Here is a 72,089-nt window from a genome sequence, read left to right on the forward strand (position 1 = left end):
ATAAAATAGTAAAACACATATTGCAGAATATATTTGATAAAATTGGTTCCTAAAACCCTTGAAATTTTCAGATTTTGCTAATTAATTCAAAATTAGAAATTAGTAATCTTTTGCGAAATCCAACTATGTTTGTGAATGAATGAGGTGTGCATATCAGTGTGTGAAACATTTATCACCGGAAGAGATTTTACCTCTAGAGGAGCCAACATATTCCTTTTATGGATATTTCAGAAAATTAAGTCAGTTATCAGCTTAATATAAATCCCTTAATAGATCATAACATCATTCACATCTATTAAAACATTCAGTTGTTGATCCATGCATCCATTCAATAGGTATTTACGTAGTGACTTTTCGTTGGCAGTGTTGTGAGAGTACAGCAATGGCAAAATCTCCACTCCCACAGAGCTTTTCTTTCAATGAGAAGGGGAAAAGAAGAGAAATAAATAATATGGAGAAAACACAAATGCAAAGGATATACAAGTGCCACGCAGTGGAGAATGGAATTTGTTGAATTCATCAGGAAAGGACTTAATGAAAAGATAACAACTGAGCAAAATTCTAAAATTGTGGAAGCAAAATACCATATGCAGAATACTAGGCAGAGATTTGCTGCAGAGGAATTTAAAAAAAAAAAAAACACCACACCACCAACAAAACAACATTTACCCTGAGGAAGGAACACTGAGCATATCTGGAATGTTTAGGAACAGCAAAGAAGTAAGTATGGTTGAAGTCCGCCAAGAAGGGAGAGCAGTAGTGACACATTGTATGAGTTATTGTACGGACTCTAAATGGAATGGAAAACCATCTCATGTAACGTATGATGGTAACGGTTTAATTCCAAGATTCCTAGACATTTAAACAAACATAATGCCCATTTACTGCACTTAAGTTTGGTAGTTATAACATATCACCTGGCAGTATAACATTTGCAAATTATTAAATATCATTGTGTGTTCAGTTGCTGTAGCTGAGATCTAAGTATCAGTAGTTAAAACAAATAAATGTTCATTTTTTCTCTTGCATAAAAGTATAGACAGAAGCAAACTAGGGTTGCAAGACAGTACCATAGTATCAGGGATACAAGTCCCTTCTGACTTCTTCTCTACCTTCTCCAGCGTATTGCCCTTGTCAACATGGTCCAGAATGAATTATGACCAAATCACTACTCTAGTGAGTGGAAAAGATAAAAGGGAAATGAAGGGTTATGCCTTTCCTATAAGAGTGCAGCCAGGCAGTTGTACACCTCATTTTCCCCATTCCCACTGAAGATTACTTCAGCTAATGCTACTGAAAGTGACGCAGGAACATGTACTTTCTATTCTGGTTGGCCACATGCCAAGTTAAAATTAGGGGTTATATTACTAGGCTGGTGCAAAAGGAACTGGGGTTTTTGCCATTAAAAGTAATTAATGCCATTAAAAGTAATGGTAAAAACAGCAATTCTTTTTCCACCAATCTATTCCTAGAGAAGAAACAGGTGATGGATGTTTGACAATTAGTATTGTCTAGTTTAAGCAGATTCAAATAACTATTTTATTTTAAAATGTATTAAACATCTTTAAAAAGAGTGTGAAATCAAAGAAAGAATATCTGACAAAGGGCCAAGGGATACTGGTCCTCTCCCAGATCTACCAAGAACTAGCTGTGCAACCTTGAAGCAGTCACTCGACTCCTCTTAAATTTGGTATGCCATCTGTAGCATTGAACTAAAAATACTCAGCTGCACCTAAGCAAAAGATTCTCCCTAAAACTTTAGACAAGTCATTTTTATCAAATGTATACTAATTATAAAAACTCAACAGCAGAAATATCTGGCTTCCAGCCCAAGGCATACCAGATGTGTCTCTTAAAAGCCAAAAGCAATTGTCTTTATCTTTGAAAATTAAGAGAAAAAACAATCCAAAACTCAAAGTGAATGTAATTTTTTCTACCTCTGTCCAGATGGAACTTTGCAATTGCCTCACTGACGGGGCACAATGACCTGGCTGAATGCACCATAGGACAACTGGCTGACATTCCTGACATCACGGCTGATAGGCCAGCCAGATAATCTTCCAGCATGAATATAAGAAATGAGCAGTTTGTATTTGTACAGTTAATGTGGTTGCCACAGTATTTATTCATGGAAAGCTATTAGTTGCGAATGTGCCAGATAACTCTAAGAAGTGCTTTACTTGGGTTCACAAATCACAGAAGATGCTGAGATGTGGTCCTATGTTGGATCTTGTCAGAGATTTTGTCTTCTTCATTGAACACATTTCCTCATAGCCCATTTGTGGTTCTGCTCTCTTTGCTATCTACTTTCCAATGCCAGAAGAACATTCATTCACAGGGCCAAAGCCAGTCATGGCAAAAACAAGGTCCTTTGCTCCTCTTTCCATGAATGTTATGAAGTCTCCGTCCATAAACAGAGAAAGGAAATTTGTTAGTCTTCATCTTGTGGCCAGAGTCAGAGTTCCCCGGAAAACCATTTAGTCTGAAGAAAATAGTATCCAGCCATAAAACAAAAAGAAATATTCTAGTGTCTACTAACATTGTAATCTAATACATATTTAAGAGAAAATAATCAAGAAGGGTCTCAATCAAAAAAAAAAACAAAAATATAGAATAACGTCTCTTCATTTAGGTACTAACACTGTAATCTATCAGAAACAATGATAGTGATTTAATGCTACACTTTTTATTTTGATAACTTTTAACTTGTTGAGTGAGATACATGATTAAAATAAATGATTAAACATATGCTGCTTTACATAAATCAAATGTTCTGTGGGAATCAGTGATTTTCTTTAATGGGTTAATTTGGTGTTCTGTTTAGAAAGCAAAAACCAGATGTGATGACAGAGCACAAAAAGATAGATGTTCATACCTGCAATAGCAACAACAACCTCCACAGTTAATTTGACAGAACGAATTTCTGTGGATGCATTTAATAATTGAGGTGCTGAGTAAGTTCAATTTATTCATTCTGGTCTACTTCACACAATGGGGGTTGAGTCACTGGAATAAAATTCTCGTGCTTTCAATCTCAATCTGTCTTTTGTTTACATTTTCTTTTTCTTAAGTCAGGCATTTGGTAATATGGGCTGAAAAAACAGAAGACAAAGTATTAGTGCACAGCAAAATCTTTCAAGGTCTACAATTACTCATCCTCTCTATAGCTAATTTTGTTATGAATACTTTTGTAAAGTGGAGAATAGTTACCCTGATGTTAAAAATAAATCTTCAAAAACTAATTTTGGCATCTGAACTACAAAAATAGTTGTGTTTAGTAAAAAGATCATTTACTTGAGTCATAAAATTAGGACTTGTATCATGACTCCACCATCATTCAGTGATTCAATGAATATACACATATATATCATATAAACTAACTGTTATGCTGTGGGCAGTAAACAAATATTAGTTTATATTCTAACTTAAGCATGAGATTTAACATAAAAGTCTTTACAGTACACTGGGTTAAGAGCATTAACTCTGGTGCCAGACTGCTTGGGTTTTAATCCTGGCACTTCTGACTTTGTGTCTTCTGTGCCTCACTTTCCTCATCTGTAAAACTGGGATAGAGTATTAGTCCATTCTCAAACTACTATGCAGAAATGCTCAAAACTGGGTAATTTGTAAAGAAAAGCAGGTTTAATGGACTTACAGTTCCACATGGCTGGGGAGGTCTCACAATCATGGCAGAAGATGAAGGAGGAGAAAAAGGCATATCCGACATGGCAGCAGGCAAGAGAGCATGTGCAGGAGAACTGCCCTTTATAAAGCCATTAGATCTCATGAGACTTACTCACTATCACGAGAACAGCATGGAAAAATCCCATCCCCATGATTCAATTCCCTCCCATCCGGTCCCTCCAACAACAATATGTGGGGATTATGGGAGCTACAATTCAAGATGAGACTTGGGTGGGGACACACCCAAACCAAATCAGATAGCAATAGTATATACTACCTAAAGTTGTTATGAGAGTAAATGGAATTTATTTATTTGTACTGGGGAGAGGGGGCCAAGGATATAAGCCAAAAAGGAAGCTACATGGAGTACCAGCCTTCATCCCACACATTTGGGTCATGCAGAGTAGATGACACTTGAACCTCCTGGCTGGTCATGGACCAATGCAATACAAAGCAGAGCTTAGCCCCAGAGGAAAGAGCTTGAGGATGAGACCACCAGCAGGGGTCAGAGAGAAGATGTGGCAGAATCTCTCAAGGGCTAACCATACCTGAGGGACCAGCTTGGGTCTCAGTGCCCGAGTCGTGGGGCCTGTTGAGGTCACCAGCCACATACCCTGTGTCCTTAGGCAACAGTTTATGCCTGTGGTAATGACAAATAGGAAAAGCGATGCGATAGCAGGCAGTCATATGAGAAGACAGATGTCTTTTTCCTCTTCCTCTTTCCACGCCGATACAATAAGCAAAAGTGCTGGGAAGGAACTTGGTGAATAAGTTTATATCATACCCTGGCGGAGCTCACTAGTTGATAAGGCAAACATGCAAACAAAGAAATACTGAACAACTAGCTTAAGGACTTTATAAAGGTATTGTTTGTGTTGGGTCCTGAAGGATGAGTATGAATTCTCTAAGCAGGCAAGGGCGAGAAAAAAAAAAATCTAAGTAAAATCTGATGCAGATATCAAGAGGAAATTCTCTGAGGCATAAAAGTGCACGACATGTTCCCAAAAGAAGTACTCAATTAGAATTATGGGCACCAGGAGACAGGAGGATGAGAAAGAAGTTATAGAGGAGGCAAGAAAGAGGTGCTCCAGGATGGAAGGTGGAAAGAGTTTCATACCAAGTATTGAAGGGCATTCCCTTTATATCCAGACAAAGGTTAGAAATTTATTCTGTAGGAAATTAGGAACCATTGAACAGCAACAACAACAAAAAATGGAGACTTTTGAGTCTCATGTGTCATAAATTATCTTTCTGACTTTTTAAAACAAAATAAACAAACCGGTGGGAATGATTTCAAGAAGAATATTTGATATAAGAAATTTTAGGAAAAGAAATAAACACCATTACAGGGTTGCAAGGGAATTTATATAGATGCATTTTACTAGACCAGAAATCTCCTCAGGCACTAGAAAACCATCACAAACCATTAATTTCATGGTTGCCTGCTCTGTTAAACCCTATGATTTATTTGCTCCATACATACACACGTACTTACATACATACAGATGTACCTACATACATACCTAAATGGACTGGCCACAGAAATACCCCCAAACTATGTGATGCTGATAAATACATACTAGCATTTGCTAGAGATTCAACTCTCTATTGACCCCACTTTAGCTCTCTATTTGACCCCTTCTTTTTTTCCAATTGGGAGAAGAGGAAAATAAGGCAAATGAGCCACAATTTTTGGCAAAGCAGATTTAAAATAAGGTCTGCCAAGTTCAAAATTGAAAATGCAGCAGCTGTTTGCACAACACATGGGCCAACAAACTCCTGCATGACTGACAATATGCCTTTGCTTCCGGCCTCACAATCCTTGACCAGGGTATTCGTTTCAGCAGCTGTCAGCTAAATCTAGAAGGAAGAAGGTTTCTTCTTACTATAGGGAGAGGAGCCCCAAAAGGAAAGAATTAAGGTTGCGTACTCTGTAATGGGAGTGCTTCTAAGGAGAAAATCTGTGCTTCCAATGAGGGGGGAATGTGCATGGGAATAGAAAAGTAACATTTCTCACAATGTGGGTAGATTCAACACAATGCGTGTCCCAAACATTTGGAGAAGTGTCTTACTTCTGCTGCAGAGGAGAGCACCAGGGGCCCAGACATGGTGCATGGGACTAGAAGATACTAACTGCTTTTTGAGAAGGCACCTATGTCTGCCATGGCAACAGTGGAAGTGGCAGGAACAAACACTGAGAAAGTGTCTAAGGCAGTACCATCTCTCACATCAGCCCAGCAGCTGTGATGGGAGCAGGCCAAAGGCATTTGTGGAATCAGTTCAACAGGGGCAATGGCCACAGGCTGCCAAATGCACAGCCAGCAGATGGAGAAAACTGCCTAAGGCTCAAAATGTAAAGGAATTCCATGATGATAATTGCAGTTAAGAGCACCCAAGGACACAGCAATGATTTAGAGAACAAAAACTTGGGGGAACTGGAAGGCAAATAAATAGCCCTTTTTACCTTCCTCATTCAACTGTAAAACAAATAGGAAGAAAGGAAAGTTGGACATATGGATATAAAATTATCACACTAGTGATAAAGCTTATTGCAGAATGTAGCTCAAGATCTGTAGTTAAAGTGGCTTGTTTAGGTTTCATCATAAACCAGACATTGGCATATCTGGATAACCACAAGCCTTGTCTATTGAGGCAGGCTTGGTGAAAGGAATACCTGAATTATATGTGCTGGGGACAAATATATCTGGGAAGTGATAAGGAGCTGAAATTGACACATGCGGACTTCCATGTTCCAGATAACATTATTCACTCTCCCACCCATGGGTAGGAATAAAAAGAGAAAGGATAGAGGTTCTCTCCCTAACGCACAGTAATATTTTCTAGAGAGTGAAGTAGTAATTCTCTTCCCTTCATGGAAATATGAGGGGCATAAAGGGGGAATACTATTACATTAACTATAATAATAGCAACTATTATTTATGAAATGTTTGTTATTTTCCAGCATTGTGCGTTGTGTGCATTATCTTAAAACTCACTACAACCCTATGGGTAGGCACTATTTTTAAACCTCACTTTAACAGATGAGCAGATGGAATCTGGGGATTAGGTATCTTGACCACGATTATAGTTATTAAGAGACAAAGTGTGGATTCTGTGCTTCAAATACCTGGATACTTCTGTCTCCTACAAGTGAGAATTGTGAGTTCCTTAGTGTTCTACCAGGAAGACAGAGACTGGGTAAGGATAGAAGTGAGTTTGAGTTCTATATATTGGAGGAGGTGAGGGCAGGAGAGCTGACAAATAATTCTTGGGTTAGTTATAACCTACTCCCTTCAGATGCTGAGTTCCCTGTTAGATAAATTCTTCAAAGTAAAAATATGTTGTTTCACAGAAGCTTAGGGTTACTTAATTATATCACATACATAGAAAACATAGTCCCATATTCTAAGCATATACAGAGAAAAAGCTTATAGATATGAATGTGGGTGATGGTCAACTTACCTAAGCTTTGAGTCACCATCTTTTTACCTGTATCTATATCCTTCAAATATTGCTGATGAGAGACAATAGTCCGTTTCTATAATAAAATAGTATTCTTTTGCAAGTATAGAGCAAGATTATGCCAAATGGAAGTACTTACAGTCCAAGACACTTACATTGTCATCAACCTATGAAAAGCAACCCAAACTCTACAGACGGTTGAGTGATTTATAGTAAAGCTTTTTTAATTCCTACCATTTGGTGGTAAAAAGAGCAAATAGGATAAAACAGCTATCTTCATATGTGATTTGAATAGTTCAATGAGAAACAGAAAACATTGGGATATTTTTATCTCTGTAAATTTGTTACTAAGTGGCCTTCATATGCTTTTTGAAGCCCTAATCTTTTCCCCATCTGGATCATAATATAATATATATAATATTCCACTAAATAAATACAAAGATGTTTATAGTACTATTTGCATAACCTCTTTTGGTAGATTAGGACAATATTATATAAAAATACCATCTCAAGGGAAGATTAAGTTTTGACAGAGGTGTCAATAACTCACATTTGGTCTTTGGTGTCCCTAATTACCATCCTTGCTTTCTCCAGGTATACAGAGCTCCTGCCTCTCCAGACTTCTCCTACCATGAAGATAAATGATCTGGTTAATAAATTAATGCAAGTCTCTACAGATTTCTGTTTTAAGATTAGTCTATAGCATGACTGCAGAGCGAAAACAAGGCAATAGATACATGGAATCCCAAACACAAATAAAGGAAATTTAGAGGAAGGAAAATCTTACTGGTTTCCTTAAAATCACACCACCACCACCTACATGACACCATTTGTCCCACCTCTGAATGTTAAGGCTAATTCATAGAATTATCAGCTATAAAAAGAGATTTAAAGTTTGTAAGTTCAGGGATAAGCAGAATAACAGAGTCCAGTGGTTCTGGGAAGGCCTCTCTGCTATCCCAATAGCTTTTATACACAGAGGATTGCTAACTAAAATCCCCAAATTAGAGAGTGTCATTTTGTTGTCATCTTTTGAAAGTGTACATATTCCCAAGCTAGACAACATTCTCAGCTTAATAATGCATCCAGCCAATATTTTCTAAGATACTTCTATGTGCCTGGCTGTGTGCTAGGTACTAAGGATGCAAAGATATTTATGTAACAAGCTCAGTAATTAGGTGGAAACCCAGACATGTAAACAAATAACTAAAAGGCAATATAATACGTTCCATAGCAGAAGAACCCACACAGAGATGAGAGTAACTGAGTCACCTGGGAAAAAAAAGTCTCAGAAGACTTCCTATAAAACACAGTCTTTTAACTGGATCCAAAATGAGTGCAGTTTTTGATCAAAGAAGTCAGCAAGCATGAAGCTGCCGAGACTTGAAAGGACTTTACAAGAAAGGAAGGAATCAGATGTGTGCATAAAATAATCTGTTTATTTACAGCTTTTTGGGGTCCTAGAGAATAAAGTAACTCTATCTAAACTCAAAGAACATTCATACATCTCCTCTTGATTAGAGCTAAACACATAAATATGCACTAATAAACCAATGTACTAAAAATATGCAATCTTTTTACTAAGAAAACATATACCAACAGAGATATGGGTAAATGTAGAAACTACTAGATAAGTCAGCAGGCATCAAGATAGAAAACAAAATTTTTTAAATTGTGGTTTTATTATTTTTTACCTATGTGAATTCAGCTATCTATTGTTTATTTACTTAACATTATTAAGTGCCGCCAATTGCCATGTGCTTTTCAAGACACTGGGGATTTATTAGAGAAGAAGCCAAAGTAACCTAACTTCACAGAGCTTACGTTCCTACAGAAGAATATGGAAAATAAACAAGAAACAAATATGTAATATATTCCAGGTGTGGCTAAGTTGAAGCATCTTGCAAGCAACTCAAGGAAAAGAAAACCCACGTGAAATACAGGGAAAAAAAGGAGAGTTTAGATTGAGGCATTAGAGACTGGCTGAAGCTGTTAGAACTTGAGGAGCCAAGATCACAGAGACTCTGAAACCACCAAGAGGTGGGCAGACATTGTGTTGGTCATTTTTTCTCGCGGGGAATTTCTTGGAATGCTGAAAACCAAGTCAGGCAGTTTCCACACCCTTACGTGTCTAAAGGAGTCACCTGGTCCTCTGAATGTCAGGATCTGGGGAACAGGCACAAAGAAATTATGCTACTGGTTATACTCTGGTTACTGCTATTACTGTCCTTTGTCCTTTTTCTCTTACCCAGGAGTCTCATGACTTCTGTTAAGCAGCAGAGAAGCCAAGAGAGGCGTCTCCAGTCTCTTCTTCAAGGGCAGAGGGTGTTTTGTGTCTCACCATGCTGCAAAAGATGTTCACCTCTGGTCTGAGGGAGATAGTGTTTGTTGCCCTTTCCACAGAAGCTTGTCTTTTCCTCTATAGAGAAGGTAGGGGAGAAGGTTCTTGGTAAGGCTTTCTGCCCTTTCGTTTTCCTCTTCCACAACATCTTTTGTTCCCAACTCCTTTGCCTGCATCAAGATGAAGGCTTTCTCAGGACTCCCACCATGCTCCTACTCTCTCTTGTAGGTACCTGGTGAGCTCTGTGGTGATTATGCACATACCTGCAATTTCCCCTTGTGACTGCAGCTCCCAGGGATGCTATGCACTCATGCTAAACCAAAGTCAGCTTTTAGCAATTTGTCAAAAATTGTAGTCACATTCTTCTGAACACATTTTATGGGGTCCAGCATCTACTGCAAAAAAGCAAATGCTCACAGTCTGTTTCTCCTTTCAGGTGAGTATCTTTCTTGAGATTTTGGGTTAGTTGGCCGCTCCAAAACCTCAGCTCTCTGATGAATCCAAGAACAACTATGAATTTGCAAATGATCTATTTTTTATATTATAAGGGTACAAAGGATGCCCTGATCAGCCTTTCACATCCTAAGCAAAAACCAGAAGATAACTCTCTCCTTTTTTAAACCAGTAGAACACACAGTTCATCTGTATGTTGGGAAAGAAATAGTCACTTATTCCCATCCCTTTTATAGCTTATCCTTTACTTGAATTTTACATATTTAAATGTTTTCACCAAAAAAAAGTGACAAGTATGTGCAGTGATAGATATGCTAATTATCTATGATTAATGAGTTAATTATTTCATGTTGTATACATATATCATAACATCACTGTATACCACCAAAATATATATAATTATAATTTTTAAATTTACAATAAAATTTTAAAATTAAAAAAGAATCTAACAATAACAAAATTCTTTGTGAGATATAACCTAATACTTATCAAAATGTTGAGCAAATGGTTGTGGATTTACTCTGTCTAAATACTTCGGTCCATAAATAAGCACATATAGCTTTTTATGTCATATACAGACAGATGGTACAAAAATGTCAGTCCTCTTATCATAAACTAGTGGAGTGACAGGCAAATTAATGAAACACATGTCCTTTTCTCTGATATTTAGTGTACCACCATATGATAAAAGACTTTAAATTAGGCTTTATAAAATCTTATTTTCAATGGCAATTATGTAACTGAAAGAAGATTGTCTATCAACAAATTTCACCAAATTGACTAAAGGTACTAATTAAATTAGCAAGTAGTTTTAAGTTAATAGCAGTTTATGTCCTAATAGTAAGTGGGTGGTTCATATTTGGCCTAAGAAGTAGCTCATGGGATTTAAGATACAAAGAGTAAGTGTGTTTCATTTGAACAAATGAGCTTGGAAAAAAGTACTTCTTGAAGAATATCTTGGAAAATAGAGGACTTGGAGGGAAATTTGATAAACATAGGTCAGTTTTCTACCAGATAAAGAGGCTTGTTTATAATTAATCTGATGGTGCTAAAAAGGCTTTTAATTAGATTTCCAACAGAAAATGGGAAAGGATAGGTTTGGGGTCTGAAACACAAGAGTTCAGCCATCTGCTGCCAACTAGCTCTTGCCAACATGTGATTTGCAAGTTAAATGATGCCAGTTGATGACATATGGTGCTCCTTCTTTAAATATCTTACTCAAAATGAGTTTGCTGCTCTACCCCTTGGCTAAATACTAAATGCTCTCAAATGCTGAGTTTGGACTTTCAGAAGAAACAACAGTTGCCACAGTTTTCCTTAGCAAACAAATCTAAGTAAAGGAACACAGATCTAAGTTGCTGGCTATGTGTTATTGTCCTGTGGTGTGATTGTGAGTTACAGAAATTTGGCCTCTGAAATGTTCACATTTAGAATTTACAAACTTGAAATTATCCTCAGTTTTAGGGGAAGGAAGTAAAGAAGACAAAAGTCACCTCTCTAGGTTTTGATCTGTATTTGAGGAAAGAAGAAAGATAATCTGAAAAAAAAATTATTTGGATCTATTGCTTCATCTCTAGAAGGATGTGTCTGTCAGTTGGCAGAAGGGCTCAGACTGTCTTACAATGCAGTAGCTGTCAAAAATTTAAACCATCAACACAATGCAAAACAACCTATTTTTATTCCCAGTGGTCTAAAGCTGCAAAATTCTGTGTCTCTCAAGGTTTTAGGCTTGGCAATAGTTACAGTTTTGTCTCCAGAATTACTAATCCCATCTGGCTTGAATTAACGTCACAACATTTTTTCCAGACCCTTTGATCTGTCAACCTCTACAAAATTCTCCATAGCAGTTTTAATAGGAACTAACTAAACACATCTATGTAAGCCAATAACTACACTTGTGCTAAGACTATATAAGTACACACAAACACACACACATACATCTTCTACTAATCACACCACAAATTTCTCTACCTGCGATACATCCCTATTGGCACTTGAAGGTAGGGATTTGAAGCTATTTGATTGAAAATGATGGTGTCTATTGATCACAGTTTTTCTCTCAGCTGTTTGTACTCCCATATCCAGTCCTAATTTTGTGATCATCACTAAACCTTATAGGTATCAATGGCAGTTCTCTTTCCATAAGACTTAGCCACCTGACAAACTTGCAACATTTTCTCCTGCTGTCACTATGGACTACATCGCTACAAAATTACATTTAACTCCTTTTCTTTACTATACCCATCTGCCATACAGCAAAGACTTTATGGATTTCCCAAACAAGGCAACATATCTTAAATATTGATGGCAGCGGCAGCCCATCTGGAGTGGCGGCTGCAAAGCTGCCAGCTACAGTGAGGGAGGTCCAGCGGGGGTTGCATGCCCCGAGGAGACGGTGGGGCAGGAACAGGTGGGAGCTCTACCCGCTAACCGAGTCAGCAGGGCAGGGCAGGGCAGGGCAGGGCAGGGCAGGAGTCCGTGCTCCCAGACACAGCTGAAGCCTCCTGGGTGCAGCTCCAGAACTTGGCATCTCTATGCTCTGGGCGCCCAGGAAGCCCCCCTTCCCCAACAGGATCAGAAGTGCCTGCTCCTACTCCCTGGCCTCCCCCCATTCCTGGAACCCACGCTGGTGAAGAGCGAAGGTGTAGCCAAGCCCAGGCGCTGTAGCGACCAGCCGGTGTGTGTGCCTCAGGGAGCACCGACGCGGTCAGCCTCCTGCCGCCTCAGCCCTCCCCCCCGACTTTGGACACTGTGTTAGTCTGTTTTCACACGGCCGATAAAGACAGACTTGACACTGGATAAATTATAAAGAAGAAGAGGTTTAACGGACTTAAAGTTCCACGTGGCTGAGGAGGCCTCACAATCACGGTGGAAAGCGAAAGTCACATTTTACGTGCCGGCAGGCAAGAGACAGGATGAGAACCAAGCGAAAGGGTTTTCCTCTTATAAAACCATGAGATCTCGTGAGACTTATTCACTACCACGAGAACAGTATGGGGGAAAGCGCCACGTGATTCAATTATCTCCCACTGGGACCTTCCCACAACACTTAAGAATTATGGGATCTACAATTCAAGATGAGATTTGAGTGGTGACACAGCCAAACCATATCAGACACTGACAAGCATGGGACGAAGGCCAGGGCAGTGACTGACAGTGGCTGGACCCAGGCCTGCAGGCACCCCTTGGCACAAACATCTTGTGCACTGTGGAGGGCATGTTGATGACATTGGGAGGCAGACGGGTTCCTGGGTGGAAAGGAGCAGGTCCCCCTTGAAGTCCCACTTTCAAGCTAGGGATGGACTGGAACCTGAGGGCCACACTACTAGTTCCCGGTTGAGTCCCTGGCCTAGAGTGAGAACTTATGGGTGCTTTTTCCAGGTCCACCCATGGCCATCCATAAACCAATCAGCACACACTTCCTCCCTTCTGAGCCTATAAAAATCCCAGAATCAGCCAGATTCACACAGATGCTGGGACTACTAGCCGTGGGAAGGAGCTACCCACTTTGGGTCTCCAGAGAGCTGTTCTGTGGCTCAATAAAGCTCCTCTCCACCTTGCTCATCTTTCAGTTGTCTGCATACCTCATTCTTCCTGGATGTGGGATAAGAACTCAGGACCCATCGAATGGTATGACTGAGAGAGCTATAAAACAAATAGGGCTGGAATGTGCCCCTACTGCTCACCATGTTGTGGGCAATGAGGAGGAGGAAAGAGCTGCGGCCTTTTGGGGAGCCCAGACATAGGAGCCCCCCAAGCCAGGGCTGTGACACCCTCTTTGGGGTTCTGTGGTTTCTGGAATTTTCAGGCTCCCAGGAGCCACTATGTACCCTCTGTCTAGATGCAGGTGCCTGCAGTGGAAGCCATTTGCGGTGCATCTGATCCAGCCACAGGCTTGCATGGGAGTCAGCGCCTGAGCCGGTGTCTGGAGCTGCCTGCTCTGCTTCAGCAGCCAGCGTGCCTGGCTGTGCACAGTGGCCGGACCCCACACTCACTTGCTCATGCACCCTGTGCCACTCCATGCCCGACTCACCCTTGGCAGGCATGGGATCCAGGCTGGTAGCCTGAGCCACACTCACCCTGCCAGGCCGAGTGGGTGAAACAAGCTCAGTGGGCCCCAAACAAAACTCAAGCAAAGGTTCCACCAGCCACAGAAATTTCCAGTTGGAAAAGCGACACCCGATGGCTCCCATGACAATATTTCATTACTTTTTATCTCTGTGATACAGAGGATTTAAAAATAATGTAATCGACAAATAAGTGAAAATGTAGGTTGATGAACCAACACACAAAAAATAAAATGCTGGTAGAGCATGAAATGATTGTTTTGGTTTTCCTTGGGAAGACAAAGGAAATTGGGGTTTCAGGGAAACTGACTGACATGATGTATTAGTCTGTTCTCACATTGCTATGAAGAAATACCCAAGACTGGGTAATTTATAAAGAAAAGAGGTTTAATTGACTCATAGTTCCACATGGCTGGGAAGGCCTGAAGAAACTTATCATCATGGTGGAAGGCACCTCTTCACAGTGTGACATGAGAGAGAATGAGTGCTAAGTGAAGGGGGAAGCCCCTTATAATACCAGCAGATCTTGTGAGAACTAACTCACTGTCACAAGAATGGTATGGGGAAAACCGACCCCATGATTCAGTTATCTCCACCTGGTCCCGCCCTTGACACATGGGGATTATTACAATCCAAAGTGAGATTTGGGTGGGGACACGGAGCCAAACCATATCACATGAGCACTGACCAATCAGAACATAGCTGGTTTAGAATAGTGTCTTGCACTGGGAGGCCCCTACCTGTGTCCAGAATTAAAACTTTAATTGCTGGACTGTGACAAGAGACAGAAGTGAGTCAATAAATGATAGGAGATAATTTGACTTAGGAAAGATGCTATATAAAACTAGCTCATAATCATTTTTATGTTTTAATAACCAATATGTTATATTTTTATACAATGGCTGAGTATTAGTCCCGGTCTATAGATTTGCTTCCAATGTTCCCAATAGTGAATTTTGTAACACACAAGGTTTCAGAAAATAAATCTTCATAGTTCTACACTAAATCCTGAAGTTAAATCTATTATATCTCTTCATACCACCAGTATCAATAAACACAGAAAAATCTACTTGTTCAAGAATTGAATATGAGATGTGTGTGTCTGCATGTGCTGGAAATGGTGGGTAAAATTTGTGCATTTAAGCATTCTAAACACTTAAATGTATGACTCAAATGTCTCAGCTTTACTAGACTTTAAATACGAATATTGTCACATTAATCTACTTGTTCAAGAATTGAATATGAGATGTGTGTGTCTGCATGTGCAGGAAACGGTGGGTAAAATTTGTGCATTTTGGCCCTCTAAGCACTTAAATGTATGATTCAAATGTCTCAGCTTTACTAGACTTTAAATACAAATATTGTCACATTAATTGTAAAGTCTTATTTCCTGTATTTAACTACCACCCTTACTTGCAGGCTTCTACCCCACCCTACCTATGGTATTTCTGATAATTCTTGGAGCGTGCTTGTCATGTGCTTATGAAGCAGAATAGTTCACAGGAGCCATATGACTTGCTCTATGTGCTTAATGTCTCACTTTCCTACCCTTTTTATGACTCTCTACACGAGAGGTTTCTAGACTGTGCCTCACATGCTGATACTGCTGATGTTTTCAGGACACTACTTTATAAACTGTATGGTTTCTGCTGCTTCCTGACCAGGACTTCAGGTACCAACTTTTCTCTGTAGTGAAGAGCAAAATTCCGAGTATTAACCCTGCGTGGTACACTGTCACTAACATGGAGCAGGGGTCCCTCTTAGGGGCCTGCTACCCACTCCCCACTCTCCATGCATGAAAAGAAAGAAAAATTTTGAGTTCCTTCAAGGAAATTTCCAGGCACCTAGCTAGCTTTGAGAAGTAAATGAGCAACTTGATAAGCAAAAAGGTGATAATAACTTAAAACAGCAGCCAAGGAAATTTGAGCCTCAAGATGTTTGATTCCCTTGGTAGGTAAAGCTAATATCTTAACATATGTTCCTGAGTTGTTTTTCAGAAACCTGGACCCCTACTGGGTAGAAAATGCCATCCACTGGCATGTAGATCTCAGAGAAGGGGGCACTGAGGGTTGAAATCTGACCACTGTTTTTTGTTCTAAATTTTTTCCTGAGGGTCCTGGAGACAGTCATGCCCACAGGCCAAACTTCAACATTCCTTTCTCCTAACCCCAAGACTTTAGACAAAGATTTCCTCTCCTAACCAATCCCAAAACAAAGAATCTTTGAATCCACCTATAACCTGAAAGCCCCTGCTTCAAGATATCCCACCATTTTGGGCCGAACCAATGTATAACCTCCATGTATTTATTTATCATTTTATCTGTAACGTCTTTTTTGAAATTTAACCCTGCCTTTAAAACCGCTTGCTTGTAAACCATCAAGGAAGTCAGGTCTTAACCGTTAGCTGTCCAATTCTCCTTGCTTGGCACCCTGCAAATAAACACCATGTCTTCTCTTGCTGCAAATCTCAGTGTGAATGTTTGGTTTTACTGTGCCAGAGAAGCAGACCCAGGCTTGGTTTGGCAAAACCAACCAGGCCACAAGGTGTCACTGCTTTTGCCCTTTCTCACACAGTCCTTTTGCTTCTTCCTCAACTACTATTTAATAATGGTTTCCTCTGAACTCAAAACTATTCTAGAAGGGCAGTGAATTGAATGGTGCACAATAGAATGTGACTCAGACTACACTATGAGTGTCCATCCTCTTGCACACAATGATTTACCTAAGTAAGGTCAAGTAGAATCCTTCTCAGAGGTTGACAAGGCTACTGAAAGAGGGATAGTTTTTCTCCTTCTGTGAGATCATAATTTTTTAAAAACTAGCTAATCTGGACCTTCCAGGAGCCATCTAGATGCCACACAGAGACAGTCTGTCTTGAGAATAAAGCCAAGAAGAGTCAAGCACAGCATAATTTAGAATTGCTCTCACTAACAGAGTTGCCACCACGCAATGTTTTACATTTGAACCGATTCAGAATAAATGGAAATAGTTTACTTTCTCAGTTGCTATTAGCCGCACTTCAAGTACTTAATAGTCACACATGACAATTGAATTAGACAGTTGAGATATAGAACATTTCTATCATTACAGAGTGTTTTATTGAACAGCATGATCTAAAGGAAGAAACTGAGTTCTAATTTTATCCTTTAAACCCCTGTATCCAGCATTGCCTAAAGCTGCATCCACTTTAAATTTCATTTTGATTTAAGCTAACATAATGAAAGTATGTTTAACTTTTACTTGTGATCTTTAAAAATTTGTAACATAAACTAGCCCTCGGTCCTTTTCCTCAGAACCAGATGCAGAAAACATACAATTTTCTCATGTTTTTCCAGGGTGGTTTTTTTTTTTTTTTTTTTTCCCATGAACTGTCCTGAGAAGACTCAACCTCAACGTCTGCCTCAGAAAATATATACACACACATAAGCACACACATTTACCATGAAAAGAAATTTGAGGCAGGGGTTTGGTAGGTGTTATCACAAAGCCAATCTCTAGTGTCAAAGATAACCAAACCTGGACATTGTTTAAAGTGGTGAAAACAGATTTTATTCAGTAATTGTTAACAGTAGGAGAAAGAGCAGAGCTGCATTCTGATTTGCAGAGAGGTGACTGGGCAACTTAAAGCAGGGAGTCAAGTGAAAAATTACGGTGGGTCAGTATAAATGCCATTAGGCCAGCTGTGTCTGCTGGCTGGCAATTACTGAAGTTAGGATTCTGGTCTGTTACAGAACCTGGAAGACAGAGACTCTATCCTTCCTGATGATTGCATTTCAAAGGAATGGCTTTCAGGCCCTTGAGAAAGATACTCTTGAGTTGTGTGAAATACAAATACATCTCAAAGAAACAGAGAAAGGATTTACCATTTTTTTTGTTTGTTTAATAAACATTCTAAGAAAGGGAAACCTATCATCAGATATTGAGTAGAACAAAAGGAAAATTCTTTTGACAGCCCAGAGCTTTTCAAGACAGGAACTCAAAAGAGGACTGGGTTGTCCCAGAGACAGGCCTTAGGTTGCTATAAGCCATGTTAAAGTTTGGTCAAGTCTCCGTAGTGCACGGGTTTGAACGGAGTATTTGTACCTAGAGTTCTTTGCAGTTCTCATTACCTAGATTTTTCCAGAATGCAAAGTCAAATGCAAATTATGTAATGTAATCTACAGGGCAACACTCTGATGCTGATATCATTATCCACTTTACAGATGAGGGAACTAAAGCTCAGAGGGCTTAAACTACTTGTTCAGGTCACATACCAAAAAATTAAGAAGCATATTGGAATCCAGATTTCTGACAAAATTGTGTTTTTCCTTGTATCACCCATAACTTGTCTCCCTACAGATTTCCCTAATTTTTCATGCATGTTTCTGTAACTAGTTTTCACAGAAGTGCCCTTGCCTTTAAATGACAAAGCCCGTAAGATTTGAATAGGAAGGGAAAAAAAACTCAGAAAATGTCAGAAACTTGTGATTAACAGGCAGCAGGTGTATAAACTGAAAGTGCGAGACTCACATCCATTGTCATCTCAGCAAATGGCTTGGTCCCAAAGTTGCTGAAGGGGGAAATTTGATTATCTTTGCTTCCCCAGAAGACTGATAAATCGAATTCAGACTGTTATTGTTCCAGATACAGCCTGAATCTTCCATAGGATTTTAATCAGCAGCAGCATTATGTAGCATATGGGAGTTATTTGGCTGAAAGGAGACTCCAACTGTCACGGGTACATCCGCTCAACATGAAAGGAAAATAATAATACAAAATAATGGGGCTTTCTTATCTACAGAGCAACTTCCCTCTGAGAAACTCTGTGGTTTACTGTACTACATCTTTACAACATCCTGTCGTATACGTGGGTCAAGCTACTACTTGACTATAATCTTGGATGCTTACTGGCTGATTCCACCAACATTTTAATGTCTTTCATAGCTCTTTCTCTATCTCAACTTATAAATCCCATTTCCTCTTACTTTTCAATCTTTTCTGTTCTCTTTATTGGTTGATTAACTTTCGCCCATCCCTACCCATTTAAATTCTCATCCTTCATTCATCTTTCTCAGTACTATACTATGTGTTTTCCTTTCCTACCTTTATTTTATAGAAGCCTAGACTGGAAATTAGGATTCGTGTGGCAATAGAGTCTTTAGTTCAATTACATCATCCTGTTTTTCTACAGTAAAGGGGAAATGTAAATTCACTTTACTTATTTACTCCGTTAGTCACCAAAACTCTATTAACTCTATTGAATGTGTTTGTTTCAAGATTCGAAAGTGAGTAACACACAGTCTTTTCCTTCAAATATGGAAGACACATCAACAGCTAATGACAATAGAATGTGATAACTGTCATCTTCTTACTGAGCCCATTAAAGTACAGAGAAAACACACTAAGTACGCTAAAGGTTTGTAAATGCACCAATCAGCACTCTGTAAAAACGCACCAATCAGCGCTCTGTGTCTAGCTAAAGGTTTGTAAACACACCAATCAGTACCCTGTAAAAACGCACCAATTAGCGCTCTGTGTCTAGCTAAAGGTTTGTAAAGGTATCAATCAACACGCTGCAAAAACAGACCAATCAGCACTCTGTAAAATGGACCAATCAGCGCTTTGTAAAATGGACCAATCAGCAGGACGTGGACGGGGCCAAATACGGAAATAAAAGCTGGCCACCCAAGTCAGTAGCGGTATCTGCTCGGGTCCCTTTCCATGCTGTGGAAAGGTTGTTCTTTCGCTCTCTGCAATAAATCTTGCTACTGCTCACTCTTTGAGTCCGCACTACCTTTATGACCTGTAACACTCACTGTGGAGGTCTGCGACTTCACTCCAGAAGTCAGCAAGACCACGAACCCACCAGAAGGAAGAAACTCTGGACCCATCTGAACATCAGAGGAACAAACTCCAGACACACCATCTTTAAGAAGTGTGACACTTACTGCGAGGGTCCGTGACTTCATTCTTGAAGTCAGCAAGACCAAGAACCCCCTGGAAGGAACCAATTCCAGACACACTAATAGCACCATTTTCTTAAAAAACTATCAAGACTCCCTTGAAATTCCTATATATTGTCCAAAACGTGTAGTCAAAAGTGGTGAACTAGTCATTGCCAGTTTTACGCCCATGGGTAAGAGATAAACTTTATCAAATGGCAGTGAAAGAGAAATGATCATGAATTACACACTGATTCAGTAGTGGAGCCAGCTAAGAAGATACTATTTCCTATCCCTGTCTCTGGACCTAATCATGTAACTTCAAAAACTCAACTGTCAAAAGAGAGAGAAGATGCCTTCTCTACCATGACATTACCATCAAAGTGTTCAAGTTTAGAAAGGAATACCTAAAGTAATGAATGCTTGCAAAAGAAAATCTATGCTGTCTGTACATGGGTTGGAATTCAGTAAGAAAGAATTCCTCCTTCAGAATTAATAATGAAAAAAAAAAAAGGGATTTCATTAGCATCAAAAAACCTATGTCATTAGCATCAAACCCCAGGAAAAATCAGGCAGGAAAACAATTCTGAGTGTCTCAGATAAGGCCTGAAAATCAGAATCTAGTCACTTGGGATCCTGAGAGGAGTGATGTTGTTGAGAGCTTATGCTGAGCCTAAAAATTAGGTAGCAAAAAGGCTCCATATAAGATTATAATATAATCCTTTTTTAAAAAATAGAAATAATAACCTTTTGTTCCATTCTCTTTGTATAAACACAATACCTAGGACATAATAGATGCTAAATAAATGTTTATTGCATAAATGAGTAAACATTATTTTCATGCGCTCCAAAACAAGATTTAAAATAATTAGCGTAAAGAATTATAAACATAAAAAGCCTTTTAGATTAAAAAACCATAAGCATAGAACTAATAAAAACTGCATAGAAAAAGTTCAAAACCCACATATTAACCTCCCAGTAAATTTGTTAATCTCGATTTGTAGTGACAACACTGTTATTGCAAAACCAATACATCTTAGGCTAATGGACTAATTGCTTCAGCAAACATCTTAGAAGCCTCACTGTTTTCACACAATGAACTTTTCATTCTTGTTTATGTCGAGTCTAAGGCAGGAGTGGGATGTGGAGGCGAGATGCTCTGCACTATGAAGCTATTCAGGGACCTTCATAGTTTAATCTGTTGGTTCTTTCATTGCCTATCACCTCAGAGTTCTCCACAGGTTGCCCTCCATTTAGCCAGCAGATGATAGAGACAAGGAGCATTTGGTAAATGGTATGGGAGGTTTTGTGGTTGAGGCAGGGATATGGGCACATTCCTTCTGCCCACATTCCACTGGCCAGAACTCCGTCTTTGACTTTAAGTCAGAAAGAATGAAGAGCTTCCTTTTGATAAATAATAGGCATGTTAGTTTTTAAGCAGAGAAATAACCAAGATGAAAGTTGGGAATTACATTGGCCATGCCTTTATCCCTTCACAGGTAGAAGAACCTGTGAAGGGATAAACTAGACACAGGGAGATCTGTTAAGAATCTATTGCAGTAATGTGGGCAGAGAATGATGAGGCTCAGACTAAAGTAGTAGAAAAAGAATAACAAGAAAATGATGAATTTGCAACATACATTGACTGACTTGTTGACTGAGCAGTAGTAATATTCTTGGGTTTTACAGATTTATAAAATATGGGTGGTCTTTTAGTTAACTGATGCATTTTTTGTTGGTTTATTAGTTTTTTCTCACAGCGATTGTGATAATAAAGATTTAGATGTGAAGGAAAGTTCATAGAATGCAGTGTCTGTGGGAAGTCAGGGAAAGCTATTGAAGAGTCAAGAAAAAACAAAGGGAATGTTTTGAAATTCTGTATATCACATTGAGGATTTTAAACTCAATGTGTGATAGCAAATTAAGTGTCAAAAGAGGACAGATTATATTCAAATATTTTCCCCTATTTGTTTTGCTGCTATTCTCCACAACTGCCAAACATTCAGATGCAAATAAAATACTTGAATAAATAATTCCATTTTGGCTGTGGCAACTGGTTTACAGTATGCATTTAGGGAAATTCTGTAAAGATGTTATTTTTAGGGCTTAGAGGAGAAAAACTACCTGGGAGGCTAACTGGTAACCACTTAATCACACAATTGATCTAATTGAAATAGCTTTAGTCACATTGTTGACATGTATTATAGCAATTAACTAATGCTCAATAAGTTTAAAATACATCATGAAAAGTCCATTACTTAGACAACTAAGGGTGCCATTAATCCCTAAAAAAACCCTACATTTTAAAGCCTTCCTGCAGCCTTTCTGCAATTTATGAGAGACAGGGACATAGCAGCAGTGCAGAGCACAGGGTGATCCCTTTAGTGGTAATAACAGCCAGAGTGATTAACTTAATGTGAGAGCATTTCCATTTCCTTGAGCATGTCAGCACCCCCTCTTGAGTCCCACCTGGGGCCAATTACCAGAAAATTCCAGAATATTCATATTCTCTACTAGGTCATTCACAAAAAAAAAACAAAAACAAAAGAGACTTCCTTTCTTTAGGTCTTCTACACATTTAATTCTCTTTATGAAAAGAAACAAATTCACATACATCTCTCAGTTGTTCAATACAAACTTGGGAGAGGTACTTTTAGGCATCTATACTGTTTCTAGGCAACAGAAACATTTTAAATAAAATTTTCATTAATTTCTCAACAATTATGCAATAATTTACACGTGCAAGTACTCTATCAAATACCTTTCACCATACATATTCATAAAGTAGAATTTGAAAAATATGCTCACACAGTAATAGATTCAGAGTGCAAAACAGAGCAGCAGAATTCCTAAACAGGAACATGTCATTGCTAACAAATAATAAAGCACCAAAGAATACTTGAGCTACTATGAAGCAAATACTCTTCACTTAATCCTTGTCACAACCAAATAACATAGGGGCTAATATTAATCTCTACTTAGAGATGAGTAAATTGAGGCACCAGAGGGTAAGTAACTTGCTGCAAATCACACAGGAAATGACAGAGAAAATGCAGGGACTCAGCTGGCTGAAGGGTTCACCCTTTTAACCCCTTGATGTCTCTTGGAGCAGGAGAATAGAGAATATTCCAGTATCAGAAGCTACATATGTGGTTTGTAGGATGGAAAGGGCATGGGCAAGAAAGGAGCACAAGGGGTGAGACAGAAGTGTTAGGCAAGGATCAGATGATGAAGATACTTGGATAATAGAAATTACAAAACTATTTGGTAATAATTCCAGTAATAATAATGATAATCATAAGGCTCTGGATTTGCACAAAACCTGCAAAAGGGTAATGGACAAATCAGGGTTGGAGCCTCAGTCATCTGCATCTATTTCCAGTCTTTTGAAAAATAAATACTGTTCAAGTAACTCTCCATTGAGAGAGGCTGGCAAATAAAATTTGTTTACTTGTAATTAACATTGGTCACCTTTCCTGAATTGTTGCTTAGATGCCAAAGATTTCTATCTACATCTTGCTTTCAGAATTTTCTGCCAAGGATCAATCTCATATTACTGATTGCAGTTTCCTCAGTAAAATTGTCTGTGACATTCTCAAGACCTATCAAATAGAATGTTCTGTATCAACACATGTTTCTATAAGACCGATTTTCTCTTGATTAAAAAATACCTCTCAAAATCTGTGTACACAGGCAAATGTCTTTGCCACTATTGCTCCTAGTAAGTTGCAATCACCCATGCACTATATAACTTTTAACAAAACAACTAATTTTTATTTCTGATTACTAGAACATAGGTAATTGAGAACTATCTGTCATATGCAAGCTTTGAGCATACCAGAAATTTCATAAATGCATACAATACACACATTCTTTTTATACTTTCTTAAAGTGGTTAGATAGAAAACCAAAAGTGCCCCAGGCTAGATTTCCCAGGGAGGAGATACTGATATGGAGATAAACATGAAGGAAGATTATCAGGGAGTACTTTTGTTACTGAAACACCAGGTGCTCAGTCTATGTCCCATTCCTCCCTCCACAGAAAGCCAATCACTGAGACAACAAGTATTGCCAGAGAAGAAGGTTATTCAGATTCTGCAGCCAAGGAGAACAGGATATCAGTTTCAAATGCATCTCCCCAACCAACTAAAATTAAGGTTTTCTATAGCAGTACAGAAATGTAACCATGTATGAGAAAACAGGAATTAGTTGAGGGATGGGGACAAGGGAGAGGTGTTAGGCCAACAGGAAGCTGGTGCTCAGTTAAGCAATCATGACAGACGAGGGGTCTGGTGTCTCATTGTCTAGATGTGGTGATCTGGTGAGTTTCAGTTCACTGATACTCTCTGGAAGGCCTGATGTTTAGTTTCCTGAGAAAGGAACTCAGATAAGACAAATGTAAGTTTCTCAGGTTTGAAGACTGGAAGGGTCGATTTCTATGTTCATTCAAAAAAACATAAACATCAATTCTATGGGACAATTGGACCAGTATCAGTTCCTCTTTTGTATTTATCAATACCTCAATCATGGGGAGTCTGGTCATAGATCATTCTGGCTGCTTCATGCTGAGGAGGAGTGTTATGGGATACTATGATGTTTAATAATGTAGATAACCCACATTTAAGTGTTTTGTTAAACCTGTTGAGTTAAAGAAGTTAAAGAGTCAAAACTCCTCAATTCATCAGCTGTTTAGGCATCTGTATGCCCATCCTTGAATTGGAGGGTCTGAACTAATTTTATTCTTCAAAATTGGCCCTTACAATCTCAAGCCCCCACTATCTCTTCCGTAATAATCCCTGGTTCTGGAGGAATTAAATAGTTTAATTTTTGACCCTGTTTTTCATGAAAGCAATTCATTTCGATTGTCACCTTCTCCCAGGTCTACAGATGAGGCTTATACTGGTGTCAATGTTTTAGATTTACCCAGGAGTCAAAGCCCTGTAATTTAGCATGAAGATGACTTAATAGAACATCTATCAAAAATGTTAAAAGCATCAATACATTTGGTCAAAACAGAATCACAAGTCATTGAAAAAAATAGTTATTCATTTAAAGAAAGTGCTAATCAAAACACTTTGAAAGCAATAGAGAAATAAAATTATTATAATAAAGGAGCATTCTACCCATAATTTGCAGATAGACTACTTTACTGTAAAATCAGTTTCTATCTATAATATAAATGATCAAATATAGTATATGCATCTATGTTAAGAATAGAAGACAATATTTAATGAAATGTTGAGACATGAAAAAGAACATTTAGAAATTAGTGTTTCAGTTTACTAATATAGCAGCAAGTCCTGCTGTTCTCTCTAACATATCACAAATTAAAACACTGTGATTTGGTGTCTAGTAGTTACTGTCTACAGCACTTGAAACCAATAAGTAGTTAGGTTACTCCTTGCATATACCTAATCACTAGCAATCTAGTGACAGAACTGTGACCAAAGCATTAAAAATGTGACAGGTCCTATGCCAAACTTATCAATGTAAGACAATTAACATTCTCCTTCATCATTAAAAAAAGTAGTATATGCAAATATCAGTTTTGGAAATTCAAAATGAGGACAAATAATCCTCAAGTGCATATATTTTATTTTCAAGTCCACACATGAAGGCCTGTCATCAGTGATAAAAGGCTTAGGATAAAAATTTAAAAATCACTAAAAAGTTTCACAAGTTTTTATTGCTACTTAATCTAAGAGATTGTCACTAAATTTTAATAATGGTAAATACAACTAAAGTAGTTTGAGAGAAATCCTATTTAATATAGTTTCCTTAAGGACAAGGCCAACATTTCCTCAACATTAAAACTTTGTGCCCATATCACAGTTTGTCCTCACCATCTAAAGGAAAAGATCTGAAACCAACTCATATTATTGATTAAATTAAATTACTTTGGAAAAAAACAATATTTAAAAATTTCTATTCTCACCTACTTTTCCAAATAACAAAATAAATAGTGTACTATTGCTGTTCAGAACTTATAAAAACAAGTCTTTATTTTAAAACTCTATGTCTCTCTAGATTATTAGAAGTAAGCAAAACCAATCCAATTTTAAATGGCTGGTGTGCTCTATCTTTTTTTGAAGGTATGACAAAGGTATCTTAGGAATTTTAAACAAATAGAGCAAATGATGAATTGTTGGAAATGCATACAAAACAAAATAACTACTATAGAACCAAATAAAAGCCTTCCATTAGAGACTAAAAACTTCAGTGGCTTTATATATATGTATGTATAGGTGAAACCCAAAGGAGAACAAGCAGCAAATAAATGAAAATTAAAAGGAGAAACATAACAGAAAATCCACTCCAAATTTTTCTCCTACTCAATTTAACCTTGGAAGTTATGGTGTTACCCAGAGCCTAAACACACACACACACAAACACACACACACACACACACACACACACACACACTCTCTCTCTCTCTCTCTGAATATTTTGTTCCTGGTACACAAATTAATGTCTTTATGTCCACCAATACCACTTTACATTTCATGCAATTAAGAAATTCACTTTAGGCCAGGCACAGTGGCTCACTCCTGTAATCTCAGAACTTTGGGAAGTTGAGACAGGAGGATCACTTGAGATCAGGAGTTTGAGACTAGTCTGGTCAACGTAGTGAAACCCTATCTCTACTAAAAATACAAAAATTAGCCAAGCATGGTGGTTTGTGCCTGTGGTCCCAGCTACTCAGGAGGCTGAGACACTAGAATCGCTTGGACCTGGGAGGCGGCGGCTGCGGTGAGCTGAGATCGTACCAGTGCACTCCAGCCTTTTTCAAAAAAAAAAAAAAAAAAAAAATTCACTTTAGGCACATGACTAGTAAGTAATTTGGTGTTAGTACTATCTACAAAGCAATATAAGCATTCATGTGAAATTCGCTTGTAGGGCTTTGTAGATAAAGCAATCTAAAAGCGTGCTAAATCTAGCTTCATGTTTAGCTATATTAAAAAAGAATTGTCAAACTGTTAATTTTTTACAATATTTCTTATTTTACCTTCATCAAGACTAAGAGCTTTATCTATGAGCAATGTAAATTTGCCAGATTTCTCTAATTTTCTATCAAGTTTTAAAGAATCATTTACTATCTAATCTTTTTGTTTATTTGTTTGTTTTTGAGACAGAGTCTCGCTCTGTCCCCCAGGCTGGAGTGCAGTGGCCGGATCTCAGCTCACTGCAAGCTCCGCCTCCCGGGTTCATGCCATTCTCCTGCCTCAGCCTCCCAAGTAGCTGGGAATACAGGCGCCTGCTACCACACCCGGCTAATTTTTTGTATTTTTAGTAGAGACCGGGTTTCACCGTGTTAGCCAGAATGGTCTCAATCTTCTGACCTCATGATCGGCCCCCCTTTGCCTCCCAAAGTGCTGGGATTACAGGCGTGAGCCACCTCACCCAGCCCTAATCTTTTTAACTTTCTATTTTCTCTGTATGTACATGAAGGTAATAGAGAAACAGAAAAAAAAAAAAAAAAAAAAAATTCATATGACATGCTTACACTTTGTTTTGTCCTAAGTTTTCTTTTTAAATAACAAATCATTTTACTATAGTACAAAAATTTACCACACAAGATTCTTTCTCATATGAAAATCTTTTCTTTAACCTTCCTTACCAAAAATATATCTTCATATCCATAACTTTTTCCTGTCTCTCTCCCATACTTACTGATTCCTTTCTTCCTTATTTCATAAATAAGCTTTCCAAGTCCATAATTAGAATTAACCTTTAGATAACTTCTGAATTAGACAAAATTACTATTTTTCTCAATAAAAACATATCTTCTTTGGTACATTTTATATATAGAATTTTATATTAACTAGAATTCCTATTCTTACTAATCTTAAATGTTAATGAAAACCTAGAAGGCAAGAAATTCTGAAAATTCTGAACTATTTATCAGATATTAGGTAGCATTTTATAGATGAGAACAGTTCACAACTTTCAAAAACCTGTTTCCCCATATCGTAACCCTTTTTGAATTGGAAATGACCCAAACATCCAATAAGCATTCAAAATAATTTTAAGATTTTAAACTACACAAAAAGTTCACCTACAAGCATTGATCCCATTTACATGTTTTCAATTCTTTCATTTTTTAAGTTTATTTAGATAGCTTCCGAAAACTGAGATATTAAACAAAGTTAATAATCATTTTAAGTCATTTCCTTGTGAACCACTTTTTATACCCTGTGAATATCAGGTGTTTACCTAAGTGAGAACTTTAAAATTAAATATATGGACATTTTCCCTAATAACTCAGAAGATTCAGCTGTTTTCATTAAAACAACATTAAATTAGACTTATTTGTCAAACAAATCACACAAACACAGATTATTTTATTTTGGCTGGCTTTATAGTTTTATAACCTTCTGTACCAAACCTTGACACCTCAAACTATCTAATAAAGACAAATATAAAACCCAGACAAAAATGTATGCTGACAATTCTGAAGACATTTCTATTTTTATTTTACCAATAATTTTAAAGCCATCTTTTTTAATGATGATTTACTCAAGTCACATGAACTTGAAAAATGCTTGGACATATTCCCTTAATTATGAGTGCTCTTTTATTTATGAGCCAATCTGGTACCCTGTAAAAACAACACATAACATCTAGACCCCTATACATGTATGCAAACAAAGATCCAATAGTTTTTACTTTAGAATTCTAGGCATGAGATAGCAATACAAACTCACTGGTTTACAAACATGTTCACATGGCTAACTTTTTCGCCCTCATAGATAGTACAGTGAAGGCTATGAAACAAAACTGGGTAAATTGGTTCCCATGGCAGTTTAACTTTTAAAGGTCAAACTTCCCCAGATTCCAAAGAACACTGGAGCCAAACAGCACCACCGAAGAGCATCACAGTACTAAGCAGACCCAACTCCGTTTAGAACAGCAGCATAAAAGCATATATACATGGACCTCCATCCTGCTTTCCCATTCAAGAGGAAAATGAATTCAATTCTAAGATAGCACTACAATGCAAAGACAACACAATCAGACAAGATCAGCCACCCTCAGAGTGGTATGGCTGTAGACTTTCCCCTGCTCCATCAACCCACAACTACATACAGACTAACCCAAAGAATGCACCCATGTGGGCTGCACTCTGGGATCAAAGCTTGACCTCCCATAACTACATAGACATACACAAACAATCACCAAAACACAATCCAACTTCTGTAGCAATGAACAAGCCCCAAGAGTGTTCAAACTGAATCAGTCAAGGTAGTATCCTCTCTCCATCAGTTTGGCTTGTTTAACCTGCAAACTGATATGCCTTTGTGATTTTCCAAATCGAGAGGAGCCATTCCCACTATCTAGTACCCATAAAAGACACTCACCTTTCTGGATATAGATGTCAAATTTCAAGAGGTGTTCTTCCTAGGCAATCAGGAGCATGGCTAGGGTTGGCAGAAGTGGGCCCAAATGGGGAGAGACTAAAATCCACTTCTGGCCAAAATGGTCAGATAGCTGCTTAGTCGGCTGGGAAACTCTCCCAGCCCATGGCAGCTAAGTCACAAGCAATGCGTTCATGATCAGGAAACCAAAATTTGTTACCAAAACACCAGGAGTTTGGTCTCACTGCACAGAAAGTCAATCACTGAGACAAAAAGTATTGCCAGGGAAAAGGCTATGCAGGTGCAACAGCCAAGGAGAGAGAAAAATCAGTCTCAAATTCATCTCTTCGACCAATTAAAATTAAAGGCTTCTATAACAGGACAGAAATGTAACCATTTGTGGGAAAACAGGAATTAGGGAGGGGTAAGGTAGAGTAGTTGGCCAACAGGAAGCAGGTAGTCAGTTAGGTGATCAGGATGGATGAGGGGTCTGACATCTCATTGTCCAGATGTCATGATCTGGTAAGTTTCAGTTCATTGATACTATCTGGGAGCCTTGATGATTGGTTTCGTAAGAAAGGAACTCAGATAATACAAATGTAAGTTTTTGAAGTTTTAAGACTGGGAGGGACAATTTCTGTGTTTATTTAAAAACATTGTAAACATCATTATTTGAGACAATTGAGTTGGCTTCACTTTTTGTTTTGTTTTTTGTTTTGTTTTTGAGGTGGAGTCTCTCTCTGTTGCCAGGCTGGAGTGCAGTGGCACAATCTTGGCTCACTGCAATTTCCTCCTCCCGGGTTCAAGTGATCTCCCTGCCTTGGCCTCCTGAGTAGCTGGGACTACAGGTGCACACCACCACACCTGGCTAATTTTTTTGTATTTTAGTAGAGACAGTGTTTCACAATGTTGACCAGGGTGGTCTCGATTTCCTGACTTCTTGATCCGCCTGCCTCAGCTTCCCAAAGTGCTGGGATTACAGGCATGAGCCACTGTCCCTGGCCAAGCTGGCTTCACTTATAGGGTCAAAGAAGCATAGGGCAGTAGGGAGAGTACAGCTGAAATGCAGGTCCAGTGAAAGTCCCAGGAAATCACACATCTCAGGACTGTGTTGCCATTCAGAGCTGTCCCAAGCTTCTGCAAGCTTATGAAACACAAGGGTGTGTACATATATGTATATATATTTAAGATATATACATGCATGTATATATGTATTTAAATATGTATGTATATTTTTATTAAAACCATGCATGGTGACCAATTTTCAATTGTCTGAGATATTATACAAGTATTAAGAGATTATTAATAACGAGTTAATAAGTCTAAGATATTAAAATTAACTAAATTATACTTAATTATAGGATATTAATTTTATAAGACATTAATTTTAATATCTTAGACTCATAAGATATTAAGATTTTAGACTTATAAGATAATTACAGCCAGACAGACAAGTAGCTGGCAGCTTTAGTTCTATACCCTTAGTCATGGTTTAAAATAAACAGAGAACAAAAAACTCACATTTCCAGATGTCCTTTCTTGTAGACGGTCAGTGTATTCTTGAACAAACCAACCAACCAACAAATAAGATTTTCTGTCATCTCTAACCCAACAGAATAGGTCTCCACCTAAAAAAGGATGATCAAATAGGCTATAAAACCAAATTCACAAACATTTCTGGCACATTAGGAAATAACTTCTGAGTCATATAAAAACCAAAACCAGAAACAAAAACACAAGCACAAAATCCAGGGGGAAAAAGAAACAAAAGAGTCAGTGAAGGTAATTTCCACTGCCACTTGGAATTTGCTGCAGAAGCCAAGAGGGGATGTTTGCTTCTATGCCTACACAGTTAAATTGGCTCTGGAAGGTGCATTTACATGGATATCTTGGTGGAACCTTTAGTTTGAATGAACTTATGCAAAGATTTCTTTAACTCATTGGTTAAAGGAAGACTGTAAACTTGTTCATTAACTCTATAAAAAATAAAATAAAAATGAATGTTTAAACTAAGATCTCCTTCAAAGCAGGAACATTCCCAGCTTTGCAAAGTTCAACCTCAGAGCAGACTGTTCTTCCTCTGACTCCTTCTTAATGAAAGCTGTACTGACTCAGAGATCTACTTCCATCTGTACTGGCAGGATACCACAAGCCATTCTATTCTATCTTTAGCCATGCTCAGCTGCCTTTCTGGATTATTCAAATTATCTCCTGAAATACCTCTCATTGTTTTTGTTAGTATTTTGGTTAAAACTTTTTATTGTATTTAACTCTATTTATTTTTCTCAAAATGAAGATTCTTTCATTTTGCAGAATGCAGTGTATATAAATTTCCTCAAATGCATGTAATGTGTTACACTAGAAACACAGTTTCTCCTCTTTCCATGGCTGTTGTAAATCAAAAGTAGAAATTAAATGGCTGAACTCAATCTCTTATGGGCTAAGAAACATAAAAGTATTCCAAACTCTGTTCAAAATTTATTCTTGGTGGAACCAAGAATCCATGAGCCTCTTTTACATAGTGTCTACTTTGATGGAAAATCACCCATGCATGATGACTTGTCCCCTCCATCAGTTTTATTCTGACAAATCAGAGCAGCATACGGGCAGCTACAAAAGAGAATATATATTGAATCAAGGAGTATTTTCAAACTTTTTCTCCTTAGTTGCTTAGGGAATTATACTCAGTAAATAATAAAGCACTCCACAACTTATTCTAAAAAATTCTCTGATTTAAAGTTTCTGACACAGCATGATACGGTTGATTGTGCCAATGGATTTTCCTCCTTAAGTCAAGAAAAACTGCACAACAATAATTACCTAATTAAGATTTGCATAATTATGATTACTAAATTCCAAGAGAACTATTGTAGTAACAATATAACAACTTATCTAAGGCCAATTAAGTTGTTTTTCTGTTCTGCTTTAATTTATTTTAATCCAAAATAGCAATAAACCTGATATGTCTAGTTGATGACTTAATTAACTACGGTATATTAAGAAGTTTGAAATTGTTATGATGCTGAAAACCTCAATGCCCTTCAAGGGCGGCATCTTTATTCTTTATTTCTTAAATAGTTTAGAATTTTCACCATTTTCATAAGTAAGGCTATATCCCAAATTAATATTAACAGGCAACAAAACTTAATGATTCAGGGATGTTTGTTTAATAATGAAAAAGGGAAAGAAAAGGGTAATGTCACTTTCAGTGATGGAAAGAATTAGTTTTATATCTTTGACAGTCAGATTGGAAAATCTGCAATGCAAAATTGAAACTCTGTTCACTTTATGAAAGGAGCAAAAGCATTCAAGGACATAGAAAATAGGATCAAAGAGAAGGTGTGAGATAGATTTATCTAAGGTCTTTGATTTATGTGTTTTGAAAACATCTCTAAGACTATTCTTGAAGAGAAGGACAAGAGAAAAAGCATGTTAAAATCTTCAAGTGGGTTTCATAGTTCAAAATCAAAGGCACTCCACACAATTACAAAAAGAGGAAAATTGGAAAATCACAGAGATATATCGAGCTAGAGTGGCTTAATTAGAATGATAAAAATATGAAAACTTTCTTTTTTTATATTCTTAGTTTTAAAAAATGTATTGGTTTCATGGCTACTAAACATGTGGTCGCATGATCACTCATGTTTTGTCAACAATACTACATAATTTGAGAAGCTGTTAATATCCACAGCTATCTGCTCTCCTTTGAATCCTCAATCCTTCTTCCCAATATTTCTTTTTTTAATCACAATTAAGTATCTAACTCTTTATTCACCCATTTTTACATCTATCTTAATTTACCAAATAATTTTCTTTTCGGAGATAAATTGACATAGCCATTTCCTTTCACTTTAAGAATATTTGGCCTCAATATGGTGATATATTCAGTTTAAAAAAAACCTACAAAAATTTTCTATTAAATTCAAGAGATCTGCATTTACTTTCTTTAGAACCACCAGTGTTTAACATTTCATGAGGATGATGGGTTCACACAGTTTTGTAAAGCTGTCATCCATGGCATTTTAAAGAGATTTGACCTGAGCATTTCAAGCTATGAAAAAACTTTGATATTTAACTAAAATATCATCAAATGGGACAGGATTTGATGTTTTTATACTTAATTATTTAATATCTAGACATCTCTAAGCATTTATTTTTCTACTTCCTATCTCTGTACATCAGTAGTTCTTATTTTTTTTTCCATTCTAACACCTGCTTACATGCAAAATAATCACATACCCAGGTATTGAAGTTGGGCTGTCGATAAAAGTTGGGATTATACACATTTGCTAATACAGGCTATCACTAATTTCATTTCTTTCTCACAACGATTAGAAACAAATACGTGAGAACTGATGTCTTTGATTATCACCACTGGAATGTAGCAAATGTTTACAGAGAAACCCCATTGCTCATGGGGTTTATCCTTGATATTTTTAGTCCCCTTGATATTTTTACTCAGAACATGTCAGAAAAATACAATACTCACTAAAATAGGAAATTGTCATAATCACTGACTCCCCAGACAGAAGCTTCTTTTACAGAAGAATAAACCGATTCTTTAGGAATAAAAGTTACTTTCCTAAATTGGTAATACAGATTTTGATTAAAAATGAATGCCTTTCCTATACTACTAAGCTGGGCTTTATTATTTCTTTCATTTTAAAGATCCCTTGGTATTCTGGATTTCTCTCTATAGCTCCTTCTTACTTTTACTTATAATTACTGTGTTTTATCCTTCAGTTCCCTAAACTTGAACAACTCTGGCTTGTGAGCTTATTAAAACAATTTTAAGGTTGGATAATCTTTATCAAAAGCAGGGTAGTATTATTAAGATTATCCATTTAGCATATATAAGCATTTTTCAAATGACCAAATAATTTAAGATTTAATGTTCCACTATATAGTCAAAAGCCAGTGAGTCATACCACCTTTTGTCTTCTTATGTTTACTTTTAAAGATTGTCTTAGCACAGGAAGAAGTTCTGAGTGTTCACTGTAGTCCCTTTCCCTAAGGCAGTCTCTTCTCTTGTTTGTCAAGACTTCCGCATTTCTTTCTTGGCTCAAGGAAAAAATCTTACTCTGCAACAGTTAGAGAGGAAAATTAAATAAAAAACTTTCTGATTAGAGAAGGCAATTGAATAAATAATCTGCAAAACTTTTTTTTGTGTGTTACAGAGTTTCAGGAATAATTACCATTTTTGAACAGCTTCTGCATTGACGCATATTTCTTATAGATTCTTATTCTGAGTTTGGAGCTTAACGTCTCTCATCCTAAACTCCAAATCAAAGAAAATGGGGGCACCAAAGCACATAGATGTTTAGAGTTTAGCAGTTTTAACATACAAACTACTTTCAAACAAGTAGAACTCTTGTATTTAGCTTATAATTCTTAAAAGTCCAATTTAAGACATGTTCAAGACTTACAGAAGGACACTACTGAAATGAAGATGCAAAATCTGAGCCTAAACTTTTTCTAATTGTTGTCATTAAAACATCAATGGCTTTGCTTTAATGGCTCTAATCTTATGGAACTCGATCAATATTAAGTTCAGCAAGTGTTTCATTTCTAGTTTACATGTAGGTACAATAACAGCAATTCAAAATGATGTTTGTCAACTCTAAAAACAGTGTGAGATTTTGTGTGTTTATTTATTTTTATTACAGTAAAGGTTCATGATAAAGACATTAAATAGTTAAAACAGTAACATGTTTGAATTAAAACTAAAGTTTATCTACTCTTAAGAGTTAAAGTATTAATTTGAGCATATACTTGATAGATATTAAAAACTATCATGGCTCTCTTTCTCCCTTCCTCTCTTGTTAAGAAAACATGAGCTACTTCACCTGAAAGGTATTTCTATTTTGCAAAAAAAATAACATTTACAATCCTTCACATCCAATTTGTATTTCATAAAACAATTTCTTCTTTCTTCTTTCATCAAACAATTAATGAATACCTATGACATAAATGCTATGCCTGTTCTCATGGTGTTTACAGTCTAGTGCTAATCATGGGCATAAAAAGGGGCAACAGGTGTTTTGAGACAAGTGGAGTGTTAAAGGAGCCATTAGGAAAGTACATTTGACCTGAATTCATAGCCAGAAAAGGCTTCCTGGAGGAGTTGGAAATCGGAAAAGAGAATAGCAGTTAGCCAGATGAGAAGGTGAGAAAAATAGCTTCTAGACAAAAAGAGTAGCATGAACAGTGTATGGGAGAGTCAGGAGGAGAAAAGGGAGAACGAGAGAATGAGAGAATGATTAGAGCAACTAAGGAAGTGAAAGAATACAATGAGTAGTGAAGCTAGAGAGGAAACCAGTGACCTCAATGCACAAGAGTACTGTGGTTTGAATGTCCCCTCCAAAACTCATGTAGAAATTTAATTGCCATTGTGACAGTATTAAAAAGTAGGATTTTTAAAGAAGTGATTAAGGCATAAGGAGCCTGCCTTCATGAATGAATTATGCTATTGTATGGAGAGTAGTCTCCCCGTAAAAGGGTAAGTTTGACCCCCATTTTCTGTCTCACATACATGTTTTCTTGCCAAGTGATACCTTCTACCACGTTATGACACAGCAAGAAGACCTTTACCAGATGCAGCCCCTCAATCTTCAGTTTGCCAACTTCTAGAACTATGAGCTAAATCAATCTCTTTTTTTAAATATATAAATTGTCTAGTCTGTGTTACTTCTGTTATAACAGCAGAAAACAGAATAAGACATGGAGCTTTCATACCATTTTGTAAAAAATGGGTTTTATTTTTATCCTAACATCAATTAAGGGTCACTGGATGATTTTAGATAGGAATGTGGCATGATTAGATTTGTGGTTTACAAAGAGGGCTATAGCTGCTTGTTTCACTGCTAGTCCAGCTTCAATATGGAGAATGAGTTTGAAGGGAGTCATCCTGGATTTAAGACCATTTAGAAGTCTGTTGCCAAAATATAGAGAAAAGAAAAAACTGACCTAGATTGAGGAGTGTTGGTGCATATGGAGAAAGATTTATAAAGAAATTAAATTTAATGTGCTTTTCAGATCCATAATGATTTGGGGAAGGAAAGGAGATGGAGGAAATAAAGATGACTATGACTTGGCAAAGGGTGCATGGAAATGACATTAAATGAATGGGTAAAATGGTGCACCTTTGAAGGTGCAAACATGATTTCAGTCTGAGACATGTTATATGTGAGATGTCTATGGATTATTTGTGTAAAAATTCAATAGCAGAGTCAGAAATATAGTAGAGATTTTTATAATCCACTTAGGAATTATCTTGATTGCACAGGATAAGAAATACAATGGAAGGGGGCTGGAGACAGATGGCCGAATAGGAACAGCTCCAGTCTCCAACTCCCAGCCAGCGACACAGAAGACCCGGTGATTTCTGCATTTCAACTGAGGTACTGGGTTCATCTCACTGGGAGTGCGGGCGATGGTGCTGGTCAGCTATTTGCAGCCCGACCAGCCGAGGCTGAAGCAGGCTGAGGCATGCCCTCACCTGGGGCGCAAGGGGGAAGGAATCCCTTTTCTAGCCAGGAACTGGGACCCACACAACACCTGGAAAATGGGTAACTCACCCCAATGTGCGGCTTTAAGCAGAGCAGGCACACCAGGAGATGTATCCCACACACCTGTGGGAGGGTCCCACGCCCACGGGCCTCACCTCATTGCCTAGCAGCAGTCTGTGATCTACCCGGCAAGGCAGCAGCGAGGGCTGGGGAGAGGCCCGCCATTGCTGAGGCTTAAGTGGGTAAACAAAGCTGCTGGGAGCTCCCAATTGGGTGGAGCTCACAGCAGCTCAAAGCCTGCCTGTCTGTAGACTCCACCTCTGGGGACCAGGGCACAGCTACACAACAACAACAACAACAAGCAGCAACAACAAAGCAGCAGAGAGCCTCTGCAGGCGCCAGCGACTCTGTCTGACAGCTTTGAAGAGGCAGGTGGATCTCCCAACCGCAGGGTTGAGATCTGAGAGCGGACAGACTGCCTGCTCAAGTGGGTCCCTGACCCCTGAGTAGCCTAACTGGGAACATCCCCCACTAGGGAACAGTCTGACACCCACACCTCACAGGGGTGGAGTACACCCTGAGAGGAAGCTTCCAAAAGCAAAAGAATCAGACAGGTACACTCGCTGTTCAGAAATATTCTATCTTCTGCAGCCTCTGCTGCTGCTGATACCCAGAGCAAACAGGGTCTGAGTGGACCTCAAGCAATCTCAAAAGCAGACCTGCAGCTGAGGTCCCTGACTGTTAGAAGGAAAACTATCAAACAGGAGGACACCTACACCAGAAACCCCATCAGTACAACACCATCATCAAAGACCAGAAGCAGATAAAACCACAAAGATGGGGGAAAAAACAGAGACTTGAAGCTGGAAATTCAAAATAGAGCGCATCTCAGCAAAGGGCGCAGCTCATCGCCAACAATGGATCAAAGCTGGGCCGGAGAATGACTTTAGCGGAGGCAGAGAAGAAGGCTTCAGTCCATCAAATTTCTCAGAGCTAAAGGAGGAATTCGTGCAAGCGCCAAAGAAATAAAATCTTGAAAAAAGGCTGGAAAATTGGCCATTAATTAATGCAGAAGGTCATAAGCGAAATGAAAGAGATGAAAACCATGACCACGAGAAATCACATTGAGCAATGCAACCTTCAGTAACCACGACCGATCAACTGGAAGAAAAGAGTATCCAGCGATTGAGGATCAAATGAATGGGAAATGAAGCCCGAGAAAGAGAGCAGAAAAAAGAAGAAAAATGGGCTCGAAGCCTGCAAGAAGTATGGGATTATGTAAAAACCAAATCTACGTCTGATTAGGGTGCCTGAAAGTGAGGGAAAATGGAACCAAGTTGGGAAAACACTCTTCAGGATATCATCCAGGAGAACTTCCCCAAGCTAGTAGGGCAGGCCAACATTCAAATCAGGAAATACAAGAAGCGCCACAAAGATACTCCTCGAGAAGAGCAACTCAAGACACATAATTGCCAGATTCACAAAGTTGAAATGAAGGGAAAAATCTTAAGGGCAGCCAGAGAAAGGTCGGGTTACACCCACAAGGAAGCCCATCAGACTCACAGCAGATCTCTCGGCAGAAACTCTACAAGCCAGAAGAGAGTAGGGGCCAATATTCCAGCATTCTTAAAGAAAAGGAATTTTAAACCCAAGAATTTCATATCCAGCTAAACTAAGTTTCATAGTGAAGGAGAAATAAAATCCTTTACAGATAAGCAAATGTAGAGATTTTATCACCACTAAATACCTGCCTTACAAAGAGGACCCTGAAGGAAGCACTCAACATGGAAAGAGGATCAACCGAGGTACCAGCCATTGCAAAAACATATGCCAAAATGTAAGAACCATCAGGCTAGAAGAAACTGCATCCAATGAGGCAAAATAACCAGTTAATATCATAATGGCAGGTCAAGTTCACACATAACAATCTTAACCTTAAATGTAAATGGACTAAATGCTCCAATGAAAAGACACAGACTGGCAAACTGGATAAAGAGTCAAGACCCATCAGTCTGCTGTATTCAGGAGACCTCTCACATGCAGAGACATACATGGAAACAAAATAAAAGGGATGGAGGAAGATTTACCAAGCAAATGGAGAACAAAAAAGCAGGGTTGCAATCCTAGTCTCTGATAAAACAGACTTTTAAACCATCAAAGATCAAAGAGAGACAAAGAAGGCCATTACATAATGGTCAGGGATCAATTCAGCAGGAAGAGCTAACTATCTTCCTAAATATATATGCACCCAATACAGGAGCACCCAGATTCATAAAAGCAAGTCCTTAGAGACTTACAGAGACTTAGACTCCCATACAATAATGGGAGACTTCCAACTACTCCACTGTCAACATTAGACAGATCAACAAGACAGAAAGTTAACAGGATATCCAGGAATTGAACTCATCTGCAGCAAGCAGACCTAATGAACATCTATAGAACTCTCCACCCCAAATCAACAGAATATACATTCTTTACTCAGCACCCACATCATTGCCTCCAAAATTGACCATATAATTGGAGTAAAGCACTCTCCTCAGCAAATGTGTACAGAACCAGAAATTATAACAAACTGTCTCTCAGACCACAGTGCAATCAAACTGAACTCAGGACTAAGAAACTCCGAAATCAAAACCGCTCAACTACAGCGGAAACTGAACAACCTGCTCCTGAATGACTACTGGGTTTTATATGAAATGAAGGCAAGGGGAAATAAAGATGTTCTTTAAGAACCAATGGAACAAAAGATACAACATACCAGAATCTGGGACATTTAAAAGCAGTGTGTAGAGGGAAATTTATAGCACTAAATGCCCACAAGAGAAGCAGGAAAGATCAAAATTGACACTCTAACATACATGATTAAAAAGAACTAGAGAAGCAAGAGTAAAACCACATTTCAGCTAGCAGAAGGCAGAAATATAACTAAGATCAGAGCAGAACTGAAGGAGATAGAACTAAAAAACCCTCAAAATCAATGAATCCAGGAGTTGGTTTTGAAAAAAGATCAACAAAATTGACAGACCACTAACAAGACTAATAAAAAGAAGAAAAGAGATAAGAATCAAATCAGCCCATAATTCAAAATGATAAAGGGATATCACCACCGACCCCACAGAAATACAAACTACCATCAGAATTATAAACACCTCTATGCAAAATAAACTGGAAAACCTAAAAGAAATGGATAATTTCACAGGACACTTACCTCTTCCAAGACTAAACCAGGAAGAAGTTGAATCCCTGAATAGACCAATAGTAGGCTCTGAAATTGAGGCAATAATTAATAGCCTACCAACCAAAAAGTCAGGACTAGATGGATTCACAGCTGAATTCCTACCAGAGAGGTATAAGGAGGAGTTGGTACCATTCCTTCTGAAACTATTCCAATCAATAGAAAAGAGGAATCCTCTAACTCATTTATAGGGCCAACATCATCCCTGATACCAAAGCCTGGCAGAGACACACAACAAAAAAAAGAATTTTAGACCAATATCCCTGATGAACATCGGTAAAAATCCTCAATAAAATACTGGCAAACCCAGTTCAACAACACATCAAAAGCTTATCCACCATGATCAAAGTGGGCTTCATCCCTGGGATGCAAGGCTGGTTCAACGATACGCCAAATCAATAAACATGAAAATCCAGCATATAAACAGAACCAAAGACAAGAACCACATGATTATCTCAATAGATGCAGAAAAGACTTTTGACAAAATTCAACAGCCCTTCATGCTAAAAGCGGCTCAATAAATTACGGTGATGGGCGATTACCTCAAAATAATAAAAGAGCTATTTATGGCAAACCCACAGCCAATGTCATACTGAATGGGCAAAACTGGAAAAATTCCCGCTGAAAGCTAACAAGACAGGAATGCCCTCTCTCCACCACTCCCTATTCAACATAGTGTTGGAAGTTCTGGCTAGAGGGCAATTAGGCAAAGAAATCAGAATTATTCAGTTAGGAAAGAAGAAGTCAAATTGTCCCTGATTGCAGATGACATGATTGTATATATTTAAGAAAACCCCATTGTCTCAGCCAAAAATCTCCTTAAGCTGATAAGCAACTTCAGCAAAGTCTCAGGAAACAAAATTAATGTGCAAAATCACAAGCATTCTTATACAATAACAGACAAACACAGAGCCAAATCATGAATGAACTTCCATTCACAATTGCTTCAAAAGAGGGAATAAAACACCTAGGAATCCAAAACTTACAAAGGGATGTAAAGGACCTCTTCAAGAGGGAGCACTACCAGCCACTGCTCAGTGGAAATAAAAGAGGGACACAAACAAATGGAGAACATACCATGCTCATGGATAGGAAGAATCAATATGTGAAAATGGCCATACTGCCCAAGGTGATTTATAGATTCAATGCATCCCCATCAAGCTACCAATGAGTTTCTTCACAGAATTGGAAAACTGCTTTAAAAGTTCATATGGAACAAAAAGCCCGCATCTCCAAGACAATCCTAAGTCAAAAGAACAAAGCTGGAGGCATCCATACCTGACTTCAAACTATACTACAAGGCTACAGTAGCAAAACAGCATGGTACTGAGTACCAAAGAAACAGAGATATAGACCAGTGGAACAGAACAGAGTCCTCAGAAATAATACCACACATCTACAGCCATCCCTGATCTTTGACAAACCTGAGAAAAACAAGAAATGGGGAAAAGGATTCCCTATTTAATAAATGGTGCTGGGAAAATTGGCTAGCCATAAGTAAGCTGAAACTGGATCCTTTCCCTTACTCATATACGAAAATTAATTCAAGATGGATTAGAACTTAAATGTTAGACCTAATACCATAAAATCCTAGAGAAAACCTAGGTAGTACCATTCAGGACATAGGCATGGGCAAAGACTTCATGTCTAAAACACCAAAACAGCGGCAGCAAAAAGCTAAAAATTGACAAATGGGATCTAATTAAACTAAAGAGCTTCTGCACAGCAAAGAAACTACCATCAGAGTGAACAGGCAACCTACAGAATGGGAAAATTTTTGCAATCTACTCATCTGACAAAGGCTAATATCCAGAACCTACAAGAACTCAAAACAAATTTACAAGAAAAAACAAACAACCCCATCAAAAGTGGGCAAAGGATATGAATAGACATTTCTCAAAGAAGACATTCATAGCCAACAGACATATGAAAAAATGCTCATCATCACTGTGGCCATCAAGAAATGCAAATCAAAACCACAATGAGATACCATCTCACACACCAGTTAGAATGGCGATCATTAAAAAGTCAGGAAACAACAGGTGCTGGAGAGGATGTGGAAATAGGAACACTTTTACACTGTTGGTGGGATTGTAAAGCCTAGTTCAACCATTATGGAAAACAGTATGGCTGATTCCTCAAAGGATCTAGAACTAGATGTACCATATGACCCAGCCATCCCATTACTACAGGATATACCCAAAAGGATTATAAATTATGCTGCTATAAAGACACGGCACACACGTATATTTATTGCAGCACTATTCTAATAGCAAAAGACTTGGAATCAGCCCAAGTATCCATCAGTGACAGATTGGATTAAGAAAATGTGGCACATATACACCATGGAATACTATGCAGCCATAAAAGGGGCAGTTTAGATCCTTTGTAGGAGTTTATCAGATGCAGCTGGAAACCATCATTCTTAGCAAAACTATGCAGAACAGAAAACCAAACACACGCGTATTCTCCCTCACTCATAGGTGGGAACTGAACAATGAATCACTTGGACTCAGGAAGGGAACATCACACACACGGGGGGCCTATCATGGGGAGGGAGGGAGGAGGGATTGCATTGGGAGTTATACCTGATGTAAATAGCTGAGTTGATGGGTGCAGCACACCAACAAGCACAGAAACCATACATATGTAACAAACCTGCGTTATGCACATGTACCCTACAACAAAAAGAGACTACTTGGGAAAAAATAAAAGTTGTAAATAAAAGAAGAAAAAAAAAAAAAAAAAAAAAGAAATGCAATGGAAATTTCTAGTATTTAATTTGGGATTGATCCCAATTACTAAGAATAAAACCCGAGAAGCCCCGATAATTAAGGAAAGAGCAGAGAGTAAAACCTGAAAGGCAATTTGAGAAGAAATAGCCAGACATTTAAGAAACATAAAATGTAGCAATATAGTATTATAGAATCCAAGGAAAGCAGATACCATATTTGATAGGTAAAGTAATGGCTCTCAAATGAGATTCACATTCTAAACCCCAGGAACTGTGAATATGATACATGATATGACAAAAGGGAGTTTGCAGAGATGATTAAGTGAAGGACCCTAAAATGGGAGATTTAACTAGATTATTACCTGGGCAATCCCAATGTCATCACAAGTATCCTTATGAGACAGAAGCAGGAGAGTTAGAGTCAGAGAAAGGGATATGGTAATAAAAACAGAGGGGTGGTGTATGAAAGAGACTGGGAGAGAAAAAGAGATGAGCCAAAAATCTCAGATGACTTCTAGAAGCTGGAAAAGACCAAGAAATGGATTCTCCCCTAGAGAGAAGAAATGTGGCTTTGTCAATTCATTTCAGACCTCTGACCTCCAGGATGTTAAGACATATTTGTGTTGTTTTAGGCTACATATTTTGTGGTAATTTGCAACAGTAGTAGGAAACTAATACTCTATATGAGTTGACTTAAGCAATAGAGGATTTATTGATGACTTTTAAAAGAGAAGGAATCTTTTCAAAAACAATTTGTGAAATTGCAGTGTTTTGAGTAGTTAAAAAGAGTAAGTTATCCTTTTGAATCTTCATTGGTTACATCTCTGCCCTGGCTGTTTCAGGTTGCTGGCTTCTTCAGCTCCAAGTCTGGGATATATGAGGCAAAAGGAAACCCAAGGAACTCTCCAGTGTGTCATTTCTTGGTCTCAAGGTTCTTAGCTGGTCTATTTTCCTCTTTCTGCCTTTCAGAGCCTTCTTCTGTGTTTTACACATAATGTTCAGGGGTTTTAGCTGTACTTGGCAGGGAGAATAGGGGGGAAGTTCCAAAATTGAGTTCTTAATTTTGTTTTTTTAAATTTTTGCTTACTAGTGCTTTTCAATATTTTTCCATTAGACATGAATTACTTGTGTTTTTAATAAATGTGTTTTTGCATCATAATGCCTACATTGGTACTTTAGTAATTGGTCACATAGTAATTAATATACAAATTGAAATTTATTTTGCATAATATAAATAATCTGAAACCAAGAAAAATAAACAAATATGATGAATATTCCCAATCCTATTTCACCTGTGACTCATCAATGACATCAACTCTCAAATGGAATTTTCTAAAATTCATCCTATACAAGGTGATTTTTCAAAATACTTAACAAGTGGTATGGCACAGGCAGAAACTAATAAAGTGATTGTCTGCAGTCAGAAAGGATACTGGCTAGTACAATATAGTGAGGCTTATCAGTCCTACTTCTATAGAGAAGCTAATAAAATTCCTAAGAAAGAAAAGAGTTCCATGGGTAATGACCTTTGGGAAATAACACTTACCATTTCCTTCCCTTCAGAATTCTTTTCAGAAAAAAAAATGTATTATTAGCTTCATTAAATCTAGATTTTATTTTATCATGAAGTTGTTTTCTCATCAAACCCACTCCCTACACACATATTCACAACCTAGAGAATACAGTTTGAAATGTTCTCTCAAGTGCTTTTATGCTAAACTGTTATTCTGCCAACCCATTTCTTGTCCGTATCCTTTTCTCCCAGTTAATAATTATTGCCGCTCAAATATAATTTATTCTGTAAAATTACTTATTCTATATCCTAGTCTGTTTAAGAAAAAGGACACATCTAAAATTAAGTCATATGAGACATTAACACTTCCCTGGATCTATGGATACATTTATTTACTGGTGCATATTAGCAATAAGTAAATGCAGCATGGGCCGGGCACAGTGGCTCACGCCTGTAACCCCAGCAGTTTGGGAGGCCAAGGAGTTCAGGTTACCTGAGGTCAGAAGTTTGAGGCAAGCCTGGCCAACATGGTGAAACCCCATCGCTACTAAAAATACAAAGTTAGGCAGGCATGGTGGCACATCCTATAGGCTCAGCTACATGGGAGACTCAGGCAGGAGGATTGCTTGAGCTCAGGAGGCAGAGGTTGCAGTAAGCCGAGATTGTGCCAGTGCACTCCCGCTTGGGTTCTGTCTCAAAAAATAAAATAAGTAAATTTGGCATATTAGAAAAAGGTGAAAGTGATGAGTTCAGAGCTAAAATCACAGATAGATTTTCTGCAATATCATCCCTTCTCACTTGGTAAGAGCTCCTTGTGGAAAATTCTGCAGCTGTATCTTGGCTCAGATACTACAAAGTTTAGTAGAAATCTGCCATCATCACAAGATGAATAAGTGAAAACCTGTGTACCGAGTATTTTATGCCTCTTGTATGGAGTAAGGTTGAAAAAGAATTGTATGGTGTTGATCTAATTCTTCTTTCATATTTAAAGTGATATTTTGTTTTTAGAGAGAAAACAAAATCTAGACGCTTTCTCAGTCCCTCTGCTATTGGAAATGTGATGGGAATGAACTTCTGTCTGACAATCATATTGTCGTTATGTCTATATAATATTGCAACACTTAGATAACCTATGAAAGGAAGTTAAATGATGTGTAATGAGATATTTCCAGAGGTAATTATATCAAAGAAGAACAGATCTCTTTATGCAAGGGGATCCAGTAGATAATGCAAAACTATTAGCCAATAAAGTTAAGAACGGAGAGAGGAAAAACCACAATGTGTCATTGAAAAGGATGCAAAATTAAACTTCAAAATACATGAAGATAACTAACATTACAAATAGGCAAATCAGCCAACCAAACCAAACCAAAAACAGATATTACAAAATGTGAACAGGTAGATATAAAAATAAACCAATCAACATTTTTGGAAATTAAGAATATGATCATTGAAATTAAAATTTAATAAGCCATATATAGTACTGTTGAATAAAGGAATAATTCAGTTTAAAGATAATAATAGGAGACACAAGAGTGTGGCATGAACATGGAAAAGCAAAATTAAACAGGAAGTATGTGACCATGAAGTGAATGCTCAGTCTCAGAGATCAGAGGCTTAAAGAATAGGATAGACTGAAAACTAAAAAGAAAGAAAAATAGTATCCCAGCATGCTAAAGAAAAGAAAAGTTCCTCAACACCCTTCCTGGTTATTTTTCCAATACAATACACGCTGGGTCCACCTTACCACATCCTGTTTGATACCAGCTTTATCAACTTTTCCATTAAAATCAAACTGGACTTAGTGTAGTCAATGTTGGACTGTCTGTATACACGTCTATCCCTTGTATAACTGTGTAATGGCTGAAATTGGGGAATTAGGGCAGAAGTTTCAGGTAGCTCTAAGGATTGTTAAGGATCTAATATTTGAATGATTACCGGGGACACACAAAAAAACCTATGCAGATGACAACTTAGCACAGAGAGTAACTCACAAGTGCTACATTGTGTCCTTGGTTGACAAGGACCTTAAAAAAGAATCCAAAAGAATCCTGGAGTTCCTAACATGTACATTTCTAATCTAGATAAAACTCTGAATAGATGTCAGGTGACTATGGAGCCCCTAGGTTCTAACTCTTATAAGACAAAGTTTCTCTGCCTTTCTTTGACCAACTTTCTGTTGTTTCCAGTTCATTAAACATTCCGTAGTGTGATATGTAGCTTCCATTTACCCATTTGCTCTATTATGAGCTGAGTATGGTTAAATATGCTCACTTTCTTGTGCTGTTTTGAAATTGATACTTTGTCTCACTTAAAAATTTTAGGCCGGGCTCAGTGGCTCACATCTGTAATCCCAGCACTTTGGGAGGCCAAGGCAGGCGGATCACCTGAGGTCAGGAGCTCGAGACCAGCCTGACCAATATGATGAAACCCCATCTCTACTAAAAATACAAAAATTAGCCAGGCATGGTGGTATGTGCCTGTAATCCCAGCTACTTGGGAGGCTGAGGCAGGAGAATCACTTGAACCTGGGAGGCAGAGGTTACAGTGAGCCAAGATCACAACACTGCACTCTAGCCTGGGCAACAGGAGCAAAACTCTTTCTCAAAAAAAAAAAAAAAAAAAAAATTAAATAATGATCAAAGTGTACAAAATCCTAGGAAGAATATGTCTTATACCTTTTTCTGAGTTCTGTTGCACAGTGTGGTGAATATGGTTAATAAAAAAGTGTCACACATTTCAAAATTGCTATGAGAGTAAACTTCAAATGTTCTTAACATGAAAATGTTAAGTATTTAAAGTGATGGGTATGTTAACTAACTTGATTTAATTAATTATTTGACATTATATCCATAGATTATGACATAACTTTGTAACCCATAAATTTACACAATTATAAATTGTCAGTTTACAATAAAAAGTGGCATATTTTTAGAAAAAAAAAGTATTCAGTCAAACAGAAGGCAGAGGTTAAAATATTTAGAAAGAATAAAAGGAAAGGAAGAAAGAAAAAAAGAAGAAGGAAAGGAAGGGAGAAAGAGAGGGATGAAGGAAGAAAGAGAAGAAGACAGTTTACAGAGCCGGGAAATAGTTGAAAATTTACAAGATAGACTGAATAGGACTTTCTCCACCACTTCTTTTCCCTGCCAAAAAAGAGAAGAGAAGTAATGACAGGAGAGATAATGACTGATTTTTATTTTTTTTCAAAATGGAGAGAGGAGACGTAAAATCAAAAGGATATCCAATTCCAAGGCTGGAGTTTTTAAAGTTCACCTTAGAAATGACATGGTAAAATACAAATTTGAAAAGTTACCATAAAGTAAAGCCATCTACTTACCAAAGAATAGTAATTGCCTTGGCAGTAAACTTTTTAGCAAAAATAAATAAATGCTAGAAAATACTGGTATAACATCTTCAAATAGCTGAAGGAATTCCACACTAGTGCAAACATCATGCAAGAGTAACTACATCTGGCAATGCTGGAGACTGAATTCTCTGAGAAGGTCTCCTACAAAAACATAACTAAATGATGAATAACATGTTTTCCAGAGCATGCTCGGCTCCAGGAAGCAGGGGAAATCTGTTATCCCTCCCTCAAAAGGACTTGAGTAGTAGTTGAAAGTGCGTGCTGTGAGAGGTAAGCAAGTGAGAGAAATGCGATTGCTCCTCAAACAGGTGGCTTTAATACGAGCAGGTGCCCTTCATACTACTGCAATTATACATTAAACTTTTGGCCGACAACGAAGTAAGGAAGCTGAAGCTGAAATGCCTATCTTAAGCTATGATACCCTAAAAGGTCCAACTAGATCTATGATACGCCAGAGACCCTTAACAGAAACAAAAGCTGAAGAAAAGCATTCCCAATGTAAGGCCACACTATTCCCAGACCAAAGTCAATCATAAGTTTCTAAATACTATCAAGCAAATAAAGAGACAAGATATCATGAATGAGGCAGCAGAAAAAAGAGAAAAAAAAAAAAAAGATTTAGCCCATAAAAACCTTAAGATAATCAAATTGTCAGACGCAAAATGTAGAATAGCCAATGTAGAAAACATAAAAACTGAATTCTCTGATAGACCAAGCCACAAGAGACTTTCATAAATAAGCAGGGAATTCTAGAAAAGCAACCAAATGGAACTTCTAGATATTGAAAATATAATGGCTGAAATGAAGCAAACATTAATTAAAGAGGTTAAATAGCAGAAAAAACATAGTCAAAGAGGTAACAGTAAAGGTATATCTGAAATATTACCCACAAAACAAGAGCAGAGAGCCAGGGGAATAGAAATATGAAAATGGAGATATATACATGTAGGATTGAATGAAAATGTTCAATCCAAAGTACCGCTCTGAGTAGAGTCCTAGAAAAAGAGAAATGAGGGAATAGAAGAGAGGCTTGCCAATAAATGTATGAACTTAGGAAATTATGAGAAATTTATAAAAAATAGAACTACAAACTTTTAATCAAGAGGTAGAAAGTCTGAATAGTCCTCAAATTATTATAAAAATTGATCATTGCTGAAATAAAGAAAAATTCCAGGCCCAAGTTATTTAACATGCAAGCTCTAATATACTTTTGATGATATTATATCTTCAATCTAATATAAAGTCTTTCAGATAATGGAAAATTAGAGGGGGAGGATATTGCCCAAATCATTCAATGAGACCAGTATAACCTTGATACAAAGATATGATAAGGAGAGTTTAAAAAAAAAAAAAAAAAAAAAAAAAAAAAAAAAAAGCAAATTAAAAAAAAAAAAAAAAAAAAAAAAAGGAAAATGACAGGCCAGTCTCTCTCATTCATAAATATACAAACAAAAGTTTTAAATAAAATATTGCCAATCCAAATTTAAAAATTTATAAACTACACGATCTACTAAGAGCAATTTATCATTATGCCAGAAATTCACAAATGATTTCTTACAAATAAAATTACAGAAAATGGAAGGAAAAGCATATGATCATCTTGAGAGAAAAACTTATTTGAGAAAAAATAGACACTGATTCAGAATTAAAACTCTTTAAATTTTAAAACCTGTCAAAACAATTTGATAAAAAACAGACACTGATTTGGGAGAAAAGTTCTTAGCAAAATGAGAAGGGAAATGAACTTAATCTGATAAACGATATCTGCCAAAAGCCTACAGCAAATGTTATCATTAATGATGAAATATTGGAAGCATCACTTTCAAAGACAGAAATTTAGCAAAGAATCAATAGTTTCAAATTAACATTCAGTTAGAATGTCTAACTAGCAGCATCAGACTAGAAAAATAATGGGAAACTAAGGATGTGAAGGGAAGAGACAAAACATATTATTCACAGATGATATAATGGAGAAAACACAAAATAATCTAACTAAAATTTGTAGAAATTGATTAAAGTAAAGCTAGGTGGTTGGTTATAAGATTAATATGCAAAAATTATTTGTGTATTTATATCTCATCAAACAACAATTAGGAAAAAAGTCTTGTATAAGTGACATTTGTGACAGCAACAAATATTGTAAGAATGCTAGGAAGATACCTAAAAAACATTTCAAAACTTATATGGAGAAAATTATGCAAGCATTAAAAGATATTCCAAATGATAAACTAATAAAAATCTTACATATCTGTGAATAAAGAGATACTCTTAATGTCAGCTCTTTCCTAATTGATGTGAAGAGTCAGTGCATTCCCAAGCAAAATCACCATAGGATTTGCTGTAATATTTGATAAGCTGATTCTAAAATGTTTGTAGAAGAACAGTGTCAAGTACATTCAAGACACTCATAAAGAAAAAGGAGCAGCCAGGCACAGTGGCTCACACTTGTAATCCCATCAATTTAGGAGGCTGAGGTGGGTGGATCACCTGAGGTCAGGATTTCGAGATCAGCCTGGCCAACATGGTGGAACCCTGTCTCTACTAAAAATACAAAAATTAGCCAGGTGTGGTGGTGGACACCTGTAATCCCAGCCACCTGGGAGGCTGAGGCAGGAGAATCGCTTGAACCCGGAAGATGGAGGTTGCAGTGAGCAGAGGTCATGCCATTGTACTCCAGCCAGGGCAACAAGAGTGAAACTCTGTCTCAAAAAACAAAAACAAAAACAAAACAAAACACAAAAAAGGAGCTTGGGGTTAGGGTTTCACGGCCCTGTGTCCTCTGCTCCAGGAGGTCTAGGTGATTCTGCCATAGCCTCAGCCTCCTTCGCTCTGTGACCTGCTGGTATTAGAAATTCAGAGCTAAGACTCCAGGACATTCCTGAAGCTGAGAAATGGAACTGGATACTGTTGCTTGGAAATATAAATAGCAAAAATAGACACCCTATTACACACTTTCTGTAGGAGAGTAGGACGTTCCCTTCAGCAGTACCTGGCTCCACATTGCAAAAGTACCTTCTGAGAGAGCAGCTGATCTTGACAAGAGGGATTCTCCCAGCACAGTGCACCAGCTCTGCTAAGGGACAGACTGCCTCCTGAAGTGGGTCCCTGATCCCTGTGCCTCTTGATGGGGACAGACCTCCCAACAGGGGTCAACAGACGCTTCATACAGGAGAGGTCCAGCTGGAATCAGGCTGGTGGCCCTCTGGGATGAAGCTTCCAGAGGAAGGTGCAGGCAGAAATCTTTGCTATTCTACAGCCTCCACTGGTGATGCCCAGGTGAAAAGGATCTGGAGTGGACCTCCAGCAAACTGCAGCAGACCTGCAGAAAAGGGACCTGACTGTTAGAAGAATAACAAAGAGAAAGCAATACCGTCAGCATAAAATATCCCCACACAAAAATCCCATCCAAAGATCATCAGCCTCAAAGATCAAAGGTAAATAAATCCATAAAGATGAGGGAAAACCAGAAAAAAAGTGCTGAAAATTTCAAAAACCAGAATGCCTCTTCTCCTCCAAAGGATCGCAACTCCTCTTCAGCAAGGGCACAAAACAGGACAGAGAATGAGACTGATGAAGTGGCAAAAGTAAGCTTCAAAAGGTGAGGAATAACAGACTCCTCTGAGCAAAAGGAGCATGTTCTCACCCATTGCAAGGAAGCTAAGAAACTTGTTAAAAGGTTACAGGAACTGCTAACTAGAATAACCAGTTTAGAGAGAAACATAAATGACCTGATGGCACTGAAAAGCACAGCAGGAGAACTTTGTAAAGCATACACAAGTATCAATAGCCAAATCGATCAAGCAGAAGAAAGGATATCAGAGATTAAAGATCAACTTACTGAACTAAGGTGTGAAGACAAGATTAGAGAAAAAAATAATGAAAATGAAGGAACAAAGCTTCCAAGAAATACGGGACTATGTGAAAAGACCAAACCTACGATTGATTGGTGTACCTGAAAGTGACAGGGAGAATGGAACCAAGTTGGAAAACACACTTCAGGATATTATCCAGGAGAACTTCCCCAACCTAGCAAGATAGGCCAACATTCAAATTCAAGAAATACAGAGAATGCCACTAAGATATTCCCCAAGAAGAGCAACCCCAAAACAAATAATCAACAGATTCTCCAAGGTTGAAACAAAGGAAAAAATGTTCAGGGCAGCTAGAGAACAACTCAGAATTAAGAAACTCACTCAAAACAACACAACCACATGGAAGTTGAACAACCTGCTCCTGAATGACTACTGGGTAAATAACGAAATTAAGGCAGAAATAAAGAAGTGCTTTGAAACTAATGAGAAGAAAGAGACAACGTACCTGAATTTCTGGGACACAACTAAAGCAGTATTAAGAGGGAAATTTATAGCACTAAATGCCCACACCAGAAATCTGGAAAGATCTCAAATTGACACTCTAACATCACAATTAAAAGAACTGGAGAAGCAAGGGCAAACAAATTCAAAAGCTAGCAGAAGACAAGAAATAACTAAGATCAAAGTAGAACTGAAGGAGATACAGCCACGAAAAATCCTTCAAAAATGAATGAATCTAGGAGCTGTTTTTTTGAAAATATTAATAAAATAGATAGACTGCTAGCTAGACTAATAAAGAAGAAAAGAGAGAAGGATCAAATACACACAATAAAAAATGATACAGGGGATATCACCACTGATTTCACAGAAACACAAACTATCATCAGAGAATACTACAAACACTTCTATGCAAATAAACTAGAGACTCTAGAAGAAATGGATAAATTCCTAGATATACACACTCTCCTAAGACTAAACCAGAAAGAAGTCGAATCCCTGAATAGACCAATAACAAGTTCTGAAATTGAGGCAGTAAGTAATAGCCTACCAACCAAAAAGCACCCAGGACCAGACAGATTCACAGCCAAATTCTACCAGCGGTACAAAGAAGACCTGGTACCATTCCTTCTAAAACTGTTCCAAACAACAGAAAAAGAGGGATGCCTCCCTAACTCATTGTATGAGACCAGCAACATCCTGATACTAAAACCTGGCAGAGACACAACAAAAAAAGAAAATTTCAGGCCAATATCCCTGATGAACATTGATGCAAAAATCTTCAATAAAATACTGGTAAACAGAATCCAGCAGCACATCAAAAAGCTTATCCACCACGATCAAGCTGGCTTCATCCACGGGATGCAAGGCTGGTTCAACATACACAAATCAATAAACGTAATCCATCACGTAAACAGAACCAATGACAAAAACCATATGATTATCTCAATAGATGCAGAAAAGGCCTTTGATAAAATTCAGCATCCCTTCATGCTAAAAACGCTTAATAAACTAGGTATTGATGGAACATATCTCCAAATAATAAGAGCTATTTATGACAAATCCATAGCCAATATCATCCTAAATGGGCAAAAGCTGGAAGCATTCCCTTTGAAAACTGGCACAAGACAAGGATGCCCTCTCTCACCACTCCTGTTCAACATAGTATTGGAATTTCTGGCCAGGGCAATCAGACAAGAGAAAGAAATAAAGTGTATTCAAATAGGAAGAGAGGAATTCAAATTGTCTTTGTTTGCAGATGACAGGATTGTATATTTAGAAAACCTTATCTTCTCAGCACAAAAACTCCTTAAGCTGATCAACTTCAGCAAAGTCTCAGGATATAAAATCAATGTGCGAATATCACAAGCTTTCCTATAAATCAACAGTACACAAGAAGAGAGTCAAATCGTGAGTGAACTCCCATTCACAATTGCTACAAAGAGAATAAAACACCTAGGAATACAATTTGCAAGAAACGTGAAAGACCTTTTCACAGAGAACTACAAACCACTGCTCAAGGAAATAAGAGAGGACACAAATGAGTGGAAAAAAATGTTGTGCTCATGGATAGGAAGAATCAGTATCATGAAAATGGCTACACTACCCAAAGTAGTTTATAGATTCAATGCTATTCCCATCTAACGACCATTGACTTTCTTTGCAGAATTAGAAATAAACTACCTTAAATTTCACGTGGAACCATAAAACAGCCTGTATAGCCAGGAGAATCCTAAGCAAAAACAACAAAGTTGGAGGCATCACGCTACCTGACTTCAAACTGTACTACAAGCCTACAGTAACCAAAACAGCATGGTACTGGTACCAAAACAGATACATAGACCAATGGAATAGAACAGAGACCTCAGAAATAACACCACACATCTACAGCCATCTGATCTTTGACAAACCTGGCAAAAACAAGCAATGGGGAAGGGTTTCCCTATTTAATAAATGGTGTTGGGAAAACTGAAACTGGATCCCTTCCTTACACCTTATACAAAAATTAGCTCAAGATGGATTAAAGACTTAAATGTAAAACCTAAAACCACAAAAACCTTAGAAGAAAACCTAGGCACTACCATTTAGGACATAGGCATGGGTAAAGACTTCATGACTAAAACACCAAAAGCAATTGCAACAAAAGCCAAAATTGACAAACAGGATCTAATTAAATCAAAGAGCTTCTGCACAGCAAAAGTAAGTGTTATCAGAATGAACAGGCAACCTACAGAATGGAAGAAAGTTTTTGCAATCTACCTGTCTGACAAAGGTCTAATATTCAGAATCTACAAGGAACTTAAATTTGCAAGAAAAAAAACAACCCCATCAAAAAGTGGGTGAAGGATATGAACAGATGCTTCTCAAAATAAGACATTTATACAGCCACAAACATATGAAAAAAAAAAAAAAACCTCATCATCGCTGGTCATTAGAGAAAGTCAAATCAAAACCACAATGAGATACCATCTCAGGCCTTTTAGAATGGTGATTATTATAACGGGAAACAACAGATGCTGGAGAGAGTGTGGAGAAATAGAAACGTTTTTACACTGTTGGGAGTGTAAATTAGTTCAATCATTGTGGAAGATAGTGTAGCAATTCCTCAAGGATCTAGAACCAGAAATACCATCTTACCCAGCAATCCCATTACTGGGTATATACCCAAAGGATTATAAATCATTCTTCTGTAAAGAGACATGCACACATATGTTTATTGCAGCACTATTTACAATAGCAAAGACTTGGAACCAACCCAAATCCCCATCAATGATAGACTGGATAAATAAAATGTGGCACATATACACCATGGAATACGATGCAGCTATAAAACAGAAAGAGTTCATGTCCTTTGCAGGGACATTGATGAAGCTGGAAGCCATCATTCTCAGCAAACTAATACATGAACAGAAAACCAAACACTGCATGTTCTCGCTTATAAGTGGGAGTTGAACGATGGGAACACATGGACACAGGGAGGGGAACATCACACACCAGGGCCTGCCAGGGGTTAGGAGGCAAGGGGAGGGAGAGTATTAGGACACATACCTAATGCATGTGAGGCTTAAAACCTAGATGATGGGTTCATAGTTGCAGCAAACCACCATGGCAAATGTATGCCTATGTAATAAACCTGCACGTTCTGCACATGTGTCCCAGAACTTTTTTTTTTTTTTTGTATTTTTTAGTAGAGACGGGGTTTCACCGTGTTCGCCAGGATGGTCTCGATCTCCTGACCTCGTGATCCGCCCGTCTCGGCCTCCCAAAGTGCTGGGATTACAGGCTTGAGCCACCGCGCCCGGCCGTGTCCCAGAACTTAAAGTAAAATTAAATAAAAGAAAAAAGAGTGTAGACTTGCCCTCATAGCAAAAGCAGAGCTTATTATATCACTAGATGAATTAAGACAATGTGATATAATTTCAGAGAAAACCAAACTGCTCAATGGAATGGGACGAAAGAGACCAGAAATGGGTCCAAACAACATATGAGAGAGCTGGCATTTCACATCACTGGGGAAATGAAGTTCTCTTTAATAAACAGTGATGGTTTTACATACATAAAATCAATTAATATGAATTCATGACTTAAATGTGAAAAGCAAAGTTTTAGAGATTTCATAAGTATAAGGGAATATCTTTATGAGCTATAATTCAAAGATTTTTAAAGCATTATGATGTTAACTATAAAAATCTTAAAATTCTACATTCTTCTTAATGATTCATACAAATATATATACACTAAAATTTTATTTAACCGATGTGGCTGCTTTATATGTTATAAGCCAGATAGTTTATAGATCATAAGGAGCTAATTTCAAAACATTTTTCATAAAAAATAATCTTGCAGTGGAAATAAGCCCAAAACCCAACTAAGAAAGAGAGTCCATGGATATTCAATAATCATTTCTTAGAGAAAAATAAATTAACTTGAGTGATATGAATAATTATAGAAAAGTAATTAACCTGAACTAGAACTGAGATATTTATTTGTTGTTGTTTTAGTCTTAGCATCAAGTATGTATTTTCTTTAAAGGCCGTTTTTTTAATCCTGAAAAATTTCAACTGTAAATAAAATTCATCTCAACCCAAAAATCATTCTCTCAAACAAACTTGATTTAAGCAAGAATATAATAGGAGAAAAGTGATACCTACCTTCTTCTTCCATCATATTCAAAGCATTTTTCTTCATTATCAAATATTGTAACTACAGGATTTGGATAGTCCCCTTTCATAAGTCCTAGAAATTTTGCCTGTGCATTTTGCCCTCATGTTGGTTGAAAGCAACTGAATTCCTGCAGTTTATTAAAGCTTTTCTGGGTTGCTCAAAACCTACTGACCACAATAATTTATACTGGATAATTTTACATCTAGTCCCTAGACATAAATTCAGGTAGTATATGTATACCTATGATTCTGCTGTTGTCCTTAGGGTTACACTGACTATGCCTTACCATGTAATTAGAAGGAATATGTTGAAAATAGAGTAATGAGCTCATTTCAAAGCTATGAGTCGTTGGCATTAGTTATCCAATGAGTTTTGTAAGCAAAGTCATTTGTAGAAGGTATACAAATGTAGTTCTGTTCTATCTTATTTTTTCTACCTTTTACAGGGTCTTCCTAAAGTAGTGGATAGTCAGAAAAATGCTCAAATAGCTAACTTTATAAATGCTAGTTTCCAATCTATTAATTAAAAAAAAAAAAAAGAACACTTACCAATGAATGTACTTAATTCAAAAATGGTTTCTACCAACATTATTCTCAACTCTCATGAACTCTGGTAAAATGTCCCATGTATGCTTCTTTGAAATTTTGCTGTCTCATTACTTACACCAAAATCAATTTTTAGAAAAACAAAAACAGAGGGACAGCATTGATGCTTGGTCTAGCAGTGTGGATAAGTATTTTAAAACTAGCAAATACTAAATTAAGAACCACACAACTAATAGTTCAAAATACTATTGTTATATGCACCTCATCTGCAGCTTGCCTAATGATTTTCCAAATATTGAAAACCAACGGGGTTAGTGAATTAATGGTCATTATAATACCCCTCAGCACTCCTATAAACCATGTGCCCAGCTTTACCATATTTTACACACCAAGCAAGAAAGTCAATTATTTGTGACTTCTCTTCCCAGTTAGATCGCACTTCCTCAAAGGCAGAATCACTTTCTTTCCATTTCGCTTACCTTATAGTGCCTCATGCCTAGTTGGCTCTATGTGTTATTAATTGAAAACAGAAAACTAAAACAGAAACTAAGGTTGAATTGTGACTTGAAACAATGGATGGAAGTAACGTAAGTGTGGAACTCTCTTTAATCTGACCCCCTTAAATTATTCTACATGCAAACGAACAGTTTTTAAATAAGTCTCCTTAGATGCAAATCACTGTCAGGTTCCATATGGCCACCAAATAAAATATTTCTGAAGCATTGTTTAAAACATCGCGAAGTAATACATTGGAAACAAGTTTTAGTCTATGTTTCTAAGATGAGTACACAAAAAGATTTTTATCCAATCATTTGAGTTATTGGCCTCTTACAAATAAGAATAATGCATTGGAATTTGGGGACTCAGGGGAAAGGGCGGGGGTGGCAAGGGATGAAAATTACACATTGGGTACAGTGTACTCTGCTCGACTGATGGGTGTACCAAACTATCAGGAATCACCACTGAAGAGCTTACTCATGTAACCAAACCCCACCTATTCCACAAAAACCTATTGAAATAAAATATGAAAAATTAAAAAGAAACAGTCACGGGAATGGTTTTACACCGAACAAGCACTTTCAACAAAGACTTGGAGCTTTGAGTCCTTTTTGAGTCAAATAGCTTAGTATTTTAGGCTTTTGTTCTTTCTGGTAAATATGAATACTCTCCCTGAAAAGGGTAAGTTGTTTCGTTTCATATCTTGCATCAGTGTCTTCAGAGTTAAAAGCTGTGACTTCACCTTTTTACTGAGTGATAAGTCACTGGGGCTTTCACCGGTAGCTTTGTGCTTCAGTAAATACCTCTAAATATAATCTAGCACTACCATCAGCTTACCTAAAACAGCACTCCTTCTATATAATTTCTCACATCTTCAAAGGAAACAAAGATACAGAAACTGGAGGGTACAGTGCTCCAAAAGATAAGACTTTCCTGCCAGGCTTCATCAAACATCGTGAATTCTATAGACTTTTCTGTATCAATAGCTTTGTAAAATAAAAATCCCTCCATAAATAGGATGATAGTGAAAAGCAGGCAGGTTCTGTGATTGCTCGGCATACAATTCATTAGATTCTAGCCTACATTTGTTCAGCATCATTTATAGCTGCAAGAAAATCCAACAGCACCTCCAACAGCAAAGATAGGAACAGTGAGCTCTGGAATTCATGTCATGTTTATTTTGATAAGAGAACTATATTCATTTCAATGAAATTTTGACAAGCAGCAGCAGCAGTGATGAGTTCATTTCCTTGAATTCTCTTTGCCCAAACAGCCTAAGAACTCACCTTTTCACAGAAAGACATTTCTGTGACCATTTTATTAAATTTTAGCTAAGAAGCAATGCTTCCCATTTCTCATACATTCGGGAGGTCAGTTTACATAAAAGCAGCTACCCTGAGGACTCATTTTTATGATTCAGCTTTTACTGTTGTTTCCAAGAGCTGACATTAGCATGCACATTTTGAAGTCATTTTAAGTATTGTCTGTTAATTAACATTTATTTTATTAATGTAAAATTTACTAAATCATTCCTTGTTAGATATTTAAAATTTTAATGTATTCAAATGACTATATAAGATGCACAGACAGCTCACATTTTAAGTGTTAGCAGCAGCTAATCTTTCAACAAAATTGCTTCAGTTCTCTAAAATTTGTTTAGAAAATTTCGCTTTAATGACATCGGATTTAGTATTGAATCTGAAAGATAATGTAAATAAAGAGAAAGAAAAATAAAACACAGGCTGCAGAGACAAGAGAAGATATTTTGACCATAAGTACACTATTTCTCAACCTGAACAAACTTCGAGTCATGCAATTTGATATAAGTTGCCCCCAAGAAGAAAAGCAGTGAACAACCAGTAAGTATTTTCAATAAGTGAAAAATCTGTGACCTAAAATTAGAAATGTCTCAACTACTGACTAGGGTTTCAATGTCCTCATATATCAATCATTGCAAAAAAATGTTTCCAGTTAGTTTTGACAAGAAATGAGTGAATATGTTCATTTGCTATTATAACATATCCACAGTCTGAGAAATTCTGAAGGTATAATTTGGAGTAATTATTTGTATTATAACCCTCTCAAGTTTATAAAAGGATTTATACCAGGGTTATTTTAAATATAGTAAACCCTGCAATGCATTAAATATTGACTCAAAGATTATTTCCTATTTTGTCATGGATCAGATACAAAGCTGATAAGAATGATTGATAATTTATCAAAAGTAAGATCTAGCAACTTGGAAAATAAGAAGTTGCGGTCCAATTTTCAATTTCATTTACAAATACTTTTATCCTAGAGATTTATCTCTGTATAATGTGTTAGGATATACAGAATACAGAATACAATTAACTACTTAATTATACTCTGTATTTAGTCGTGTATAAAAATTTTAGTAACTTATTTTTATTATCTAACAACAAAGGAAATCTACGGGATATCTACTATGGGCCAGATACTAAATGGAAAGGACAGAAATACACAGGTGAATAAGACATGGACGGTATTGTTGTTGTAGTCACAGTTTAGTGGAAGAAATAGAAAAATGACTAGTAACTAAAGTACAATGTAAAAAGTGTTCTTTATATGGTGTTATGGAAGCACAGAACGGAAGAGGAGTCAGGGAAACGTTGATGAAGAAAGGGTTTAGAGGTGGTTCTTAAAGGAAGAACAGGAGTTCAATAAGTAGAAAGAAGAGGAAGGTATCTCCATCAAAGAGAACAGCAAATGTAAAGGTGTAGTGATGTTCAAAAGCATGGCGTATATAAAGAACAGGGAGGACTTAGGATACGACGTCCTAAACAATCTTGAAGTGCAAAAGAAACAAATTGGGAAGGGATATCAAAGGAAACCAGAGCTGGACAGAAGTTAAAGCAGCAAAGATAGATTTTATTCCAAAAGTATTGCAATAGGGAAAAAGTAACAGAATTGAGCTCCATTCTGAATACAACAAGAACAAATGGGGATTTACAGCCAAAGATCATCCCGCGGGCATGTGCATAAAAAATTACAAAGAGAAAACATCAGGGGTAAAGGGGATTCTGGTTAAACCAGCTCACAAGGATTCTTGCAGAAGGCAAGACAAGGTGTTCAGGTATTGAGGGTAAGGAAATAGGAATTTGATCAGATATCAAGGGTGGGAAAGTCTTGATAAACTGACCCAGTAGGAACCTTACTAAAACTGAACTAAGGGCTGGGCACAGTGGCTCACACCTGTAATCCCAGCACTTTGTGGGGCCAAGGCAGGTGGATCACAAGGTCAGGAGTTCGAGACTAGCCTGGCCAATATGGTGGAACCCCGTCTCTACTAAAAATACAAAAATTAGCTAGGCGTGATGGTGGGTGCCTGTAGTCCCAGCTACTCAGGAGGCTGAGGCAGGAGAATTGCTTGAACCTGGGAGGTGGAGGTTGCAGTGAGCTGAGATCATGCCACTGCACTGCAGCCTGGGCGACAGAGTGAGACTCCATCTCAAAAAAAACAAACAAAAAAAAAAACACCCCAAAAACAAACAAACAACAACAAAAAAACCTGAACTAAGTGACCCCAGGACAGAGTCCAAGGGTGAAGTCTAGTCAAAAAGAGGGCTCAGAGGAGCCTAACTAACTGGAGTCTTTGTCAGGGGGTTGAATGGGCTTTCCTGCTATACTAAAGGGTTTGTCCTTCATCATTTAACAACCAGGAGGCCAGGAAACCTTGGGAACAGAAAAAAATATATATAATATTTAGAAATAAAAAACATAGTCGTTTACATTAAGAACTCAGTCAATAGGTTAAAAAAATAAGCGTTAAACCCAGCTGAAGACATAATTACTTGCAAGATGGGTATGAAAAAATTGCCTAATATGCAGCTTAGAGAGGTAATGAGATAGAAAAATAATAAAAGGAGTTAACAGACAAGGAGAACAAAATATGAAAATCCAATATACATCTAGACGGAATTGCAAAAAAGAAAATAGAAAGAAATATGGAGATGCAAACACCTGAAAAGTAATGTCTGGAAGAAGTGAGCTGCCATGTTGTGAGATGGCCTGTGGTAAAGAGCAATGGGATACCTCCAAGGGCTGAGAGTGGTCCCCATGGACAGTCAGCAAGGAAGCAGGGTCGTCAAGGCCTCCAGCTGCAGGGCTCTGAATGCTGGCAACTGTGTGAGTATAGCAGAGAATCCCAAGCTCCAGAAGGCGTATATCCTGGCCAACACCTGGTGGGTAGCCTCGTGAGACCCTGAGCTGAAGGTCCAGCTAAGATGTGTCTGAATTCTGACCCATGGAATGTATGAGATAATAAATCAAAGGACTTATATCCATGAAAGGGAGAGCAAACTTTTCAGCTGTGGAAATAAGAGTGGTGCGATACCTGTGGAGATCTCCAAGCATAGATGGATGACCACGAGTGGAGATGTTGGAAAGAATTGAAGCTTTCCATGAAAAAACAGGACAATAACATACCTCTAGGAACACCTTGATGTGTCTCACCAAAGTCTATGCATCTGTTTGAAAGCTTTGCCATGAAAGGCAGGCCGAACTCACATAGGTTCAGCATAGTCTTCTTGGTCACATCTTGGAATAAAAAATGCCAGTGTTCAACAGGTTATCCCAAAAATCCTGGAACATGCTTAGTTGTTTATATCCTTTCCACCCTGAAAATATTCTGACCCCTCTGACAGATTTGTCAATGACTATCAGAATGAACTATTATGTATTGAACATCTACTAGAAGTTATGTTACATGATAGTTTTCTTTCACATTAAAAGTATGATTAGAGCCACATTTATTCATGGGCATTCACCCCAGGATGTGCTGCATGTATCACGGTCAAGATACCCTAATACTCTTCTAGAAAAACAGTGCAGCTTACCCATGAAAATCAGCTTGACTAGGTAGCTAAATTATGCGCATGGTTTGTAAATTGGCTCCACACGATGCTCACTTGAAGCCAATCTGGGATCCTGTCCTAATAACTATAGAAGTGGGCCAAGGAGAGCTTCCAATATCAGAAATTGGAGAAGTGTCAATCCACATCTGGGATCTTCAGTGGGGTGTAGGATATTATTATTCAATATTACTCATTTAGATTTGCTGGCAAACATGACACAAACAGAAGCTGCACACATAGCGATCTAGTTAAGGGCATGGGCTATTTTTCTAAAAGGAAGAACAGTTATTGTCTATTTCAATTGTAACTCCTTGACTAGTAGAAGACATTTTAAAAATACACTGCATAATCATAAGATATATATGATTATTTATAAAATCATATAAGACAAAATCACACAATAACAATCACCCATGTAACCACTTCCCCGGCTAAAGAAGCAGCTGACAATTTTTTTCTCCTCTGATATATAACTGTGAGAGTCTGAAAAGTGCCTTCAGGGAAGGTTATAAGAGTCTCCAAATAGAAATCCGTGTCAATTAAAAGGACAACACCTTGTGGAAACTACAGAACAAAATGTGACTGCACTGACTTGGACCCCATTTCTTTTATTTTTATTTTTATATTTATTTTATTTTATTTTATTATTTTTTATTGAGACACAGTCTCGCTCTGTCACCCAGGCTGGAATGCAGTGGCACGATCGCAACTCACTGCAACTTCTGCCACTCAGGTTCAAGTGATTCTCGTGCTTCAGCCTCCTGAGTAGCTGGGACTACAGGCATTCGCCACCATGCCCAGCTAAATTTTTTGTATTTTTAGTAGAAATGGGGTTTCGCCATATTGGCCAGGCTGGTCTCAAGTGATCTGCTGACTTCGGCCTCCCAAAGTGCTGTGATTACAGGTGGGAACCACCATGCCTGGCCCCATTCCTCTTCTCTATGACAACCACCTATCTGCTCTAGTCCCCAATTCAGCTCATCTTTTAAATACCAAACTTCTGGCTACTCAATGGAATAGCCCTCTTTGCCCTTGTGCCAATGTGGGTTACAGGTGCGTCTACTCATGCCAACCCAGCCTCCTCGTCCGTCTCATGGCAGAGCCCACAGACCCACTGTCCAGCCCCTTGGTGTGGTTTCTCCCCATTCCATTTCCATCTGATTTGCTAGGCTCAGCAGTGCCAGATTGCAGCAGTAACATCAAGAGTAATGGTGAAACACTGGAAAATTCCAGAAGAAATAAATCTTGGCTCCCAAATATTTAACATAGAGTGTCTCTGATGGGTATGTATTAGTTTACTACAGCTGCTATAACAAATTACTTCAAACTTGGTGAACTAAAATAACAGAAATTTATTCATAGCTGCTATAACAAATTACTTCAAACTTGGTGAACTAAAATAACAGAAATTTATTCTATCACAGTTCTGAAACCCAGAAGTACTAAATCAAAATGTCTACAGAGCCATGCTCCTTTTGAAGACTCCAAGGAAGGCTCTGTTTCTTGCTTCTCCTAGTTTCTGGTGGATCCAGGCATTCCTTGACTTGTGGCCACATCACTCCCTGGTTATGTTATGTCTCCTCTTCTCCTCTTCTTCTCTTACAAAACTCCCTATGCCTCTCAGTTATAAGAATACATGTAATTGCATTTAGAGCCCACCCCTATCTCCTGGATAAGATTTTCCTCTTCAGATTCTAACCATGTCATTGATGAACATCCACAAGACTCTAGCCAGAGCTTGCAGACACATATAAACTTAGAGAAAGCTACTGGATCTCCCTCCTGGAACCTCCCAAAAAGCTCTCCACAATCTGCTACTGGAAGATTATAACCAGCAAGCTAGTCCCAGAAGTAGTGCAATATCTTATAACATTCGATAGATCTGTTTTTCCAAGAGAATCTCATTTTACAAATACCTTTTCTGTCTGACTTAGCATTTAATGAGATAAAGATCAATCTTGGGCTTCTGCACTCAGAAAAAGAAGTCCATTTTAGCAGTGATAATATAATAATAATAACTACTATTATTATCATTGTTACTAAGATACTCATCTATTAATTCATTGTAGATACTTACTTTTTTAATGTTGATGTTAGAAAAAGCATTTAACCTCTGGATTCCAGTTTCCGCAGTGACTAAAACCATGGAACTAAATGCTACATTACAGGAAATAGGTGATAAACTAGTTCATGAAAAAAGACAAATGGTTGAAAAATATCCACAATTAATTTAAAAACAACTAAGTCTTGTATTAAAGAACATATATAAAGCATAATATTTTGAGATAACACGAAAACTAAGAAAACATCCTAAAAGTGCCCAAAGAAAAAAGACAGGTCATCTTCAAGCAAACAAAAACAGACTGTTAGAAAGCGGCTCATTAACAGTGGTAGAGGAAACAATGAATCTCAAGTGCTGAATTAAAATATTCAACCTAAAATTCAAGCTTAGCTAAATCATCATTCAGAAGCAAAGCAAAAGAAAAACACTTTTAGTTTTTTAAAAAATTACCACCACAAATGCTTATTAAAGAAATGATTAGAAGTAATTCAGAGAGAAGCTGAGAAATTTACGCTAATGAAGGAGGAGGATGCAAGAAATAATGATAAGCAGAGAAATCAGTAAGCACAAGTAAATCTCATCAAGTATTGTCCAAAGCAGTGATCATAATCACTAACCTAAGAATAAAGAGCAGGAACAAACAAAATATTAAAAAGTGACAATTCATGTATAGCTATGTGCTAGAAATTCTTTCAAGTGCTTTAGGGAATGTGAGAAAGAGAGAGAGAGAAACGTAGTCTCATGGTTTTGAAAAGATGCAGGACACGCTACCCCAAATATTTTAATTTGAGAAAACTGCAGAAGCAGAAAGGTTTCTTTGACCTTCCTCCACCCTTCCTCTCTAAAGCAAGTCATGAAATCTGGGAAGATTTTTCTGACCCTCCACTGAAGCAAGTTATAAGACCTCAAGTGAGAGGGACCCTCTCTATACCTAAAGGAAAGGGATATTCTTATTGCTGAAGGCAAAGCATTACAGAGAAGAATCTGAACAATTAGGCCTCGTATTATACATATATAATAAATATATATACACACACACACAACTGTATATAAAGCCTAATAGATATAAACTCTATATAGTTTATATATATACATTCTATATAGATATATAAGCTATATATATAAACTATATAGCTGGTCTCGAGCTATAGTTTATATATATTAGGCTTTATATACAGTTTATATACTTTATATACTTTATATACAGTTGTGTGTGTACATATATATATTATATATGTATAATATGAGGCCTAATTGTTCAGATTCTATATAGTTTATATATATAAAATATACTGTCTGTATATGTATTATATATAATATACTCTATATATGTATTATATATAATATATAATAAACCCCATATAGTTTGTATATATATTATTATAATTATATATATATATATATACAAACTATATAAACTACATAGAGTTTATATAACTATATATATAGTTACTACTAATATCCTCACTTACAGATGGTGAAACCAGGCCAAAAAATGACTAAATAACTTGTTTAAGAAATATCCTCACTTATAGATGGTGAAACTAGGCCAAGAATGACTAAATAACTTGTTTAAGAAATTACAGCTGGCAAATAGTAGACCCAGGATTTGAACGTATACTCCTGACCAGTAGTACCCTGCCCTGCTACTATGAGTGAGTAATGTAGAAGACACATCTAAGAAAATTAACCCAAAAAAGTAGGCAATAATGACATGTAATATCAAGAAAAGTTACTGGAGTTAAAGTTTTTTTATCCTCCTGTATCACTTTGGGAGAGATTAGAGATCCTGATTAAAGCTGAGCTTTACTTAGATAAACAGGCAAAACAAACAAGATCTTTTCCATCGTGCTGACAGAAAGTGGTGTGGCATTGTTGAGAAAATTTGAAAACACACATACTCTATGACCCAACACTTCTGACCATAGATATGTGTGAGAAACCCCTGCCAATGTGAACCAGGAGATGTATATTCTAGGAAATAAGGTATGTAATCGAGTACAACTGTAAAAATTAAAACTGTCTACTCAAAGGAGAATGGAGTCAAAGTTTTGGTATATCCAAATAATGCAATATTATACAGCTGTGAAAATAAATAAACTATAACTACCCATAATAATCTAGATAAAATGCAGTTCATTAATATTAATATTAAATGAATAAGAAGTTTTATGAGACTGATATCATTTTGTTGAATTTAAAAACAATTACAATTAAATAATTTCTTATTTAGGCTAATAGATTTAGGGTAAAACCACTAAAGAAAATTCAAAGAAAGACACAATTAAGATAAGATAATGTAATTTTAGGCCGGGTGCGGTGGCTCAAGCCTGTAATCCCAGCACTTTGGGAGGCCGAGACGGGCGGATCACAAGGTCAGGAGATCGAGACCATCCTGGCTAATCCGGTGAAATCCCGTCTCTACTAAAAAATACAAAAAACCAGCTGGGCGAGGTGGCAGGCGTCTGTAGTCCCAGCTGCTCCGGAGGCTGAGGCAGGAGAATGGCGTGAACCCGGGAGGCGGAGCTTGCAGTGAGCTGAGATCCGGCCACTGCACTCCAGCCTGGGCGACAGAGTGAGACTCCGTCTCAAAAAAAAAAAAAAAAAAGATAATGTAATTTTAAAAAGAAGCACACAAGTCGAAAGCTGTCAATTTTTTTGTCTTCTGTTGTCTAGTGGGTTCATCTTCATTAAGGAACAAATCAACTGTACCATGCAAGTATAAATGATAACTGTGTCTGTCACTAATCAAGGACTATGATTTCCTGAAATTGTAGAGAAGGAAATACATATTTTTCTCATTCATCCTATGTTCCTAGCAGAGGCTCCTGTAACAAGACGGATTAACAAGAGAAGAGCACAGAGATTTATTTAATGTAAGTTTTACAAAGTATGGGAGCCTTCATAAGGAAATGAAGGCCTGAAGAAACAGTTGAACCTAAGTGTTTTGTATAGTAGGTTTAATTAGTCATGGAAAAATAGGATAGATCAAAAAGGGTACGTGCTAATGGTACTAAATAGCAAGAAACTTAGCGAGGTCTGTTTGTTCAGATTCTTCTCTGTGATGCTTTGTCTTCTGTAAAGATGTTCCTTTCCTCCAGGTATAGAGAGCGGCCCTCTCACCTCAGGGTCTTATGGCCTGCTTCAGTGGAAGGTCAGAAAATCCTTTGGAGGTTTCCTGACTTGCTTCAGGCAGAAGGGTAGGGGAAGGTCAGAGAGACCTTTCTGCTTCTACGGTTTTCTCAGATTCCTTCAGTTTAAAATATGTTGGGGTAGTGTGTCCTGCACCTCATCAAAACCATGAAACTATATTTTTTTCTCCCTGGGAAATGTAGAAAGATGACAAGCCAAGAGTAGTGAGGAAAGAGAGAAAAGCTCTCATATTGTTTTATATTGTTTTATACTCAGTACCTGTTTTAAGAAAAAACAAGGTAGTGAAACCAAAGACAGGCAGCCCAGCGCCAGGCCCAAAACTGGGCCTGGGCCTGCCTGGCCTAAACGTAGTAGTTAAAAATCAACTCATGACTTAGAAACCAGCGTTATCCATAGATTCCCGGCACTGGATAAAAGAACATCATGAAACTCCCTGCTCTGTTCTGTTTCACTCTGACCACCGGTGCATGCAGCCCCTGATTCATACCCCCTGATCGCTCAAATCAATCACGATCCTTTCATGTGAAATCTTTACTGTTGTGAGCCCTTAAAATGGAAAGAAATTATGCACTTGGGGAGCTCGGATTTTAAGGCAGTAACTTGCCGATGCTCCCAGCTGAATAAAGCCCTTCCTTCTACAACTCGGCGTCTGAGAGGTTTTGTCTGTGGCTCGTCCTGCTACAGTAGGTGCCATTTGTGTGGGGAAGACCCATAAACAGAATCAGAGAAGTCAGAAATGAAACAATACTGTAGCTGGGTATTATTATTTATTTATTTTTAAATTAATGATGATGATGATTATTATTATTTTTGAGACAGAGTCTCACTCTGTCACCCAGGCTGGAGTGCAGTGGCACCATCTCAGTTCACTGAAACCTCCACCTCCTGGGGTCAAGCAATTCTCCCGCCTCAGCTTCCCAGGCATCTGGGATTACAAGCGTACCCCACCACACCCGGCTAATTTTTGTATTTTTAGTAGAGATGGGGCTTCACCACGTTAGCCAACCTGGTCTTAAACTCCTGACCTCAAGCAATCTGCCCACCTTGGCATTCCAAAGTGCTAGAATTACAGGCATGAGCCACTGCACCTGGCTGGGAGCTGGGTATTAAATAACAAATTTCCTCTTTATTCCTGCAAGTCACTTTAGCAAGCACTGGTGGAAGAAAAATGAGTTTCCTGGATTCAGTTTCCAATTCTGCTATCAAATCATTCTGTGAGCACATGGAAATAAAGGGATAATTATACTTCACAGTTGGGTAGTGTCTTTCAGGCATGTACATTAACTCATAATTCTCATAATATACCTGTGAAATTACAGTGTAGTCATAGATCTTACCACTAAGTACCTAAAATATAATCAATAAAACTTAGCCAGTATTATTATATTGATGTCACTCAGTGTATTTAAGTGTAAGGAAGTTACCACGCTATAATTCACTAGAGCATTGGTTCTCAAATATTATTTAGTTTAAGAATTAAACAAGGGTCTTGTTAAAATGCAGAATCCCAAGACTCATCACTGATTATTCTGATTCCTCTCTTCTGGGATTAGGTAGAGAAATTTACAACTGTAAAAACCTACCCAAACAATTCTAATGCAAATGGTCTTCAGTCAATACTATTAAAAAATACTATTTAAGAGGACCAAAGGAAATACCAAACAAGAAACCAAAGAATTTTATGTAACCTCATGTAAGTGCTAATCTAAGATGTGCAAGCCAAGTTCTAGGCATCTTCCACCCATAACATTATGACCTGCTATTGACCTGAGAAAATATGGATGGACCTACCACAGGATCCAGCTCCAAATTTTCAAACTTAATCCTGAAGCTCACCCAGAGGCTTTGTTCTCTTTGGGGCAAGTTCTGAGGGATCCGTACTAGGACTCCAATTCATTCAACACTGATGACTCGACCCCTTTTCCAAAGAATTTCAAATATGAATACAGAAGATAAACTTGTAAGCAAGCATTCAAATCAAATCAGTCATGAAAAATGTTACAACAGCAGTAAAGTTGAAGATTAATTGGGGCATGTCTAATTTCACCTTTTGATAAATAAGATTTCACAGAGAAGGCAAACCGTGAGCAAGATTCATAAGTAAATGGCAACTTTAATCTTCTAAAGTAGAAGAAAAAGAAAAGTGAAATGAGGGCAGGTGGGCTACAGGACACCCAATGCAAAGGCCTCAGTACGGCAAAGACCCACAGGTGAGAAACTAGTGCGTGCTGGACCCACTCACAAAACCCAACACTTAATTTAGACCGCTAAGATCACGCCATGTTAAGGAAAGAACTGGGCACACCTCTGGAGAGGTACCACTCCCCTAGGACTTCGCACAATTGGGCATAACTTTCCAGTTTGTTCAAAAATATCTATAAACTAAAATCAAAATTCATGTCCATCATTTTCATTATCATCTCACAAAAGAGTTATCTGCTACTTGTGCTAACCTGTTTTCCCTCTTTTTACTGTAGTTGTGTGTATTTTTTTTTTTTTAATGGTTTGGGGGAATAGTACTACCTTATTACCACATGGTTAATTTGATATAACTTTTGATACTGACAAAATACAGGAGAGGGTAAAGCGAACCTCCACATGCACTATCAAATTAATTCTGCCCGTTTTCTCCTAATGTACAAGACCCACATCCCCCGCTGACCTCTTTATCTTTAAAGTGATTACGGAGTCTAATGCGGCTCAGAGAAAGCTTCTTCTGGAGTCTGCGTCCACACCCTGTCTTCTCTTTGTGTTCTCCCACTCCTCCTCTGGGGACCCACTCGAGGAAGCTGGGGCAGTCCGTCTTGGGCCTTGCACATAGAAAAAGACACCACAAATGCAAGCTGTAGTATGATTCTGAACTTTACTCCTTTTTTCTTAAAGTGTTTTAGAAGGAGAGAAGCAAGATTCCTAGGATTATATTTGAGACAGTAGGAGAAATACATTTCACATAGTTGAGAACGCTAATCTCTTTTTAGTATCTCAAATTTAGGTGACATTGTTATCAATCTCCTAAAATTATTTGCTCCTTGCCTTTTAAAGCCTGAAGTAAGAGTTCCTAAGGGTTATGTAAGTTATTTCTTAAATAGCATGTTCCTGTATAATTCTTAATAGTGTTCCCTTTCAAATCCCAAAAGTGTTTCAATGTGGATGATAAATTATACAGCAATTCTAAGTATAAATGGTAACAGTAACAGCTACTATTCCTTGAGTACTTATGTACAGGGGACTATTATAAGAGTTTTGTATGTATTAAGTTCTCCCTTTTTACATCCAACAGTTTATGTAGATACTAATATTCTCACCTTACATATGAAAAAACTGAGCCACTGAGAGGTTGAGTGACTTTCCCAAGACTATACAGCTAACACGTAGAGGAGCCTGGATTTCATCCCAGTAGTAAGGCTCTAAAGCTCATACTTCTAAACTACTAATACTTCCTTTCAGCTCTAAGGTGTGTACCCAATAGTGTTCATTAACTAGGGAGACATATTATTTTCTCCATTTTACAAATAAGAGCATTGAGAGAGAGAGAAATTTGGTTGCTACTTTTAGGCCAGTCTGACTTTAGAATCTGTGTTCTTGATCTCTACTCTGTATTCCTCCCTGAAATAGTTCAGAAATTATAGCTCCTGAAATATTTCAGGAGCCCTTGGAAACTAGAATTTTTAGGAGATTGCACATCAGACATCAGCAGAACTTTTTTTTCACTCTTAGGATGAGTACTGAAATATCATAATGGAAGCTTCACCCTTCTGTAAGAGAGCAAACACAGTCTTGCATTTTTAACAGTTACGATTTCTCGGGTTCATTGAGAAAATATAATGCTTGGTGTTAAAAGATGCGGGTTAAATTTGGACCTTAGGCAAGTTTTTTATTTTAGACCCTTTGTCTTCTCAGATATGAAAACAGAGGCAAAGCTAGGGAAATGATACAGTCACTACAGCGTTATTAAAGTCTATGAATATTTTGTGGGTTTTGTCTCTAAGAATATCAGGTTTGTCAACTAATTCATCAATACCTCAACCCAGGAACCTGGGAGCAATAGCAAGAGGAGTTAAGCTTTTTCTGCTACACTTGGTCTCTAATATGCAAACCTTCTATAGTCACACCCGGAGCTGCCATGTGCAGAACACAGCAGTTGATCATCAACTGTATTTTGTGATCCATTAAGTTTACCAACCAGAGATGCAAAATATTCACACATTCCTTCAGAGTTCTGCTTGTCTACCAACACCTCATCTTCTGCATGTTGTGAGACTGGTCATATTCAGCCAATTAATATTCAGCCAATTAGGCTAAGGAAGGTTTACTCAAACAGCTGTTGTTTAACATCTTTTCTATACTTCTCACTCTATTCCCTGCAGGGAAGAACAAACAAAAAACCAACTTCAGTGTATATAAGAAAATAAAGGCCAGGCGGTGGCTTATGCCTGTAATCCCGACACTTTGGGAGGCTGAGGTGGGCAGATCACAAGGTCAGGAGATCGAGACCAGCCTGGCCAATATGGTGAAACCCAGTCTCTGTTAAAAATACAAAAATTAGCCAGGTGTGGTGGGGGGTGCCCATAGTCCCAGCTACTCGGGAGGCTGAGGCAGGAGAAACGCTTGAACCGGGAAGGTGGAGGTTGCAGTGAGCCAAGATCTTGCCACTACACTCCAGCCTGAGCTACAGAGAGAGACTCCATCTCAAGATAAATAAATAAATAAAATAAAGAAGAAAATAAGGAGTCATGCAGGCTGTGGGAACACAAGGAAACACACAGACACATTGTGGCTCCCCCATTAACCCCTTAAGTGATTACCAGTTTCACTGTAGAAATACAGAGCCCCCACACAACT

The 72,089-nt window shown here is 37.6% G+C and overlaps 1 long non-coding RNA gene and 1 pseudogene across 1 annotated transcript; one reads left to right on the plus strand and one right to left on the minus strand.

Annotated features, from left to right (window-relative positions):
• Positions 1 to 2,108: 2,108 nt before the first annotated feature.
• On the minus strand, positions 2,109 to 3,698 carry LOC103881557. The gene is made up of 2 exons (XR_643056.3): positions 3,656 to 3,698; positions 2,109 to 3,092 (listed from the first exon to the last, which is right to left on the minus strand). It is a non-coding gene; the product is annotated as an uncharacterized LOC103881557 (long non-coding RNA).
• Positions 3,699 to 45,848: 42,150 nt separating this feature from the next.
• Positions 45,849 to 46,407, plus strand: LOC101011842 (annotated as a pseudogene).
• The last annotated feature ends 25,682 nt before the right edge of the window (positions 46,408 to 72,089 follow it).

Source organism: Papio anubis, chromosome 2, assembly GCF_008728515.1.
Source record: "Papio anubis isolate 15944 chromosome 2, Panubis1.0, whole genome shotgun sequence".
In the NCBI taxonomy this organism is placed as follows: Eukaryota; Metazoa; Chordata; class Mammalia; order Primates; family Cercopithecidae; genus Papio; species Papio anubis.